Source organism: Gastrolobium bilobum, unplaced genomic scaffold (genome assembly GCF_033153095.1).
Source record: "Gastrolobium bilobum isolate Gb01-03AN ecotype WA unplaced genomic scaffold, APGP_CSIRO_Gbil_v1 utg5099, whole genome shotgun sequence".
Taxonomy (NCBI): domain Eukaryota; kingdom Viridiplantae; phylum Streptophyta; class Magnoliopsida; order Fabales; family Fabaceae; genus Gastrolobium; species Gastrolobium bilobum.
Genome location: NW_026897187.1, coordinates 163336 through 235424, shown reverse-complemented (window position 1 = coordinate 235424; position 72089 = coordinate 163336). Strand labels below are relative to the sequence as shown.

Below are 72089 nucleotides of genomic sequence, written 5' to 3'. Positions count from 1 at the left end.
TATGGAGCTTGATTAGCTCCATTGGATAGGTAAGTTCATGCTTATGTTTGGTATGAATTGTATAGCTTGGTTGATAGCTATGAGATGTTATTGGATGCAATATGTGTTAATTGCATTAAACCTTGTGTAGGTTTTGTTTGAAAAGTGGAGTATTGTAATTGACTGACTGTGGAACCTGTTGGTGGTGAACAAAGGTCGACTGAAGCATTGAGGTAAGCCTTCGGACCTTGGGTGTAATTCCCTTGACTGTTCCGCCAAGCCCTGAAAGGGTAGAGGTTGTGATTGTGTATATAAATGCAATAAAATAGTGTAATGCTTTGTTATACGTATGTGTATGCATTTGGTGTGGCATAGGATGGTGTTTCCCTATGTTGGTATGTTGCATGACGACGCGTAAATCATACTTGGTAGTTAGCTGGCCAGTAGGACTATTTGCATCTGAGTTTCCTTAGGACAACTTGAGAGCTCGAGGGATTTCTCCTGGAGATGTTATTGCACTTCTTTGCATAGATATGTATTTACTGCATTATTATTGTTATTGCTATTACACTGATATGGAACTGTGGGGTGGAGAGATGCTCCAAGGACCCCTGGTTTACTGGATATATTCGTATATCTCACCCCGTGTTGTGGGGACCCCCTTTCAGGTAATGATGCTGCAGGAGCCTCTGGTGGCAAGTGGCCATATTTGGATTAGCATATGCATGAGGATCCTATATTTTGATATTATACATGTTGTTTTGTAGCTCACATGTATAGGATTGTAATTCATAGACCATTGATAGATGTATGATTTGTATATTGGAATGGACTTAGCCTATGCTCATGCCTTTGGTCATCTCTTTTGTTGATGGGAGCCAAGGGAATGATCATAGTGTTTTGTAAGCTAAGTTCCATGATTCGTAATGTATATGTACTGTAAATGATGCCTACTTGAAATTCAATATATGCATGCTTGTTATGTATTGAGTTATTGAATTGGTTGGGCTGATAATCAATTAGGTACCTTTTGTTTAAATTGGGAAATGTTGAGAAAACAAATACATCCTGTCCGGTTGACCAATTTTCATACCCAATGTGATGGAATTGGACTTTGATGTCTCTATGGAAGTTGTAGACATTTCTCTTAGCTTTCCATAGAGACCAAAATGGTGTAATTTGAGTGAGTATAGCTCAAGTTATGAGTGGAAAACCATAGGTAGGTTAAATGACCTTGTTTTGGGTCACCCAGCCCTGTGGATGGCGCCTGGGGCGCCAGATTCACGCTTGGGGCGCCAAATTACGGGATCAGACAGTAGCATCCACGCTGACGGCGCCAGATTCACGTTTGGGGCGCCAACTTTCTGTTTTCCCACGCTCTGGGCGTGGATCTCACGCTGCGGGCGCGGGGGTTCTGGAGGTTTCGCACCCTTTTCTTAGAGAATGCATAACTTTGGCTACGGTGCTCCGATTTGAGCGCGGTTTGAACCCACGCGTAGCTAATGAAGAATCCTATAACATAGTAGAAATGGGAATCTTAAAAGGAGTTTAGAATTAATTTGATAATTAAAGTGATGAAGACATTTAACGATGTATTGTCAAGTAGAATGGAAATATAATATTAAGTTTAGTCCCACTATTCCGCGAAGTATACATAGTTATGATCACACACTTGGTTATTTAAATCCGGCCTGTTTAAAAAGGAAAAATTTATCCGGTTTTCTAATTGAACCAATGTGATTGTAACTGCGCTTAATGCCGTACGCAATGATAACAATCCGGTTCTAGAACGGGGCGTTACACACATCATCCTACGTGGGCATTACACACTTTTATATGTGTGTAGAAGATAAAATTATCTCTTCTAACATAAAGAAATAATAATCCATATATATATATATATATATATATATATATATATATAAAGTTATGTCCACCAACATCAAAATTATGTCATTTTTAGGGTTAAGAGAATTAATGAAGGGTGTTTGGTAAAATTCACATAACAAAGAAACAAATAAAATTCCTAAAATATTCTTCACTCATTCTTCTAACCCTCAAAACGACATAATTTTGGGGTGCATGAAATAATTTTATCTCATATTGCAGGAAAAATATTTTTTCATATATATGGCTAGATAGGATCATTTTTGTGCAAGTAATTGTGCAAAAGCAACATCGCGTGTTGGTAATAGGAAAACATGGTACCGTAATAGGCAAACATGGGACCATCTGCAAGATAGATCTACTAGTACCATAAGATATCGAAATGATCAACTTGGTGGGTGTATTGATCCACAAATATCCCCTTGGATTCTTTGTAAGAACAAAAGGGATTCAAGGTTAACATTTGTCATGGAACGTTTAATAATTAGTCTTCCTTGTGAACAAGCTTCACAATTATAATCCTTGTATAATAATATTTTCTCTTCCTCTCAAGGGTGTCTCTTTGTATTATGGATTATTCTACGCATCATTATAGCACCTGGGTGACCAAGGCAATTATGCCATAAGCCAAATTTATCAAGGTTTAATAGTTTCCTAGGCATAATATTGTAGGTCTTAATTGTTTTAATCATGATACAATACAAACCCATTGGAGAAGCTTATAGCTTCTCATGGATGGTCTTATGGCCCATCTTATAAGAAATAGTGCGAAGATGTTATTTATTTTGCTTAGAAAAAGTCTCAATATGGTACCCATTTCGGCGTACATCTTTTAAGCTATGCAGATTCCTTTTAGATTTGTTGCTTAGAAATGCATTCTCAATATGCAAAATGGTATCGTAGGAAAATAATCGTGGCATTTCCAAAGTCGTCGATAATCTCAACGAGCCCTAATATTGTATGGACATATTCCTGGCGCAATGCCACGCTCGAGAAAAAGTACTTACTATGAAATATAGAGTGTGTTAATTCGCTATCAAGCAAACACACATATCTCTTTTCCTCAGTATCATCCATTTGCACTTATATTGACAACTTCAGGTATCAAGTTTCATAAAATTGTATACTAGTTATTGATTCGAATAAAATAAATTAACAAGTAAAACAAAGCATTTCATTAATAACAAAATTGAAGCAACAGAAGTAAAATACTTGAAAAGAAAATGCTACAACAAACGAAAAATAACAATGAAAAGTCCAATCCTAAAACTTAATCCTAAAACATAAGTCTGATGCCTCATCAAAGCAACGCGAAGTTCTCAAGGTCCTTAAAGAAATCTAGTACACCCAAGGATGTATTTGTTACTTCAAGAGCAAAATGAACCTTATCAATAGAGGTATTGCTGGCCTCGACAGTGTTTATAGAAGTAGGGATGACCCCAATAGCATGAGATTCACCACGCTTGTTCTTATCTTTTACGGATGCCTGGTATAGATTAACAAAAAGTCTTGGCGCATGACAAGTGCGCAACAAGTGTCCAGTCATGCCACAACGATGGCACGCATTATCATTAGTCATCTTCCTTTCATTTTCTACCTCCATTGGCTTCTTTGCCTTATCTTTGAGCCAAAATTAGGCTTTATCGGTTGAACCTATTGCCACCCCTTCGAGGGTTGTTTCGTTGACTGTGCTCATAGCCCCTAAAATGGCTAGAGTCTCTCATAGAGGTGACATATGCTTCAGGCATAGCTTTTGAACCCGCAGGTCTAAGATCATGATTTTTTAAAAGAAGCTCATTAGCTTACTCAGCAGTCAAGAGCACAGAAATTAATTCTGAATATATAGCAAACTAGCATTCCCGGTATTACTATTACAATACTATGTTAGACGCATGGAAGGTGGAGAATTTTTTCTCTAACAATTCCTCTTTAGTCAACTTGACATTGCATAATTCAAGATGAGAGACAATGTCATATAAGGCGGAATTGTAATCAGACACTGATTTAAAATCATACAGCCTAAGATGCTGCCAATCATATTATGCCTTAGGAAGGACAACAATCTTGGTATGATCGTATCGATCCTTCAACCTCTTCTAGAGGATTTAAGAGTCCTGCACAGACAAATAATGAGTCTACAGGATCTCATGCAAATGACGGCAGTTAAAAATCAACGCATTTGTCTTCTTTTTTTCATTCGATATACCAATTTCGGTAATCACAGATGCAAGCCTTTCCTTAAAAGTGCATCTTCGTGTCCAGACACAAAGATAAATAATTGTTACCACTCACTTCAAAGATGAAGAACTTGGGCTTTTCAATGTTTTCCATGACACTGTTACTTCGTAAGCAAGAACCTACTGTCACGTTAGGGATATTGTTGCGAACACGATAAGTATATAGGTCGTTCCAATTATGAGTGAGTATCATTCTCACGAGGACTAAATTCAAGCAATAATTCACTGCTTTTATTTAAGTTAGACAATTCAAAAGGTTTTAACAAGTAATCAATATTTAATTAAAAATTAAATAAAGATGACAATAGAAGAAATTAATTAAAAGATGAACTTAAAAATTATGAATAAAAATGCAGTTAGGTTTACTTACCTCTGATCCCCCTTAAGTTAATTAAATTAATTCAATAAAATTCTAACTCTCTTGTTATCAAACAATTCATCGTCTAAATAATAATTGGTTAAATCCCTAATGTCTTAGTTATTTAACCTTTTAACCTAATTAGAATCTTAATTTCTTATAAATCCCTTTTAGATTAAGCCTTATGCATAAGGAATCTCATCAGGTTGCAACTTTCACATGTCTATGTCTAGAACATGTGTTTATTCTTGTCTAGATTAAGATCTCAATATGTCCATTGCGAACTCTAACCTTCATTATTCCTATATGGTTGATTAAGTCATACAAGAATTTAACAAATAATTCAGAATAAACAAATAACAATTGAGAAAGATTTTTATTAAAAGACAATTTAAATCAACATAAAAGTTTTCATTGGATCCATATCCCTAACTACAAAGAATATTAGCGAGACATATCTGGCTTAAATAAAACAAGAAAAGAAATTAAAATAGATGAAATGAGTGAGGGAAGAATGATGGTTGATTGCCACTATAAAGCTTTAATATCTTCCTTCAATCTTTGTCTTGAGCTCTGATCTCTGAATCCTCTTTGGTCTCTGTTTTCTACCGTTCTAGAATATGCAAGAATGATTTTGTTTCCAAATTTTTCTCTTTATATTGAGGAGAAAATTTTCTTAAAAACTCCCAATCAAAGCCTTAAAATCTTCCTTTTATATTTAAAGGAAAAGTTTCCTTAAAAATATTCAAGAGAGTATTAATAAGATCTTCAATCAATTATATGATTCAAAAATTCAAAACAAATCCACTTGAGCTCCAATTTATCTTTTTATTAAGCTGAAAATTCCTGCAAAATATGAGAACTTTTTATGAGAATATTACTAAGAGTAAAATAACACTTTAGTTACAATTCTCACATTTTTTTGGTTATTTTTAAATCAGTTTCATGCTCATTTTTACTTTTAATACATAATAAATTGGAGGCTCATCAAACAAAGCTCATAAGACAAGGGTATTTCATATTTAAGATTAAAAAGAAGAAAAACAGGTAGAAGAAGAGTAAAAAGGAAGAATATACCACCTTGTAGACAAAAAGATTGTTCCTTTTTTTCTTAAGAGGTTTTTCAAAAAAAAAAAATTGGTTCAAGAAAATATATTTTTTGTAGAAGGCTATGGATTTTGAACATGTCATTGCAGATTTTTGGTTAGAGCTTCGTGCTAATAACGTGTTATGAACTAAGACATATCAGATGAAGGAAATTTGCATGTGAGAAAAACAATTAAGGTATCAAATCAAGAAAAACGTACAAGAGAAAAACAAGTAGAAATTAGAGAGAAATTAGGAAGTAATTCAAGAGAAGATGAGAAATGTGTTCAGGAAAAAAGCTTAATCTCATTAACAAGATGGTATCCGTATATAGGATTATAACTTTGAATGGTAATTAAACTAATATTGAACAATCATAAATTGGAGAATAAATGTCAATGGTTTTCAGAATTCAAATTTGAATTACCGTCTCAAAATACAAATTGAAGTCATCCATCAATATTTTGTAACACATTGGACTTTGTCTAAGATTTAAAAGAGAGATTCTTAAATTTTCATTTAGCAAAGGATTTTTCAATATGTGTCATACATGAGGTATAATATTAAAATATAATTCAAGAGCTGAGATAGAGATAGTTTATAATCTTGTATGACTAAGACGATACAGAATAAGATTTTTCTTACTTTGATGTCGCTTAAAAATATTTGAATTCAATGGTAGTTGTTAAGAAGTCAAAGTAGACAATCATTCATCGATCCAAGGTTAACAAACAATGTCAATTCGTATTGATAAAAATTATGAAAAAATGGCTCTTTTGCAAATTCTTAACTCATGTGTTTATTTATCCAATCATATTTAGTTAGGATGATTTAAGAAGTTATAAGTAAAAAATTGTATAAAAGGGGTTTTTGTTACTCTTCACTCCCTCTTTTTTGGAGATATTTCAATTAGTTTATCGTTTCGCGACTAGTCCAATTTGGGATGAGTCTCGGGATTAGGGCTTTAAACCCCTCCCAAAAATGATACTGGAGAGGATCGAACACATGCTCTCATCCTCACCTACTCAGTTCCCTAGCGCTAACTGAGCTATCATCATTTAGTTGTTACTCTTTACTATTAATCTTAAGGGTGCGATTAAAAAAGAAGTTATAAATGGATTCATTTTTTCTAAAGTTACTTTAGAAAAATTTGTCAGATGTTCATCGAAACGACGTCATTTTGGGACGAAAATCATTATGTATTTGTGATTTTAATTTATTTCAGAATTTTAATAGTCTTTATCATTCTAATTTTTTTAATCTTTCAACCCCAAAACTATGTCATTTTGATGAACACTAGACAAATTTTTCTAAAGTAACGTTGGAAACTTTATTCCCATTATAAAAGCTAAGGTTTCTAATAACGGTGGAAAGGAGGACGAAGTCTTGAAGATTGGAGAATTACCCCACTTTTAATTTTATGGGTGTGATTAGGGCTTTTAGTTTGAGTCAATGTTATTAAATCTGAACCGGTCGGGGTACTAGGTTACTGGGTCACTGGTCAAATCGGTTGTCCTTAATATATATAAATATATATATATATATATATATATATATTTATATATATAAAGATTTATTAATCTCCTTTAATAGAAGATAGCTTGCATCATGCCATAGAAACATATTATGTGAGCCCCACCATTTTTATTTATTTTTTTTGATAACAGCCCCACCATTTTTTAAAAATAAAAAAAGAATGGCACAATTTTTATGCCTCACTAACATAAGATAATTGTCTCATGTAAAAGGAGACAATTTAAACCCATATATATATATATATATATATATATATATATATATATATATATATATGAGGTAAGATCCTTTGACACGAGTGTCAAATTTCAAATTTGACACCTCATTTGAGAGTCATTAGATCAAAAAAGATCAATGGTGTCACATGCTTGCAAATCAGAGTCGTTGATCTTTTTTGATCTAATGGCTCTCAGATAAGGTGTCAAATTTTAAATTTGACACTGATGTCAAAGGATCCTACCTGTATATATATATATATATATATATATATATATATATATATATATATATAGGTTTTTATTAGAGTTATGTTGTAGGAAAAGTGATTGTGTAATGTTATAGAGATTCGTTTTGCGTGCCTTAATTTTTTATTTATTTTTTTGTTTTAAAAAGTGTGGGCCCCACAAAATATTGTGAGTGTAAGAAAGTTTGTTGTGTTATGTTAAAGGATAAAATGAAAACCATATATATATATATATATATATATATATATATATATATATATATATATATGGGTTTTATAATTCTCATTTAACATGAGAATTCAAACTTTCCTACACACCTTTCGATTTCCGTGCTGACATGGGTCCTACATATAATTTTTTCTAACACATGGGTCCCACATGCTTTTTATCTCTACAACATGAGAATTCAATTGAATTCTCATTTAACATGAGAAAATCAAACCCCTATATATATATATATATAAGACAAGATATTCTTACACCGGTGTAAGAGTTAGAAGTCTTACACTCAATCTTGAGCATTGATCCATTTGTCTTCAATGGTTCACATTACTAAAAAATTAGAGCCCTCGGATATAAGTAGGCTCAATGATCAAGATTGAGAGTGTAACTTACACGGGTATAAAATGATCCTGACCATATATATATATATATATATATATATATATATATATATATATATATATATATGAACATATAAATTTAATTACATTCTCCATATCTAAAATGAGTTAAACAATGTTTACTAAATAAGCTAAAAAAAACTACCAAATCTCACTCTTACAAGTTCATGAAGCACGAATAAATGAAAATGCACGTTATTACTATATTAATTTAAATTGCAACTCAGAATCCTGATAAGCATACTTCTCAATAATATTCAAAAGGTCAGATGTTGTGAACTCATATTTTTTAAATTCATCTATATTGAAATGACATATGTCACATTCTCTTAATTTATTGTTCCACAAATTGCTTCAGTATTAGAAGCTGAAATTTGATATCAGTGTAGAAGAATATACCACTAGCAAATAAAATTACAAAAAAATTTAAAATGAGTTTTGCATTTTTTTTTCTTATAAGATGAAACAATTTTGTACCACCAAAAAAAAAAAGGTGAAACAATTTTGGTTTTTTTTTTTTAAATGCATGACTCAACTGGGTCACCGGGTTTTGACCGAGTCTGATGTATGGCCGGTCCGATGCTTGACTCAAACTGGTTCGATAACCGATTCATCAAATTCCGAGTCAGGCCGGATTTCACAACACTGGTTTGAGTTTTTAATTCTATCCTTTTACGGATAACTAAACCATGATCGATCTTGTAATTTGATTTTAGATATTTTTAATTTCAATACACATAGTTTGTAATTTTCTTCATTTGTATTTGTTTTATTATGCTAATCACATGTTAAGATTTTATCATCCTTAATGTGAGTTAATTAATTGATTAAGTATTGACCATTCACTGATATGTAACACAAACTAGGGTTAAACTGTGGTTAGAATTGTTGAATGACCAAAAAAATTTTCCACCAATTGAATAAACCATTTATCCATTTAGGCTATTAGCCTCTTTGACTATGATGTTTTTATTAATTAATTAGTAAATTGTGACCATTGATTGCTAATAGAATTAGCATAGCTAATTGACTTATGAAAAATAACTACTTAATTATAAATAAATTAAAAATTATACAATTGAATACAAATGAAACTTAATGAAACTTGAGTCCTAGGCACTTACATTAGAGAATTCTCCTTTCATTGCTTAGAATTCTCCTTTGGGTCAAGTGAGTAATGTTATTATTATTAAAGGAAAACGATGATTCCAACAAAACAAATGGGAGAACAATGTTGGTATATATACCCAATTAACCATTATTCAAGTAATCCAAGCGTTAAGTTCTACAAAACCTTTACCAAGTTGTTAATACCCTATTTTCTTCCTCTGCTACTGGCCATTTTTCCCTTTTAGTTAATGCATAAAACAACAGTATATATATTTTTTCTGCCAGCTTAACTTCTTCGGTACATCTGAAGACACATCTTGGATCAGAACTTGCTTGTTACTGCATGTTGTTTGGTCCACAGTTTCACCATTTTCCAAAGAATATGAAGCAACCTGGTGGCTTGCCTCTATAGGTCTTGAAAGATTCTGCTCTGATGAAGTTGTTACTACTTTGCTAGAATCTACTTCATTTAAGTTAGGATTTGTTCCAATGTACCTGAAGGAACCAAAAAAAAGAATCACAACATGAATTGATTCGATTGAATATAAATTCATGATCAACAACATCATGTACCACTTTGCAGAAGTGGATCATCTCATGTAACACGAAATCACGAGGGAAGATCTTAACCATCCAGATATAAATCAACAGTGATGGGAAAATACATTAAAAACTGATGGTGAGAAAAATATAACCATTGATTTGTATCATAATAATTTTGACCTCATATAACATGAGAGGATTTATTCCCATGTAATTTCCGAACAAACCATATGCAGGAAACAAAATCATACACACAGTCGTACATTCCTTCAAACAACCATAGAAATATAATCACCTGATGTTTTGGAGGCCAGAGTTAGTACCAGGTGCTTCTTGTGAAGTCCCCTCCAGTATATCTCCATTTGGTACTTCAACACTAACCTCATTTTCAGAAAATGGCTGAATAGGTTTTGCAGAATATAAATCAACTCTACCATCTTTTTTCATGCAAGGGGACTCTTCACCGGCAAAACTAGTAGAGGCCATGCGGGAACGAAATCGATATTGCCGCACCATTGAAATGGCCTTGTCTAATGTTTCTAGAGCCTGCTCAACCTCTGAACGTATATATACACTCCTCTTGCCTTTTAGTACACTTGCATCAACTTCCTTATTTGAAATTTCATTTAGTTTCTTATAATCCTCCTCACTTTGTTCAATCACTTCCATATCTACTCCAATCTCATCAAATGCTTTGTTATTATCTAGTACTATTTCATCCATTGACATTGACATGACATTGTTTGCATACTGATTGCTTTTATCCTCCTTAGATACATCTTTTGCCCCACCTTGCTTACTTTCAACAAGATCTTCAGCTGGGAAACTTCTTGCAACTTTCTGAAGCTTTCCATCATCCATAGTCTTTGATCCACTAGTGCTATATAGAGCTTCACGAATTCTAGCATACAATGGGGCCCCTAAGGCCTTGCTGAATTCTTCTTTATCGTGTCTCATCATAGAAGCAACAGTCTATAACATAATCAGGGGTTGATTAATGTCAAAAGATGATGGAAAACAGCATCAAATAATAATGCAATGATGCAAGCATGATTTTTACTTTTATATAAGCATGATGGAGCAGACAATGACATATCAGCTGAATACAGCTTTCAAACTAGCCATTGCAATTAAAATAGAATGAGTTCAAAAAGCCAGGGTAAATCCTACTTTAAAATGGTGTAATGATTGAAGAATCCTTGTTAATGAGTTTCAAATTTTTCTTTTTTGCTGCTTTATGGAAAATATATTTTCCTCTTTTTCTTTGTAATCCTTCTTTCCATCTAATAAAAATAACTTTTATCAAATATAAAAAATAGTAATCTAATTAAAATAATTAAAGAATCCATGGGGCAGATGCTTTGATTATTGAATATGACACCAAATGCACTATTACATTTACTTTTTAACTAATTTTTCTTTATTAAAGAATTGAGTTATCTCATTAGATGGATGCAGAAAATAAAAACAATTTTCATTGAATGCCTAATAAAAGAAGTATATCGGAAAAGAATCTACAACCTTTTGATAAAGTATGAAACCATTGCCCATGAGCTGCCTTGAAATAAAGTTTATAAGGGATGGAGGTACAAAATCCAGCTTTATATCCATATTTGCTATTGTCCTACAAAATTTGAAAAAATGTGAAGTCTTGAATAGGATTGCTAATAAAAATAAATTTTTTTGTGATATTTTTCTTCATTTTTCACCACCTATTGAAAAGTCAAGCCAGACAGTTAATCCATGAAGCCAGTTTACTTTCATATTTGTTTTAGAAACTAACAATATAGGTAACTTATAATGGAAAGTTGAAAAGCTATCAGTGGGAAACAGTAAAGTCACTTTAGACAGAACAGAACAATCAAACCAGATGGATAACCATTCACAAAAACACCAGAATGCCAAGGTTGTACAAAATAACAAACAACATATATTATCAAAAGTAAGAACAACATAGTTCCCTGACTGATCCTGCAAGTCAAAACCCATCATAATCAGAATTTTCTAATAATTGGAATTTTATTATTACTAACCTATAATGCCAAATACCCAAAGCCCAAGATGATTTCAAAAGCAGGACTCAAAACTAAACATTATCTTTATCCCGAATTAGTTGGTAACTTGGTATCGGAGGTCGATGAATCCAAAAAAAAAGAACAGGTAGAAAATGTATTTAAGACTAAATTCCTTAAACAAACAAATAGGGTGGCTGTGAAGATGAATCAGAGCCATCAAAGGTTGATGGACTGGTAGGATTGAATGGGAAGGATGTTAGGCAGTCAGTGAGAGCCAAAATGTTAAGGCAACGAGTCTTTTTCACTTATATGATATTTATTTAGTCCATTCCTAACCAATGGTGGACTTCACCACTTGCACTTCAATTCCCCAGTGAGACTTTCATTAAAGGGCTAAGTGACAGGCTATATTGCATTAATGGGTTAAGGAACAACATTTACACCAAAAAAATGAGCTTGACACATCTTAACGCAAAACCTTAAGGATTATTTTAGGAGAGGGCTACAGAACATCATTAGAATTTAAGCAGTTCAAGTCCATTTGACCAGAGATTGACACAATAAACAGAACTGTAGTACCTCTGAACTGAATATCATGATTCCAACTACAACTATGTAAAATAAATATTACAAAGTGTTCTGGACGAACATCAATGCAGGTTCTTTCTAATTTTGAGTGTCCTTTTTCTAGACCATTGTCCTCTATATATATATATATATATATCTCTGGCTTAGGTGGCTTAGGTAGTTATACTGAACGTGGGTAGTGGTAGATACTATCAAGTAATCATGGTAGGGCCCACCTCAGGTACTAATACGTGGAATAACTAACCAACTATCCGGGTAAAGGTCTTTCCGGGTTCACTCAGTCGGTTTCCATGGCTAATGATACCCGGGCATATAAACCCGGAACATTAAGCCCCCAAGCTCGGAGTTTAATAACTATTTTACTCCGAGTTTAACTCTTACCTTATCTCTTACGATTTCCCTTAATTATTATATATTTGTACCCTCATTAAATGCCTTTTGTCTATTCACCTTCTGATTGCCACTTGTCATGCTCTTACTGCCTTGATCTTCTAAACGGCTTGTCATCTGAACCGACGTGACTTGACATCTATCATTGCATTTCGAAATTCGAAAACACCAGTTGCTTTTTCTCCCTCTTTTATTACCATTTTACCTTTAACGTATCATCATTTACTCATTCTCACCCTTGCCTCTTCTTCTCTTCTGCGTCTTCTTCTTCCTTCTTCTCTGCTTTTTCTTCTTCCTTCGTCCTGCATTTTCTTGAAACTTTCTTGTAGATTTTGCTGTGACACTACCATCTTCGGCTACTACTCTCCACCAGATTGTACAAGTAAGTTCCTTTACTTTGATATTTGCCCATTATTTTCATCTTTCTTGCCTAATTTAACGATTAACTATAAAACTATTACTTGCATCTATAACTTTATCATGACAAATGCGTTTGTAAACGTATATGATTCGTTGAATTACTTCTTCCTTTCTTCCCCTGAAAAAGACTTTCTTTGTCCTTGTGTCTTCATCTTCTTTAGCGTTCCTTTACTGGTTTTTATGCTCCGGACGGATTAGGAATCTTATTGTAACAACCATTTTCTTCACTAGTCATTTTAGCTTGTAATATATCTTCTGAATTAGATTTTACTGGTACCTTTCCGTCCAAGCCATGCCGAAGAATCGCCCCCTACCGTTCGCTTCCCCCTTCTCGCTTCGCGGTACCTTCTACTGTAGAAGGTTTAGAATGGGTTGATGAAGAAACTCTAGGACTTCGTTCTTCTTATGAAAACCATCCGAGTATTCTCCACACCGCCTTGCAATCAATACCTCTATTCCATGATTTCATTATCACTTCTTTCCGGGTTGCTGTACCCAGAGAGGAAGAACGTATTTGTTCACCCTCTGGGCAAGGTGAGAATTCTTTCTTTTTTTGTCTATAAATGCTTATTTTCCGAGCTCAAGATACTTTCACTGAGTTCCAAATGGATATCTTGAATCATCTCGAAGTCGCTCCCTCTCAATTACACCCTAACAGCTGGTGCTTTTTACATACCTTCGAGATAATCTGTCGATCTTTTGGATTCACTTACTCTTTTTGAGTCTTTTTCTGTCTATTTGCCGTGTTCCGGAACGCTATTGATAAAGGATGTACTCGTCATAGTTGGGTTTCTTTAAAAGCTCGTCCCGGGCTGCGTTGGTGTACTATGTATGAGGATAACTGGAAAAAATTCAAAGAAGAATACTTCAAAATTTGTATACCCGAGGCTCTTCTTGCTACACCTTCTGCCTCTTCTTCTTCTTCTCAATCTGCTCCTCCTTCTGCTTTCTTTCTAGATCAAGACGGAGCTCCTCGATTTCCTCTTAGTTGGAACCGGCATCATTATACAACTTCTGCCAAAGCGTTTTTAACGAACTCCAAGAATCTGAGTACTGAAGAATATGAAACTTATACTTGGTTCAAAAAGCTTGCTTCCGAACTATCTAAGGAAAATATTTCCATCATTCCTCGGTCTATCCTAAATAATAAAGATTCTACTAACTGGGTTTGCCGAAAGCTAAGTAAGTAACTTAGATGATTCTCTTATGTTCTTATGTATATTCTCCATTTAACCTTATATCTGCTTTCTTCTGTGTTTGTGCTTTTCAGACAGGTGCATGGATCCTACCTTTTTTGCCCGCCAAAAACAAAAGGCTGCTCTGAACGAAGATTCGGTTGTTTCTGGCGACAAAGTCCTGCGTCATGACCACTCTTCAGTTTCTGGCGAGAAAGAACTCTCTCCTGCTCGTTCTCCTATGCCGGCTACTTCCGCTACGGGTTCTATTCTTGGTAACACTGTTGAGATGGACATGGAAGTTCCAGTTAATTCTGGGGAGCTCCGTCGCAAAAAACGAGTTCGGATTAATGAAGCTAGCCCTGACCCTTCTACTGATAAGTCTCTGACTCCTCCTACCTCTGTTGTTGCTACCCATTTTTCTGATCCACCTTTTATGAAAAAATTAAAACCTTGCTTTACTCCCGGGCTCCGCGAAAAATGGGATAAATTTTCTTTGGACCAACTCATTGCCAAATTTACCAACATCTGAGATCACTCTCTCTGAGAAGCCCACTATTATGAAATGGCGCTCCTGGCTCTAGCTGAACGCCAACAACTTCTTACTGAGCTTAAGGACTTACAACTTTTGAAGACCAACTTTCAAGCAGAACAAACTCGCCTGATCCAAAAGGCTGAAGCCGCCGATGTTGTTGCTCAAGACTTCAAAATCAAACTCAAAGAAACTGAAGATTTAGGAAAGAAAACAAACGAAGAACTTACTATTCTCAAACAAGACCATCAGGTGTTGATTGACGAGCTCAAAGTTTTGAAGAAGAACTTTGAAGATTCTGACTTCCGAGTAGCTGAACTAGAGCTAGAGGTAGAAAATTTGAAGAAAAATATCCTAAGTTTACAACAGGCTGTTGATGACATGGATTCAAAATATGTTGCTTTTGGTCATCAAATTCGAGGTTGGGTTGTAGACCAGGTGAAATTTTTTCACCCAGACTCCCCTTTACCTCACTTAGAAAAAATTGAGACTTTCAACTTTATCGAGAATGGCCGACTATGTACCTATGATGAAAAAGGTTCAGTTACTGTGCTTGCTGACTGCCCTTCCGGCTATATGGGCTCCACACCTGCTTCTGACCATGCTGCCTCTGATGACGTTCCAACAGACACTTGAAGGAGTGGGATGCCACTTTATGTTGTACTCAGTTTTATTTCCTCTGTTCTTGTAATGACTTTTTATTTTGTACCTTGAACTATCAGTCTATTTGGTATTTTGAACTATTAATAGTCAAGAACTACTACCAGTTTTTTGCTTTCCAACTGGATGCCTATGTATTCTAATATTCACTTACGCACTTATTTCTCGGAAAAACTAACTCGTAATCTTAGGCTTACTCGGGAATTACAGTTCTTTAAAGTTACTCAATGATGACCAATTTTTCCCATTTCCGAGTAGGAATTGGACGGGTGCCCAAGAGGCCCATTAAAGGCGGCAAGGGACTTTTGTTTTCCCGTTTCCGAGTAGGAATTGGACGGGTGCCAAGAGGCCAATTAAAGACGGCAAGTGACTTTTATTTTCCTCTTCGATACACACTATTGTCAAACTGGCTTTATTGAATTGAAAAATTGTCACACATAATAAATTCAAATTCACCACAACTTAACCACAAAATAGCTTCAACACCTAATCTCCCTAAACAACATACTACATACTAAATTCAAAGCATGATCTTCCTAACACCAATATTAAACTGCATCCTAATTAAAGTCAATAACTTGCTATCCGACTTCCTACTAAATCTTAGTTTCTTCAACTGAAATACCTTTTTAACTTGGCAACATTCCAATATCGTGGAATTGGTTTTCCATCCAAATGCTCAATCTGATAAGCCCCTGTCTTTGTGGCCACTGTTACCCGATACGGGCCTTCCCAATTAGCTACCATTTTTCCATCTCTTGCATTTTTATTCCCCACATCGGCCCGCCTGAGCACCAAATCTCCTACTTGGAATGTTCTTTTAACTACCGTCCGATTGTACCTCGTCGCTGCTCGCTGCTTGGACGCCAGTTCCACTAATGTTGTTTTCTCTCGCTCTTCTTCTAACAGCTGCAAATCAATCTTCATCATTTCACTGTTCTCTTCTTCTCTTTCTTTCGACATTTCTTTCTTCTCCATGATGGCTCTCCGACTTCTACCGGAAGCATTGCATCAAACCCGTATGTCATCTTGAATGGGTTTTCTTGAATACTAGACTGCACTGAAGTTCTGTATCCCCATAGCACGTTGTCTAACTCTTCCACCCAGTTTCCTTTACAATTCTCCACTCTTCTTTTCAACCCGTTTGTCAATATCTTATTCGCGGATTCTACCTGCCCGTTCATTTGTGGGTGTTCTACTGCTGAAAACTTATGCTTCACTCCCAAATTTGCCACCATTTGCCTAAACTTTTTGTCCATAAACTGTATTCCATTGTCTGTGATGACTATAGCCGGAATACCAAATCTGCACACTATTTTTCCAATGAAGAACTTCTGAACCTTCCGAGCAGTAATCGTTGCAAGAGGTTTAGCCTCTATCCACTTTGTAAAGTAGTCGGTGGCCACTATTAAATACTTAACTCCTCCAGCTGCTTTGGGAAACGGGCCCAACAGGTCCATTCCCCATTTAAAAAATGGCCAAGGGGATGAAATTGTGAATAACTCCTCTGGAGGAGCCTTGTGTATGCTGGAAAACTTCTGACACTGTTCACATCTTTGCACATGTTTTTTAGTGTCCTCCCCCATTGTCGGCCAGAAATACCCTGCTCGTATAGCCTTTCTTGCTAAGGACTTTCCTCCCAGATGATGCCCGTTAATACCTTCATGTATTTCTTCTAACACATACTCAGTATTTGGTGCGACTATACATTTCAACAAAGGCGACTTCATGCCTCTTCTATACAATTGCCCCTCTATTATCACGAACCATGCTGCTCTTCTCCTTAGTTTAACAGCTTCTCTTTGATCCCCGGGCTCCTTTCCTTTTTCTAAAAAATCTTGAATTGGGCTTCTCTAATCCACCTCATGTATCATTCACACCACACTCGGAGCCTTAACACACTGTTGTATGATTGTCCTCAAACTTCCTGTGGTTTTTGTACGCCACTTTGGACAAGACATCTACTCGTACATTATTATTCCTCCGAATGTGTTCTACTCGGACCTCTTTAAACTGTCCCATCAGCTCTTGCACCCTTGTCAAATACTTGATCATGATCTCTCCTCTAGCCTGATACACCCCACTTACTTGTGAAGTCGCAAGCTGCGAGTCGCTATATACTACCAAACACTCCGCTCCGAGCTCTTTTGCACAAATTAACCCGGCAATCATTGCCTCATATTCTGCTTAATTGTTGCTTGTGGGAAATTCCAACGTCAACGAGTGTTCTACTGCCACCCTTTCCGGGTTCTCAATGATAATCCCTACTCCACTGCCCCTCTTGTTGGATGACCCATCTACAAACAACTTCCACCAGCTATTTTCCAGGTCACTTCTGGGATGTATCATCTCTACTATAAAATCTGCCAATGCTTGTGCCTTGATCGCCTTACGTGCTTCGAAGTTAATACCAAATTCGGATAATTCTACCGCCCATGCCACCATCCGACCTGCGAGATCCGGCTTATGCAACATCTGTTTAATTGGCTGATTTGTTCTGACTATTATTTGATGGCACTGGAAATATTGACGGAGCCTCCTTGCTGTAATTAATAGTGCAAACGCCACTTTTTCCACATGCTGATATCTTACTTCCGTTCCTTGCAATACCTTACTTATGAAGTATATTGGTTGCTGCCTTCCATCGTTTTCTTCTCGGACGAGTACTGAACTTACGGCTTCCTGCGAAATAGATAAATATAAAAACAACAACTCTTCTGGCTCCGGCTTGCTGAGAATTGGTGGGGATGCTAAAATTTTCTTGAAGTGTTGAAAAGCAGCTTCATACTCCTCCGACCATACAAAATCACAACCCTTCTTAAGCAACTGGAATAACGGCAATGAAACGTGCTGATTTTGCTAAGAATCTGGATAAAGCCTTTACCCGACCATTCAGTTTCTGGACGTCTCTAACATTCTCTGGGCTCTTCATTTCCATTACTGCTCTACATTTATCTAGATTGGCTTCAATCCCCCTTTCTGTTAAAAAGAAACCCAAAAACTTACCAGCTGGAACTCCGAAAGCACACTTGCTCGGATTCAAACGCATGTTATGTTTCCTGACTTGCTCGAAGACTTCATGTAAGTCCTCCAAATGCTTCTTAGCATCCTCCGACTTCACAATCATATTATCCATGTATACCTCCAACATTCTGCCCATTTGCTCCTTAAATACTTTGTTCATCATTCTCATATAAGTTGCACCTGCATTCTTCAGCCCAAACGGCATCACATTGTAACAACACATAGCGTTTTCCGTGATAAATACTGTTTTCTCCTGATCTTCCTTCCACAAGGGTATCTGATTATACCCAGAATATGCATCCATAAATGACAATACTTTATACCCAGAAGCCCTGTCCACCAACTGATCAATGCTCAGTAATGGAAATGGGTCTTTAGGACAAACTTTATTCAAATCTGTATAATCTGTGCACATTCTCCATCTCCCATCTGCCTTTCTAATTAATACCGGGTTGGCTAGCCATGTAGCATACTCTATCTCTCTGATAAACCTCGCTTCTAATAACTCCTTTGTTTTTTCTTCTATTGCCTTCCTCCTTTCTGAACAAAATCTCCTTTTCATCTGTACTACCGGCTTGGCCCCGGGCATTATTGCTAGATGATGACAAGACAAAGCCGGGTCCATTCCGGGCATATCGGACGGTTTCCACGCAAAAAGATCTGCATTGTCTTGCAACAACCTTTTTAAACTCACAACCACATCTGGTTCCAACTCGAAACCTACTTTAGTAACTATTCACGAGATTTCCCTAACTGAACCTCCTCCATTGCCCTGGCGGGTTCCGGCCTATCTCCTATATCCTCAGCTCGGGGACCCATTCCTACTACCATTACTCGCTCTTCTTTCTTCTCTTCCTTTTCTACTTGTATCTCCACCTTCTTGTCTTCTCCTTCCTCTGCCACCATTTTTGCTTTCTTACTCTCTTGTCCAATTCGCAAACTCATATTATAACAACTCCGAGCTATCACTTGATCCGCCCTTACTGTAGCCATATTGTCGTCTTTAGCCACAAACTTCATAGCCAATTGATCTATCGACAAAAAGATCTTAAACTTCTTCATAAATGGTCTTCCCAAAATAATATTGTGTGTCAATTACCAAAAACGACTCGACCACTAACTCAGTCCCGCGGGACATTTCTAACACAAGGCCATGGATGCGAAGAATATTTGAAACCACTCTCGAACCATCACACTCCAACCCAACTGCCCATGATATAGTAAGAACGGAATGGAAAGGCAAAAAAACGATTCTATACGCAGACGTGAAAGCTCTATCGATAGAAGCAGCCTATCTTTTTTTTTAGAGAGGAACGATTCCCTCGTCTGAGAACCGCCATTCACGCATTATTCCTCCCCACTAAAAAGAGCGATTGATAATCTCGATAACCTAAACAAAATGCAGAAGTGAGCGTACTCAAAGCTATCCTTTCTTCCCCTTTTTTAGCCAACCCCACTTTTTTTCACCTTGAATTGGTCAAAGCCAAAAATCTGATAGAAGGAAGAGAGATCAGAAAGATACGCAGACGACTTTACTATAGTATAATAGGTCGGAAGTTTTCGTGAACCCAAATCTACCACTGCAAACGACAAGGTAACTGTTTTATGCGTAGGTGTCTTCCCCAAAGTTAACCTCAATGGGATGTATTCCAATGGCTTAATCTTATCTCCTGTGAAAGCTAACAAATCAGCTCCGCATGGTTCTAACTGGTCACAATCCAAATCCATCCTTCTGAACGCATCCCAAAATATAATGTCCACCGAGCTTCCAGGATCTACCAACATTCTATCAACTCGGTAGTTTGCTAGCAACCCTGAGAAAACCAAGGGATCATCATGCTCCGGATCTAATATTTCATCATCTAAATCTTCGAACACTACTTGCCTACCCGTCCTCCTTCTTTCTTCTTTAAAACGCGGCTTCTCCGAAATAGTCATGCACATCTTCAAATGCTTTTTCCGGGCATTACCTGATTCTCCTCCTCCTGCTCGTCCTCCGGCTATAGTGCAAATATGCCCCACTTGAACTTGACTCGGAGATGCTTGAATTTCTGCTTTTTGGTTTCTGCTAGCCTCTTTATTCCTTCCTCTAGGCGGGCTGCGACTACGGTCTAGTCGCCTATACTTATCTTCCTTACACCCTTCTCCTTCTCCCCTTCTCACATACTTCTGTAACTTCCCTTCTTTAATCAACCTCTCAATAACATTCTGCAGGTTAAAGCAATCATTTGTAAAGTGTCCATACCCCCGATGAAGCTCACACCACTTTGTCTTATCTGCCTGTGCGTAACTCGCCCGAATCAGCGGCGGTCTAGGAACATTTCGCATTTCAGTAGACATCACCTCTTTTAATATCTGGGCTCTGGACGTATTTAATGGTGTGAACTCCCTCCTGTATGCTTCTCTAAATCTTTCCCCAACCACTCGAGGTCGCTTTTCTTCAAAGTGTCCTCTCCCTGCAGGCCTGTCGGGCCTCCTAAATGTAGCTTCTCTGAAACCTTGTTCAATTTGCTTTTGAGAAGACTTAAATTCTTCCAGATCAATATACTTTCGAATCCTTTCCATCAAATCTTCTTTCGTAGCCGGACATTTTTTTGCCAACGAATCTGCTAACCCGCCAAGCTGTAACCCGGTGGTAAATAACAGCAAATACGTCTGATTCTCTAGCCCCTTCACTTGCCTAGCTTCTGCTTGGAATCGTTCATAATACTCTCTCACCTTTTCTCCCGGCTTTTGTCTTACTCCACATAAATTGTGTGTGGTTTTAGACTGGGGTCCACAATGGGCAAAATGTTGTATAAACCGAAGAGACAGCTCCGACCAACTGTCAATTGAGTTGTCTGGCAAAGCCGTAAACCATTCCAACGCCTGCTTCCTCAGAAAAACTGGAAATGTGCGACATAACAACGAATCGGATTCCCTACATAATGACATTGCTGCTCGGAAAACCGTTACAAACTCCTTTGGATCCGAGCTCCCATCATAAGCCTTCATATCATTTGGCTGTTTAAACCAAGTCGGAATTGGCTCCGCCCTCAATCTCCAAGATAAAGGGGTTCCTGAAGGCCCTTGACTAATAGGCTGTACAAGAATCCCCTACTGAGCCTGCGTCTGTTGTGGTGGTCCCCCAGGTTGCTCGTTCCATCCTGGTCCTTCTTGTCTCATCATTTGTCCTTCGTAATACCGAGGACCATAATTCTCCGCTTGTTGCCATCCACCTCTCAGACCTTGATCTCCTGGTACATAATAATACCCGTCTTCCTCATGTGGGAACTCGCCTCTATAATGAGTATACCGTCTTTCTCCATATCGTCTCGGATTTCGCCCTCGCTCTTCAAGACGAGTGTAATAATGGCGACTTGCCTGCCGTTGCTCATCCTCCCACTGTTCCCAGCTGGGTTGCTCATCATTATCTTCTTGATATTGCCGCTCTATTCCAGTTTCCCGAGCATTTGCTTCATAAGCCTGCTCTTCTGTCATCCGACTTGCTCCTCGTCCCCCACCTTGATAATTCCTCCACTCCAAAAGACCTCTTGATATTTGAGATACTTGACCTCTTCGGACTTCTGTTCTCCTATTCTCCATCTCAGTTGGAGGCGATAACGGAATATAACTAGGGAGGGGAGATACAGAACCTCTCCTCCTGTCCCTGCCTTGTGGCATGTTTCCCACAGGTGATCTCTCTTCTGAAGGTTGCCTCCCTCTTCCTCCTCCCTGATGTTGCCTGTTCCTTATCTCCTCCACCAACTGAATTAAAGCTTCCCCAATTGTATCTAAAGATCGACTCCTTCCACTGGATCGAAAGGAATCTTCTTCCCCTCTGCTCTCTTCATTCTCCATCGCTCGCTCATCATGGTTATTGCTTGCCATGACCCAAGAAAATGCGTAGGAATAGCTTTACCTTCCCCACAGACGGCGCCAAATGTTCTGGACGAACATCAATGCAGGTTCTTTCTAATTCTGAGTGTCCCTTTTCTAGACCATTGTCCTCTATATATATATCTCTCTCTGGCTTAGGTAGTTATACTGAACGTGGGTAGTGGTAGATAATATCATGTAATCGTGGTAGGGCCCACCTCAGGTACCAATACGTGGAATAACTAACCAACTATCCGGGTAAAGGTCTTTCCGGGTTCACTCAGTCGGTTTCCATGGCTAGTGATACCCGGGCATATAAACCCAGAACACAAAGCCTTAATAATGATTATTGTTTAAATTAACATTTCAAATAATGAACAGAAAAAATGCATGGACTTTCACAATTATATATGGGAAAATTGGCTTTGTATATTCTATAACCAATTCTCTCTTCCTCTCCCTCTCTAAAATGAAAGAACAATTAAAAGGGAATCAGATACCTGTACTTTAGTATCTAATACTGTATACTGTAAACATAAGGATGCAGGTGAATTTAAAGAATGCAACAAATATGCAAATATAGCAAACAACAAATAAAGATTAGATACTTGTATCACACAGATGTTTTGTAACAATTAAGTACTTGTCATAATTTTTCCATGGTCCAAAAACATTTCTTAAACACAAGATAGTTCGGTTTCAAAGTCTATAAGCAAAATTACCTTCTTCTCAGGGCTTCGATAGAGAAACATAACCATATAGCAGTGTCCAATACAATTATAAACAGAAAGTTTCTACCCATTTGTCTTTGCATCTTCTTTCAAATAAGCATAATCTATATGGGGCTTTATGGTCTATTATAATTGTTGACTGTTTTCCCATTTGATTCCATCACTCCATTCAAGCAAATTTGTATCTTTAAGTACACCTAAAACTCACCGAAAGTAACTTCTTTCTGATGTCACCTTTTGCAAAGCAAAGCCTCCCACCAAATCAACTCTCACGACATCCTTTGCTTCAGGAATTGCCTCATTGTTGAAACCACCAAGGTTCCCCATGACACTCTCTGACTCAGGGACCTGAAAGCAAATTAAGCAGAAATTTCTTGAAGCTTCGATCTAGTTTAGAATTAACTTTATCTAAAAGAAAAAACAAAGAAGGATCTAGATGGCTACCGAATTCATAAGAACAATAATTAAGTCATCTTGAAAGTACTCAAACAGATAATAGTGCACCACAACTTCCCTCATAGACAGAGGCCATGAAACCTTCATCCTTTCTTCCAAAATTGAGAGCAACATCAGCTTTCAAAAGTGCAAACTTTGAGCATGGTGAGGGGCATTAAAAAAAAAAAAAAAATTTAATTGATGCTAACAAGACAAACCTCACTAGTGATATTTGTTCCCCAATCTGGACCTTGTGCAAACATTCAGATGATACGATTTTGAAAGTGGGGACAGTAGACTGAGGCCACCTGATAAATGAAAATCGTGAAAAGGGTGTCAGCTAGAAGTATCAGTTAGATTTTTATAGTGACGACATTACTTTGATTCAGAAACATCTCTAAGTTCTACAACAACTTCCAGGATCACCTCAAAACAAAAATTGTAAGTCAAATGCATACAAAAAACATATAACTTCAAACCTAATACAGAAAGTAATAAGTATAAAAAGATACTAGTGTTCAATGTCGTATTGGGACTAGTATACTGAAAACTAAAGACACATATTGCACTGAATATGATTATAGTGACAACATTACTTCGATTCGAAAGCATCTCAACTTCCAGGATCACCTCATAACAAAAATAGCAAGTCAAATGCATACAAAAAGTATATAACGTCAAACCTTATACAGAAAGTAATAAGTATAAAAATGATACTGGCATTCAATGTTGTATTGGGACTAGTATACCAAAAATTAAAGACACATTGCACTAAATATGATTCTCACCATTTTTTGAAAAGGAACGTCTCCCATGAGATACATAAACCTGTAATGATGAAAATAACTCATTAAATTTTTCAAGTAGAAATCAATAATATGGCCTTTGTCAATAAAAAGGTGGTGATAAAAATTTTGGTTGTTCTAGTGTGACTCACAAACATCAACAGGCCCATCCACAAAGCCTTCAACTAACAATGTATGAAAGGGAGTTCCCTCTGGTCCTTCACGATACATGACACGGAACTCTTCACTATCCTGTTTTAACTGTTGAAAGAAGTATAATTATCAATAACGACTCGAGAATTTGATTGAAAAGTTCAGGTATCTTCATCCCAAAGCATAACAGAAGTCAGGCTACAAATGTCACATGAGATATAGTCCATTAAATTTTAAACAATAAGATACTGTTGGAAAACAACCACTGAGCCAATGAGACCAGTCATCTAATGTAAATCCCTAATTTATGTGAAATGAAGTTGTCAATGAGACATACAAAACAAAAAGGTTCATAATCTAAATGAACGGAATAAGGTATAAAGAAGAAAAAAATATGTTTATCAAGAAAACAAAACTTGGTGAAACCACAGAGAGTAGATAGCATACTTTCCAATCAGTGTGTGATGCATTAGATCTTCCACAATCATCTGAAGAAGCACTCCTCAACATATCAAGAAAGTTAGATACCTTTGCAGTCTTGGTTTCTACTACTTTCTCCGTATATCCTGCGCAAACCAAAAAAAAAAACATACACACACACACACACAAAGTTAGCGAAGTAAAATAATTGTTCCACTCAACTAGTACCATTTCTTCCTAAATAAATTCAAAGGAAATTAAGGAATGTAGTAAAGTATCACCTTTTACTTCTGGTTCTGAAGAAGGTAGGAGTTGACTTTGGACAAGCTTTCTGAGTTCTTCATCATTTGTAAGATCAGGTGAGGCAAGGGTCCTATCCAGCCTCTCCCTATATTGCACAATCTTTGGTTTCTTCTCCATCTTTGCAGCTCTTGAGAAAGTGGAACAATCCTTCTCTCAAAATGTCATGTCAGGAACTTAGGCCTCAACCATTTACAGGATTCCTACAAATTCAATGTGGTTAAACAAGATTTGCCATTCAGGTACAATTCTCATCTCATCATGCATGATTAGTAAAACATAACAAATTGCTTGTGTTCTCAATTTGGCAAAAGCACACAGAAGGTTTCTCTCCATTAGCCCAAGCAATGACAATTCTTGGTGAATTCACCTCTATTTGCTGTAGTTAATGTAGCATATAATTATCCAGAATCCAAAAAACAAGAAAGTCATTATATATCCACCAAAACACATCAATTTGAAGCCTTTGCACCAATAAAATTTACAAAAAAAACTTCGAATTTCAGAGCCCTCTACACACGTTAACATAATTTCAACAGGAGATGATAGCTAAATAGGTAAAGTTACACCCCCAATACACTTAAGCATTTAAATGGAACTGCATTGATAAGTTTCCAACAAAATTGACAAAACAAAACCAAAATTTCACTCCATTCCCATGGGAAGCAGAAATTGAAGGAGCTCAAAGAAATCCAATTCAAAAAGGCTAATAAAAACAGAGGTGCATAATCAAAGCACCCCAGATGAAGCAGAAGCTTAAAAGATGCAAAATTTATTGAAAATCTAACCAAAAAACACATACATGAAACTTTCCGGAGTAGTGCTTTTTCCAGTATTCTTGTTCTGTAGACGTGAACCCAGTCAGATACACAACACAACATGACTTAAATATGGGGAAAACAATTAATTTAATGTTTTTTAATAAATTAATTACGCATTTATTACAATTTTAAAAATAATTACACATTTATTGCATAATATGACGCCCAATTTAGGCGTCACTAAATACGCCTAAATTGGGCGTCACTCAAGAGGCAATCACGCCTAATTTAGGCGTTACTCATCAGGTGTTGACATATGTCATATTTTTTTCCAAAAAAAATAATAATTTAATCATAAAACTTTTGAAGGCAATAACTTGACTCGGGTATCCAAATCAGGTAATTCTTTTTTTGATTCCACATAACTTTTCGAGATCTACGCAATGACATCTCATTTGATATATTTTATTTCTCAAAAACATAATTTAAATTTAAATCAGGTAATCATTCTTCCTTAAAGATTTAGAATATTTATTTAATTATTTCCTTTTTTAATACAGATTTTTCAAATTGATTTTTGAGTTTAAATCACAAATCAAATCTTTATTTTGTTTTCCTTATTAAAAATAATTGTTAATTTTTTAATTTAAATCACACATCAAATCTTGATTTATTTTTTATATTAAATAACAAACCCAGAACTCAGGGACTTCTGAGTTTAAAAATGTGACACGTGTCAACACCTGACACGTCACCAATGACGTCTAAATTGGATTTCAATCAAGAGGCAATCACGTCTAATTTAGGTAATTTTATTTTTGAAAAACATTCATAAGCCATAATTAATTTCAGACCACAAAAAATAACCCAGAAGCTTATAGCATTAATCATTAATTTCAAAAATAATATCTTTCTTCCTTATAGATTTAGAATATTTATTTAATTATTTCTTTTATCTCTACAGATTTTTCAAATTGATTTTTTAGTTTAAATCACAAATCAAATCTTTATTTTGTTTTCCTTATTAATAATTATTTTTATTTTTAATTTAAATCACAAACCAAATTTTTGTTATAATAAAAAAAATTATTATAAAAAAAGTTTAAATCAGAAATCAAAATTTTATTTATTTTTTTATATTAAATCACAAATCCAGAACACAGAGGCTCTTGGTTTAACCGCTCTTATAATATCATTCTTGCAAATTTAAATTGTTTTTGTGAGAAATAAAACATATAAAATAAGATGTCATTGCGTAGATCTTGAAAATTTATGTGGAATCAAAAAAAGAATTACCTGATTTGGATATCCGAGTTAAAAGTTATGGCCTTCAGAAGTTTTATGATTAAATAATTTTTTTAAAAAAAATATATATGACACGTGTCAACACCTGATGAGTAACGCCTAAATTAGGCGTGATTACCTCTTGAGTGACGCCCAATTTAGGCGTCTTTAGTGACACCCAAATTGGGTGTTATATTGTGCAATAAATATGTAATTATTTTCAAAACTGTAATAAATGCATAATTAATTTATTAAAAAGCATTAACTTTTTTTTTCGCCCTTAAATATGTCTTATAATTTTAAATATTTTTTAATATATATATTTTATGTTCTACTTAAATTAAAATATTTGTACAATGTACGAAATATTTATTCATTAAAAATTTTATTTTTTAAGATAAAATTTGGTTTTTACGATTTTCAGAAAGGTAAAATTAAAAATAACTTTTTTATTTTCTTTATTTTATTTGTAAAATTTTAAAAATATATGTATATATAAATAGGGAAAAAAATTTCTCCTACAATCCTAAAATATTTTATGTCGTTTTAGTGTTTAGGATTAAAAGTAAAGGGTGTTTTGAAAATTTTATATTCCTTTTTATATCTTGAATTTTACTAAAATACCTTATTTTAAATCTTTAATCTCAAAACGATATCGTTTTGAGAGTTGTCGGAGATAACTTTATCTCTTGTCACAGAAGAAACGCTAAGATCATATAAATAATGAGAAAAGTATTTCTCTTGTCACAAAAGATAAAGTTATTTCCTGCATCCTGAAAATGATAGGAGAAAAAGTTATCTCATGCAACTCCAAAACGATATTATTTTGAGGTTGCACGAGATAATTTTATTTCTTGTTATAGAAGAAACGTTAATCACATAAATAATATGACATTTTATAATTATTAATAAATATATGTCAATTCAATAAAAATTTATCTTTATATTTTATTTTAACATTTTCCTCATATAATCCACTGAAAAAGGGTGACATAATGAATCTATTTGATTGTATGGGTACATTAGATTTAATCGAATTGCTTTGTTGTATCCAGACTAATATAAATTCAATCCATTTCATTCGAAAACATATTTATTCTGATTCAGGGGGAGAAATGCATTGGAGTATTAAATATATAATATATAAGGAAAAGGAATGACCTTTACAGATAGCATAGATTAGCAATCGAAAATAATTTACATAGACAGGATATTCTTACACAAGTGTAAGAATAAGAAGTCTTACATCAAATCTTGATAATTGATTTGCTTGAATCTAATAGCTCAAATATCTAATAAATTAAAAAATTGGTAGATATAAATAGAATCAACGATTAAGATTAAGAGTGTAACTTACAACTGAGTAAAATGATCCTGACCCTAATTTATATACACTCATTTTTTGACATATTTTGTATTTTGGTTAACATCTTCTCATTTGAAAAAAGTATATATTAAAAAAGAAATTTATTTTATTTTATTATAACTTAACATACTCGAGAAGAATATGAGTGAATTGTGTTAGACAAGTGGCTTTAATACTTCAAGACGGGATTAATTGAGTTTTATAAAATCTTTTCGCAAAATGTCTCCTTTGATATTTTAAAGAGTATTTTTTCAATTAAATGATTTAACAAGGAAAAAGCTATGTGTATGTACTACTATGTGATCAACAGAAATACAATAATGAACAAAGAGACACAATCTAATAATGCAATTTCAAGGTAAAAGTTTGTATTGGGCTGATTTGTCTTTGTCTTGTAATCTCATAACGATTTTATTGAATTGATCTCTTTGGGGTGTTGTTGTTAACCCCTTAGATTACAAAAAAAAAAAAAAAAGAGTTCAAGGTTAGAGATATTGCAAACTAGATGTATCTGGTTCGGTCACCACCATTGTGACCTACATCCAGACTGAAGCCGCTCAATCAATCTTTTTCACTAACTATCAAGCTTCAAGGGTGCTTGATAAACCACTACAATCTTTCAAGACTTGGGGCTCTTGGTGCCTTATAACTTTCAATCCAAATTTACTTAGAAATTTGGTAACCTCTCAAATACAAAGGGTTTCACTACCCTCAACTCAAGTATTCAGTGGGTGAGTGTTTAGAAATGAATAAGTTCTCTTAAGTACAGATTTAACAAGTTGAAGCTTATAGGTAATGATGAATATCACAAGAGAAGAGCTTAAAAAGTGTTTATGATCAACAAGAGTAAGAATGAGTAATTGATGTATTTGATTCAAAGAGAATAATCAAGAATGATTGTATATTCAATAAAACAGTAACTTGATTCTTTTGGAGATGAAATATATGGGTATATATAAATATTGGGATGAAACTAGTTGTTTATAGTCGTTGGAACGCTTATTGTCCAGTAAGTATTCGAATACTTTTTGCAAAGTATTCGAATACTTTATTGAAAATATTCGAATACTTTGCTGGAAACAACGTATTCGATTACTACTAAAGAAAGTGTTCAAATACTTTCTTGATAGCAACTGAAAATTGCAGCATTTTGAGTTCCAAAGCATTTCAACTTACCTCCAACCATTTTCAATGCAATACCTTGACTTGATAAATAGATTTTGAAGTTATAAAACTTGTCAAGGGTCTTTTCCATGAGTTTTTCAAATTTCTTTCAAGTGTTTGAAGCCATACTTAATGTATGCTTATAGATAAGTATTTTTTGAGCTTTTTCATGCAATATTAATCAATTATCTCTGCATTTGGGTCTAAGTCCTATAGATGTATTACTTGTAGGTTCTAGGACTTAGGTACTTCCGTTCTAGCTTGATTCTTGATCTCTCTTTGGACTTGGTTATGTATCTTGATGGTTTTGCATCCATTGACTTGTTGAATTGCTTCCTTAGACTTCTTTTTGATTGTTGTGAGTTGTATCACTCTTGAGGTCTCTTCGAAGCTTGTTTGTTATCACCAAAATTCTTGTATTATTGAAATCTTCATTTTGAGTACATTGGTTCCACAAATTGCCTTAGAACGAAATAAATTATGATTCCATGTGGGTCATTACTGATAGGCTAACTAGGTTAGCACACTTTCTTAAATGAAAGTGAATGCTCTATGAATAAATTATCGATGCGAATGAGAATATGGGACCTAATGAGATGTTGAGTTTATTGTTAAGTTAAGATGAACTGAAGTACTTATGGATACAAAATACTTTAGTGCTCAGTTAAATGTTAGCATAACTTACAATCCACAGATAAATAGTTAGGCTATTCAGACCATCTGAATACTAAAATTTATGTTAAGAAATGACACCCTATAACAAGGTGTTAAATGACAAGGAAGATAACCTAATGAGTCAACGTTGGGAACAAAAGATGAGTTTTTCAGCAATGCCTTGAGTTGTTGACGGATAGTTTCAACAATTTTTAGGTAAATTTTTTTAAAAGATAGGGTGAATATAGTACCCTGCATCATTAAATTAAATAATGGGGATTCAATTCGTGGTTAAAGGAGACTTATATGATTAAAAATTAAATTATAGACATTCAAGTCAGTTTAGGAACCAAAACGCAATTATTGAAAGTTTAGGGACCAAAGTGCAATTATGTAAAAGTTGCCCTAAACTTAAAAATGATGTCATAAAGTGAGTCATTGTGAATTATTCTAAGATTGTGATAATATAATTAGATTATAAATCTAATTTAGACATTTTAGTAATTCTTGGAGGGAAATGCAAATAGTGAAAATTTTGAAGTAAAAATGCAATTATGCATAATTTATCGAAAACTTGAAAATGAGCTAGTGAGAGTTTATTTAAGCATATTGGTGAATATTAGAATCATGATTAGGTGATCAAAACATGGACTAGTGAAGGTTTAAGCGAGGGGCAAAATATTAATTTACTATGTATAAAACTTCGACCAAAAGTCAACGTGTGATTATAAGACTTAATCTTCATCATTTAGCTCCAAACACTTCTTCATTTTCGTGTTTCTTCCTCCTCTAAGCCGTGACTCCATTTCTAAGAAGCTTGATAATCTAAGTCTTTATTTAACCACCAAATCACTTAGGTTGTTCACCAAAGTTGATCATCTCATCATTTCTAGTAAATCCCACCAAAAAAATCTAGTTAAAAACCATTGAGTTGGAAGATCTTCTCCTTCAAAAGTGACAACTTTGTGAGGTGTTCTTGGTGAAGGAAAGGTGTTGTGATCTTGTTCAAGCTTGAAACTCAATCCTAGAAATACTTTAGGGATATATATGGTGAAAACTTAATTTTTCTTGAGTTTGAATGATGATTCGAGTCTTTAGGTTTTCTTAAGAAAATGGTGAATAATGTGAGTTTATGGTTGGAATTGGACCTTAGGGCCTGATTGCATGGACTTTTGGAAAAAGGACTTTTAATGAGTTGTTTTTTTAAAAGAACTTTTTTTAAAAGTTAAAATTATTTTGCATTTGGATGCAATATTTAAAAAATAATTTTAGGTAAAAATGTTATTTAGATGTTAAAATAAAAAATCACTTTTTAAGTTTAAAATGACTATTATTCCCTTAAAAAAAGTTTCCTTCTTTCCCCCAAAAATTTCCCCTCCCCTGAAACCCTAATTTTTCTTTTATATTCTTCAAAACACTCGGTCGCCGCTAGTGTCTAATATTCGTCGTTCGCCATGTTTACGACGTCTGTCGTCGCTCACCACTGCTGTCACGACATCCCTTATTCACTGTTCACCGTGCTCGCCTGTTTGCTCATTATGTGATTCCTGATCTACAGTATAGTGTCGAAGGATGGGAAGCGCTTGAGAAATGTTAATAAATTCAGATATAAACCAAAGGAGGTCTTGAGAAATGTTCAGAGGAGTGTTGAAGAACGATGGGTAAAATTGGTTGGAGATTTTTGGAGTTGCTTTTGGCTTCTATTTGTTTCAAAAGTCAAAAAATTTAACTTTTCCATAAAACAAGATTTTAGCTTTTTTGATGATTTCTCTTTTTCTAAAAAGCTCACCTCCAAACGGCTGAAGAATTCCAAAAAAAAGAGCTGCTTTTAGGGTAGAAGAATTCAATCCAAATGACCACTTGGTCTTGTTAGAAGAAATGATGAGGAGTTAAGATAAATGGTGAAAAAGTATTGAAATAACCAGTTTGGTCACTTTGTGTATTTTCGAAATTTAGGCTATGATAAAGTGTTCAACACTTGTGATTTTAAAGCTTGTAATAGCCATTCGATGATGGATTGTTGGATTGTTTGATTGTGTAGCTTGAAATCAAGTGATAGCTCGATGTCGGATCAAGCATTGAAGCAAACTAGTGGGAGGAGTCTAGATTCTTGTTTTGGTCAAGATTAGGGTAAGTTCATCAAATTGGATCCTTGATGGATTGATATTTGTTAATCATGAATTTGGTGATATTCAAGTGTTGACTTGGTATGCTATTTCTGTTAAGGAATAAATTGTCATCCTTTGAATATGTGACTTTGGTATTTGAAAGGATTTTGAGGAGATTACTTGGGCTTCAAGAAAGCTTAGCAAGGAAGAAAGCAACAAGAGGTAAACTCTTGGTTTTGGAGTTTTACTCCATTATGTTGTTCCACCATGCTTCTATGGAAGTAATGGTTATTATTTGGATGATTGAGGGGTGTGTTAGTAATATGGTTTGGCTGCATTCATATAGAAAATGGTTGTAACATTGGTGAAAGACCCGATGGACAAGAACTAGGGGCTAAATTGTGTATCAGTGGAAAGACTAGTATACAGTTGAAGCTTTGCGATGATGTATAAATTGTTTGTTCATTGGCCAATTGAATGATGGTGGAATTTTCATATAGGCACCAAATGGACTAGGTTCATGTGTGACCTAAGACAAAGTATTTACAAAAAAAAAAAGACAAACACCAAATGGATTAGGTTCATGTGTGATCTAAGTGTATAGAGTACACATTGCATCTCATGAAATTCCATACGGACACCAAATAAAGTAGATTCATGTGTGATCCAAGACAGACACCAAATGGACTAGGTTCATTTGTGATCCAAGACAAACACCAAATGGGCTAGGTTCATGTGTGATCTGTGAGTGCACTAGATGCACTATATCAATCATTACTATTATTGCCTCTAGATATATGTTGTATTTCATGCCATATGTGTACTAACCTTTCATGCAGGAAGTGATCTCGTGGATGGAGTCCTACTCCAAAAACTTGGGTTTATTGTGATTATAATCTCAACCCTTTTAGGGATAATATTTCAGGTATTCCAGCTGATAGAGGCATGACCTCACAGGGCAAGAAGCCCACATTGAGCATGAGGCTCATATTCTGGAGAATTGATGTTATTTGTGCATATTGTTATGTTTAGGAGATGACATTATGATAATAATTATGTATATGACTTGATAGATATGATGTATTGATATGCATTTTGTATAGCCTTCAGTGGTTTTGAGAGAGATCTGTATCACTTTGTAAAATGCCTATAAATATGATATGAAATGTAATTGCATAGCAGGACCCTTCTTGATATGAGTATGATGATTAAGGGTTGACTATATTATATTTAAGTTAATGTAATTGTGATATATATAATTCCAAAGGGATGAAAGTCTACATTTTGTAATCCCTGTGTATAAGGGAATTGTATATGAGAATTGTGGTATTGTGTAATTTGAGATGCAAACTAATGTTTAAATTACATATTAATGAATCTTATGTATAGTTGAATGAGGTGTATTATGGCAATTGTCTAGATAAATGATTAGTTGATGAAAATCATTAGCATGGAGTTTTGATGTAAAATCTATTGATGGATTAAATGATAAAAGCCTTTAGATGGCCAAATTCAAGTATAATATGTGTTTAAATATCTATTAGGTAAAAGGAAAATATTTGGTTTGTAAACCAATCCAAATATAAGAGTACCCCAATATTACATTCCATATTTCATATACAATCCAATAGATTTGGAAATCTTTGTCTTAGTGGAAGTTGTAGATGTTTCTCTTATCTTTCCAACGAGACCAATATTGTATCAATTGAATAAGTATAACTCAAATTATGATCGAAACATGAAAGTATGTTTTTGTCCACTGTCCCTCAGCACTTCCGACGCCATGGTGACACTCCCAAGGAAAACTCGTAGCACGGCACCTCTAGCGTCAGATTGGCGCTTCTAGCGACAAAGGTGGCTCTTCCAGCGCGGGTTGGCGCTACCAGCTCCAGCATATTGTAATTTTCTACATTGTTAGTAAAACATTCATAACTTGAGCTATAGAGCTCCAAATTAAGTGAGCTTTGGACCAATGTGAAGCTAACTCAAAGGTTTATTTCTATAAAAAAAAATCCTAGGGTTGTTTGATAAGCGAATTAATCCCATATTAGTTTTAAAATCGCTGCCATGTTCCAGGAAGTCCGGTTTGAAGCAGTTGGCTTGCGACGAGCATCTCTGGAGCTATACCAATCCAATTGAGGCATATAATATATCGTTGGAAAGCTCAAGATTCCTAGTCTAGCATAGTAAAATATTGGAATTAGTGGTAAGGTGATGTAATACCAGTTTTAAAAATGGTAAGCACGATTTAGTGCCGAACACGCCAATAGAGTCAGTTTCTTTGGATTGATCTTCAAGGAAATGGCTTATAGACTCTATTATGATAGTAAGTGATGTTATAGGGTATGATACCTAGGGGAGATAGGTAACCTCTCCCATCATAATGAAGATTGCTTACTCATTTATTGAAAGAAGTAAATCCACTTCAAATAAGTTGGGGTGCCTAATTTAAGGTTAGAGGACCTAAGGTAGACTAAATTAACTACTTCCAATATGGTTTGATAATAAAAAGGGGTTAACCATTGCTATGGGTTGGTAAAAGTTTAAGTTGTATAAAAAGGGTATGTCTAAAGGAACATAAAAGTTACTTTGAGTAAAAATGATATAAATGGCATGTTAATTAAAGTAGCAATTGTATGAAACAAGAAGGAATTAACCGTGATACATGACAACATAAGAAAGAAAAGTAAAAATTTAGTTCACATAATTACATAAGTATAAATGTGACTTTTATGTTATAACTTCTATGTTATTAAATAATTATTTTGCACTTAATACCATAAATGATGTTAACAAACCGATCATGAATAGGGTGTTACAATCACTCCTTGTCATGTATTCCTTCAGCATGCTTTCTAGCATATTTGATGTCTTTATCTGTTTTCTAAGTTGTTGTTGTTGCATGAATTCAGAAGGGTATGGGGTTTTATGAGTATCTGTTGTCTTAGCAGAGGATCCTTGATATTGTCCTTGTAAATATGAGGGATTCAGGTGATTCCTCCATCCTTGATTGTAGGTGTTTGAGTATTGATTGTTCCCATTATAGTTTCCTACAAAACAAATAGAATGAGGGTTTTTTGGACAATTATCACAAACATGGGGACCATTATAGAAAAAAAACATGATACAATATTGGTTATGACATTTGCTTGTTGTGCTCTAGCATTGGTAGACAATTTTAGTGACTTGATAATAATATTTAGAGATGAAATTGCACTGCCAACTCTGATATAGCATCAAGTTCTAGCACTCTAGCAATTTGGTGTACTGCTTCTTCCCATTAGCAACTGACAGTTGTTAACTGTCATTCTCTCCAAGATTGCATATGCTTTTGTGAATGTCTTGTCTAAAAGGGCTCTTCCAGATGATGCATCAATCGTGCTCTTTGTTGGTCCATTAAGCTCATTATGGAAAGTCTCCATTTGGATCCACTTGGGTATACCATGATTAGGGCATTTCCTGAGCAATTCTTTAAATCTATCTTAAGCCTCATAAAGTGATTCACTTCTACTTGCTTGAAAATTTATGATCTCATTCAATAATTGTGTTGCCTTAATGGGAGGAAAGCATTTCATCAATAATATAAGTCAACTCCTCCCATCTTCAGATTGAATGTAGTTGCAATGAACTCAACCATGCTTTAGCTTTATTCGTGAGGGAATATGGAAATAACTTCAGCTTTAGCATGTCTGATGTGACTCCTTGGATCTTGAAGTTGTCTGCTACATCTATGAAATTTTTTAAATGAAGGTGAGGGTCCTCGTTGGGCAATCCATTGTATTGACCAATTGTCTATAGCATATTGAACATGATTGACTTCATCTCAAAGTTTTTTGCTGCTACATCAGGTTGAACTATCCTAGAATGAAGATTGTTGAGCGTTGGAATTGCATGTGATCTAATTAGGATCTCAACCCAAACTGGTCATTCATTGTTATGCTCATGTCCAACTCCATCACCATTTCGTAATAGTCTTTCTGCCATGTCAGGTTGTGCTGTAGGGTTGCTAAATCTTTTATGACTCCTTTTAGAACGAAATGTCCTTTCAATTTCAAGGTCAAAGTCCACTTCTTGCTTGGTAGGATAATTGCTCATATGCTACAATTAGCTCCTAAAAATAGAAAAGAGAATAAGAGAAACAAAGTAAAAGAAAAGAAAAGATTAGGATTGTTTGCATGTGAATATAATCTAACACCTTAATGAACGAAAGAACGCATTGTCAACAAGTAATATAGGATTGTGAGTCCAGATATCGTTCCCACATAGATGATTTATAAAGTAAGAATTTAACTAAATTAATAAGAAAAGTTTCAATTTTTAATGTTGATTATCAAAGAGAAGTGGAAGTAACTAAGGCTAAATAACTAAACTACTTAAAATAGTAAACAAAGCAAAGTGATGAAAGGTATGGATGTGAAAACTAGGTTAGGATCAATTTCCCTAATACTGCAATGATGCAACAATGCTATAACAACGTTATATCAATGCTTAATCAGTAATTGAACACAACTTTATGTAGGGACTCTCGTCAACCTTATATTTATAACCCAACACTTCACCCTCATATCTCTATGTTTGAGTTAACTACTGAATTCATTGAAGAACAAGTTCAATGGTTATGTGGTGTGAATGATCTCTTTACCCATAACTTCATTAAGTTCTTTACTTAATTAATCCACCTCTATATCATATATGTACCTCTGGACATGCACACATTAATGAAATAAAGCAAACTTATTGAGTAACTAATTAAACATTTATAAAAACAAAGTTTAGGCATCCATCAGACTGTTACAACATAGGTACTCTATCGCCTAAACTAAGAAAATGTTTAGCTTATGGTAAAATTAAAGAAAACAGAGAAAAAGAAGAAGAAATCCATGGAGAAACAAAATTAAAATGAAAACAAGTTGATCCTAAGACTTCGCGAGTAGTCATGCTCCAGCACTACCCCGTTAATCCTTCATCCTCCGAGAATCTTTCTCTCTAGGTTTCTTCCCTCTTAGGCTTGAACCCCTCCACTATCTCTCTATCAGTGGGAAAAATACTCTGAAGTGTTGCAAGTAAAATTGGATCATAGCTTCTGCGTAACTTGCTTTGATTATCATTGCATGTATATATTGGCTTGACTAACTTAGGCTTCTAGTTTGGATTTGAATTTGAATTTTCAATGCTGTTGCCCGATCTTCTGGAGTAAAATGCTGTTAATCATTGTTAATATGATCTTCTTGGTTGTTTTTTTATGAGGATAAGGTGTTATCTTAATGAGTTGTTAGTGTTTATCTTCAAAACAACCTTATCTAATGCTTATCTTAAGAAAATTGCGTTGCATTTAATTTGAATTCAAATTTTGCGCTTATCAGCTTATCCATTCCGTTACTGCACAAAACGTAGCATTTTATTCATTGGCCATTGTTATAGCATTCTGAAATAAAACTACTCAGCTAATTATATGTTCTAGCAACAAAATCTATCAATTTAACATATAATCATCCCAAAACACTTAAAATAATATATTATGCATATTATGCTCAATTTACCATGCTTTAAGATAATTTTATGCCATAGGCAATCTATTAATAAAAAGCTCAAAATTAACTTTCTCTTGGAGAGTTAACAATAATCTTTGTTTAATTTCAATATTATCTATGTAAGCTATAATCGATGAATGTGCAACGCTACACTTATCAAAATTTTGAAATCATTAAGGTCCAATCTAAAATTTGATCATGACAGGCAGCATGTGCGATACGATCATGATAGATAATTTGTATGACACATGATTGTGATTTATAGTGTGTTTTTACACATGACCATTTTAATGGTCCCACAATTTACTCACTTAATTTTTAAATGATTTTCTTAGGAAATTATTTTAATTATTTGTCTAAATTTTAATTATCAAAATAATCATCATAATATCTATCGTACTAGTCAGTAGAAACTTAACAATTATTATACACATGTAATTATTATTCTATGCATCAATATGATACCACCTATTCTATATGTCACGTTAGCGCACAAAGCTTGTGGTAACACAATTCATTCATAAAAATAAAGCAATAATAATAAATAATCTTTAATTCATGATTTCCTAGAAAAATAAATAGAAATTACAAGCCAATATTTTCTAGCCAAAATATTTTCCATCTTGCCCATGTATTCATCTCCTTCCTTTTGGTAACCATAAGCTGAGAAGAACACAATATCAAAAACCTGGCAAGAAACCATAACATCTTCTCGGTAACCCTAGCCATCATGTGTGTCGTGTTGTCTTAGGACCTCCAATCAACACGAAAACTATATGGCCAAACTGCCATAGAGAGAGTCATGTTGTTGCCAGAGCTGCACCAAACAATCTTCAGATGTGACATAAATTCGGGTTGCATGTGGGCATGTGCAATGTTGTTTTGGGTTGCTCTATTGTTCGTTTTCATCGTCTTTTCGTCCTCTTTATGGTATGGCCTAAGATTTTTCATACAAACTCTAGTTTGTCACGAGCAGGTCTGAATAGGCACAAATGTCATTTTGTTGGATCTTTTTTATATTCTTTTCATTATAATTATGTAATACAACTAAAAAGTTGATGAAAATTTAAATAAAATCAAGGAGAAAACCTAATCATAAAGGATTAACTCCTTTTCACAACCTGAAAAAAAATACATACAAAGCTCTAGCATGGATTAAATCTTAAACCTCGAATTAAAGCAACAATTCTTAAGAAAATAATTATAAAATAACCCAATCCACGCAACCAAATGCTATAGAATCCTAGGTTTCATATATCCTAAAGCAAACAAAAATACAAAGACAACTAGATTCACATCCAAATGCAAAACCAGTCTCTTATACTAATTGAAGGAAAATTGGATCAACAAAAGCATGTAAGACCATTGTGGTTTTGGATGTTAATAAATCATATAGTTCATCAACACAAAAATAGCGTACCTCTTATGGCATAAACACACAGAATCCCTAGTCTCATGTTGAGTATTCTCACTTTGAACGTCTATGGATGATTCCTCTCGTTGGCAACAATTCCAGGATGACAAGATCTTCAAAGCTATAACTCAAGACAGGGAGAGGGAGGTATGTGGGTACTACTCTTATTTTAGAAAGAATGACAACTCGTCTAACTATAATGGATATATATAGGGATAAAGTATAACCCTAGGGTTTCGTGGGTCTTTCTCATCCACTAAAACCCAAAAGGCTTTTAAGTGACAAGAACAATACCCAACAACGACATGATTCTTGGTATATCAATAGGATGTCGTGCTTGCTCCAATATTCTCTCGAGGTTTAAAATACTAAGATTTTTCTCTGCAATTCACCTAACTCAAAAGTTGTTGGTCTAGTGGCGATCTGGTTAGATGGGGTTTAGCCTATCTAAAGGGTAGTGGGTTCGAATCTTGAGAGTCACAATTCTTGGGGAGGGTGGAGAGACACAAACCCAAAACCAAATTAGTCAGTCCCACAGTCCCATTAAGGCTGCAGATACCAGTTAATATCTACAACAAAAAAATATTCGAATACATAATTAAACTCACTACTATATTATGCACTAAATAACACTGTTACTTATTAATGTCTGTTTGGGAAGTCTTATTTTTAGTTTTTCTTCATCTTATAAGCAAGAGCTTATCTAACATGTTTTTACAAAAACTCGTATTATAAAAATATTTTTTTGCTATAATGAATAAAAAATAAAAGCTATGAGCTCTCAAGAAATTTTTTTTTAAGATATATACTAATTTTTTGGATTTCTCATATTTAATTTCCAATTTCACCTCTACTCTAATTTGTATTTACCAATTTTACTGTATACCTTAATAATACATCCTAATAACAAATTATTTCGTCCTCCATCCTTCAAAATCTCCGTAACAACTTTATATAATCATCAAACAAGTTTTAACTTTATTTTTTTAAGGCTTTCCCCCCAAAAAAAGTAGCTTTTAGCTTAATGCAATCATCAATATATAAAGTATAAACTACTCAGCCTTGCAAGTCGGCATTTAGCTATAACTTTCACTTAATAAATAAATAATAATGATAATTAATAAGTTCTAACTATAAAAATGATTTTCGAAAAGTATATATCCTTCCAATATTGTTACTTAAAAAATAGTTATTTAATGGGTGTTTTGAATATTTTACAAATCAATTTTATTTTTTTGGTTTTTGATTTCCTAACATGTCTAGCTATCTTGCTCCATTCCTTAGTCAAATATATTGTGTGATTTTCGCGACTATCTTTCATTGAGGTTTGAGCAATGTCATTAAGAGGTGTTTTGGAGTATTGAAAGAAAGATTTACAATTTTGAAATTGATTCCAAATTATCTTGTTAGATGTCAAAGGTTAATTCCTCATGTTTGTTGCGTTGTGCATAATTTTATTGGAATGCAACATAATACATATAGTCTTTTTGGCCAATACTCTAGAAAAGACTTGTGTGGATGAACAAGTTTTAAGAATAGATCAACAAGGTATTAATATTGATGTTGCAAAAGAATCAATTTTTTTAATTGAACTGTGAATTAAATTCCACTTTACTTAAAATAATTGATTTTTAAAAAAATTAGTTCATGAAATGAACTATTTTTTAAACTAGTTCATGAACTGAATTGATTTTTTTCTTCTTCTTTTATTTATTTAGTGCCTTCTTTTTTTCTTTATTTTTTTACTTTTCTTTTTCTTTTATGTATTTTTTATCTCTTATTTATTTATATTTTTAAATTGTTTGTTGCTTTTTTTTAAATAGTACCATTTATATTTTTTTATTTTTTCTTAATTTTTTCATACTTTTCATTTGGGTTTAGAGTTGATTCAAAAACCAGTTCAAAACTAGTTTCAATTTTGAATTTGTTCAAATTCAGTTATCTGTATGCAACAAAACCAAAAGATTTCAACTGCATTGCATTTAATGAAACTAGTTTTAAAAACCAGTACAGCTGTTTTTGCAAAAGTAATTAGTTCATGAACCGAGTTGGTTATTTTTCTTCTTCTTTTTCCCTTCTTTTCTTTTACTTCTATTTTCATTCTCTTATTTATTTATTTGTTTAGTGTCTTCATTTATTTTATTACTTTATTTTTTTAGTTTTTTATTTTTATTTTCTTATTTATCTTCATTTATATTTAGATATATTTTTTACTTTCCCCCCCTTTTTTTTAATCTTTTCATTTGAGTTCCAAATTAATTTTTAAAAATAATTTTAATTAGTTATGAATTAGTTCTGAAATAATTCGAGAAAATAAACCAGTTTTGTTCTGGACGAACATTAATGGGTAATATGATATCTTGTGTCTTTGTTATGGGATTTCCCCTCTTATATATGCTATAATAAACGGTTAGGATAGTGGTGGGTAGTTACTCGTACTCTATCATGGAGATCATGGTAGGGCCCTTTAATGCCACTACTGCTTGGGTCTTATGCACGTTCCTGGTTCATTGTCCGGGTTCCGGGCTTGGACAACGTACCTTATCCCTAAGCCCTAACTCTGATGTGGGCTCTATCTGGGCTTGCCTAAGCCCATATGGCGAACCCGGAACATTAAGCCCCCTAGCTCGGAGTATGATGCTTGCTCTACTCCGAATTAATAATATGGGTTGTCCTTTTGTAACGTCACCTATTATTACTTTTACCTGCTATCATTAAATTTTTCATGTCTCTTCATCCCCTTCTTGCCAACTGTCCTTTTCCTATTGGTCTCGATTTTCCAAAATGGCGTGATTTGATATCTATCAATCATTTCGTTTTGAAATTCAAAACGTCGGTTGGCTTTTACATTTCCTTCTTATTCAGTTCTTCTTTCTCTCGGTTTTTACTCTCACTATTTTCTCTGCCAATTCTTCTTCTTGTTCTCTCTCCCTCTTTCTGCCATTATCACTTCTTCATTTTTCCTTCTTTTACGTTTTCTTGGCCTTCTTGTTGACTTTGCTTCCAGGCTACTGTTCTCGTTCTCCATCTTCGTTGAACTCAATACCAAGTAAGTTTATTATTCTCATTGTTCTTATTCTTTGTAATCTTTATTTGCTGGACTCTTTGCATGTTTATATTTTGGACATCTTCGTATGCACTTATCACTATTAATCTTTTTACTATTATGAACCCTCCTGATACTTTCTCTACTACCTTCTTTAAGAAAAACCTTTTGGATTCGCCCATAACCTCTTCTTTGCTTGAAAGTTATTCTCCTTATCGCACTAACTTTACCCCTTTTAGAGCTTCTGCATTTCCTTTGCCGGGTTCCGGATGGATTAGGGTACTTTCACGTCCGCAACCATCCCTAAATAACATATTAGCTATTAACTCCTTTTCTGAATTAGATTTTAACAGTGCCTTTCCGTCCAGCCACATGCCGAGGAATCATCCTTACTGTTCACTTCCTGCTTCTTACTTTGCTCTCCCTTCCAACTTGGCGGTAGAATAGGTTGACGAAAAAGCCTTAAGACTGTGCTCAACTTACGAAAACAATCTGAGTACTCTCTATACTGCCTTACAGTCAGTACCTCTCTTTCATGATTCCATTATTACTTCTTTTCGGGTTGCCGTACCCGGAGAAAATGACTACATTTGTACTCCCTCTAGACAAGGTGATAACCCTTTCTTTTTCGTCCATAAATGTTTATTTTATGAGCTTAAAATTACCTTACCTTTTACCAACTTTCAAATGGACGTCTTGATTCATCTCGAAGTCGCTCTTTCTCAACTTCATCCTAACAGTTGGTGTTTTTTGCACACTTTCAAAATAATTTGCCAACCTTATGGATTTGCTTATTCTGCTCGGGTCTTTTTTTGTCTTTTTGTCGTGTTCCAAAACGCCATCGAGAAGGGTAGTACCCGTTATAGTTGGGTTTCCTTGAAAGCCCGTCCAGGACTTAGGTGGTGTACTATTTATGATGATAATTGGAAAATTTTCAAAGAAGATTACTTCAAAATTTGTATACCTGAAGCTCTTCCTTCTACACCTTCTGCTTCTTCTTCTTATTCTCAATCTGCACCTCCTGCATCCTTCTTTTTGGATCAAGATGGACTTACTCAGTTCCCATTATCTTGGAACCGAGGTCACTACACTCTTACTGCCAAAGTATTTTTAACTAACTCCAAGAACCTGACTAACGAGGAGTTTGAAACCTATACTCGGTTTAAAGATCTAGCAGTTCAACTAACTAAGCAAAATGCCTCTATTGCTCCTCGCTCCATTCTAGATTATAAAGATTCTTCCGATTGGATTTGCAGAAAACTTAGTAAGTAACCTAACATATTCCTCACATGCCATTATATTTTCAATGTCTAACTCTCTTTATATATATATATATATATATATATATATATATATATATATATTAATTAGATAAGTTCATGGATCCTCAATTTTTTGCCCGAATGAAGAAGAAAGGAACTCAGACTAATATTCCCTCTGCCTATGGCGACAAGGATCCTTTTTCTACTCCTTCTCCTATTCCGGCTATATCTGCTACGGGTTCTGTTCCCGGAGATACTATTCTAGTAGATGTAGAGACACCAATTGACTTTCGTGAACTCCGACAGTGAAAACGTGTCAGGATTAATGATCAAAGCAAAGATACAGCCACTGCTGATAGGCCTTTAACTCCTCTGACTTTCGTCATTGCTATGCAATCCCAAGGTCCCAGTTTTATGGACAAAGTGAAGCCATGTTGTACTGCAAGTCTTTAAGAAAAATGGGATAAGCTTTCTTTAAACCAACTTATCTCCAAATTTACTGCTCTTCGAGACAATGACCTCCGAGAAGCGCACTTTTTTGAAATGGCTATTCTGGCTCTAGCTGAACGCCGACAACTTCTCACTAAGCACAGAGATTTACAACTTTTCAAAAAACAATTTTAAGGCTGAGCAGGAACATCTCAAGAAACCGGCTGAAGTTGTCGAGTTCATTGCTCAGGGCTTCTAAATCAAATCAAAAGAGAGTGAAAAATCTGTCATTGTTGCTGAAGAAGCCGCCAAAATAGTTAATGAAGAGTTGGTAGTTGTGAAGAAAGACTACTCGAATTTGACCAAAGAACGCGACCAATTGAAAAAGAATTTTGAAGACTCTAATTTTCGAGTAGCTGAGCTGGAAACGGAAGTAGATAACTTAAAGAAGAAAGTTTTCGGCTTGGAGCAAGCCGCTATTGAGATGGACTCCAAATTTGAAGCTTATGGTCACCAAATTGGTGGTTGGGTTTTGGACTAGGTTGTCTTTTTTAACCCGGAAAACTCTCTTTGTGACTTGCACAAGATTGAAACTTTTAATTTTATAAAGGATGGCCACTTGTGTACTCATGGCGAGGAAGATTGTAATAACCCATTGTACACCGGTATGGTTAACATTAATTATGATATTAAGCGCAGTTACAATCACAACAATTCATTTATAAAATGCGAGTAAACTTTTTTCGTTTATTACGCGAGCATTAAAACAATAATAAAGCGTAATAATCAAAAGATGTGACTGTAACTGTAATACTCTTTGCGAATTAATTATTTTAATACTCTTATATATCATCTATTACCACTCTTAAGACACTAAGGGGTTCCCATAAACTCACTTAGCCTAAATCTCATTCTATCCATATTTCATACTAAATGCATTCACCTTTTTATTTACTCGAAGGATTTTATACCTCTCCAATGTTCCTCACTTCTTATTATTTATATATTTATTCCTTAGCTTCGCGTGGGTTCAAACCGTGATCCGTTTGGAGCACTGTAGCCCAAGATATGAATTTTCTAGTAAAAGGGATGCTGATTCCACAGGACCCCCGCGCTTACAGCGCCAGACCCCGCGCTGACAGCGCCACTATTGCGCCAGAGACAGTGAGGACGGCGCCCACAGCGCCAGATTGGCGCCCATAGTGCCATGGCCACTGCCTCCCACTGATGGGTGGCGCTAATAGCGCCAACTTGGCGCCAACAGCGCCACAGTTCTGAAGGAAGGCACTAAAACAGGGAAGATTCAACCTATCTTGGTATTTTACCCATAACTTGAGTTATACTAATCCTATTGAGACAAACTTGGTCTTTTTGGAAAGGTAAAAGAAATATCTATAACTTCCATGAAGGCCAAGGGGTCCAATTCTATCATATGGGGTGAAAATTGGGCAACACTCTATTTATATTTTAGAAATTTCGCCAGAGTCTCCTTTGTTTTTCCAATAAATCCCAAATTTGCAAAAGTGTTCCCTAACCTCAATTTGTACCTAATAATCATTGGGTGGCACACTAGGACCAGCAATGCCTTGGTGCTCTTACAACCCTTCACAATTTATATCCAATTTAATCAATATACATCAATCATGCTTACCTTCTCAATTTAACTTATTTCAATCACAAGATCCCATTTGCATGCATTCATCGAATCATAAAGCATCATTCACATCCTAGAATAAACCTATTGCCCTTTCCTCATATTACATACTTTCATATTACATCAAGTCTTTATATACAATTCACAACTCCTTCAAATGACATATTACAACATACAATTCTTCAAATACAACATAATGAAATAACCTCAAAATGAAACATAATACATATGCAACTAGACTTAGGCAAAAGATGGCATGAACAAATATGACAATATACATCATCCTAAATCCATATACAATGTTCATGCCCTAAGTCTAGCCTAGGCCCAATGGCCACCAAAATGCAAAATACATAGAAATCCTCCAGCTCAGCCCACGGGCTTCTTGCCCGCTGTCCCGACACCACTGCTACCTCCTAAAATAAAGTCCCCAAAGTGGGGTGAGATATACGAATATATCTCAGTAACCCAGAGGTTCTAGAGAATACTCCGCCTAATGGCTCACTTCGATGCATATAAATAATACAACATAACATCTAAAAATGAGATAAAGCAAGGGATTTAGTGAAATAGGGGAGCATAGGGATACAAAATACGACGAAGCTGAAATGGTCAATGCCAAAACCACGCAACGTCCAGCCTATTGGCTCGGCATATAAGCCTACGAGTTTCAAACCAAGGCGTGTTCCCAGAACATCAACCAAGGTACCCTCCATCCATACCCAGCTGGAACTCCACCATCATTCCAGCGGGTTCCGGTCTTTCTCCTTTACTTTCTATTTGAGGATCCAACCCCACTACCATCACTCGTGGCTCCTCCTTTTCTTCTTTCTTACCCTCTTTCTCCTCCTGTTTACCTACTTGACTTCCTCCTTGCTAAGACTCAATTTCTTCCTTTCCTTTTTCCTTCTTGTTTTCTTATGGAATCCTTAGACTCATATTATAATAACTCCGAGCAACCACTTGATCTACCCTCACTGTGACTATGTTCCCATCCTTGGCAACAAATTTCATGGCCAACTGATCTATCGACAAGAATATTTTAAACTTCTTCATAAAAGGCCTGCCTAGAATAACGTTGTATGCCGACCCTAAATCGACCACTGCAAATGACAAAGTTACTGTCTTATGTGTAGGCGCTTTGCCTAGTGTTAATCTCAATGGCATATACCCCAACGACTTAATTTTATCCTTTGTGAAAGCCAATAAATCAGCTCCACACGGCTCCAGTTGATCACAATCTAAATCCAATCGCCTAAATGCATCCCAAAATATGATGTCCACCGAGCTTCCAGGATCTACCAGTATCCTATCAACGCAATAGTTTGCTAATAGTCCTGAAATGACCAAAGGATCATCGTGCTCCGGGTCCAAAATCTCATCATCCAAATCTTCAAATACTATCTGCTTGCCCGTCTTCCTCCTTTCTTCTTTAAAATGGGGCTTTCCTGAAATGGCCATGCATGTTTTTAAATGTCTTTTTCGAGCATTGTTAAATTCTCCACCTCCAGCTCGCCCTCCGGCAATAATGCATATATGCCCTACCTGTACATGACTAGGAGATGTTTGCGTTTCTACCTTTTGGCCTTTGTTTGCTTTTTTTCCTCTTTCTCTAGGCGGGCTACGTCATCGATCTGGTCGCTTATACTTATGCTCTATTTCTCTGCATCCTTCTCTTTCACCCCTTCTTACATACTCCTGCATCTTTCCTTCTTTAATCAACTACTCAATAACATTCTGCAAGTTGAAATAATCATTTGTAAAATGTCCATATCCCCTATTGAACTCGAACCATTTTGTTTTATCTGCTTGTGCATAACTCGATCTAATGGGCAGCGGCCTGGGAACATTCCTCATCTCCATGTTCATCACCTCCTTCAAAATTTGTGCTCTCGAAGTATTCAACGGAGTGAACTCCCTTCTATATGCTTCTTGAAACCTTTCTCCGACTAAACGAGGTCTCCTTTCTTCCATTTGTCCTCTACCCGTCGGTCTATCTGGCCTCCTGTTTTGTGTAGCTTCTCGAAAACCTCATTCAATTTCTCTTTGAGAGGTTTTAAACTCTTCCAAATCAATGTACTCTCGAGTTCTTTCCAACAATTCTTCTTTTGTGTTTGGCCTCTTCTTTGCCAAAGATTTCGCCAACCCTCTTGGTTGTAACCCGGTGGTGAATAGCAGCAAATACGTCTGATTTTCCAACCTCCTAACTTGCCTAGCCTCCGCCTGAAAATGCTCGTAATATTCCCTTAACTTCTCGCCAGGCTTTTGCCTTACCCCACATAAATTATGTGTAGTTTTAGGCTGTGGTCCACAATGAGCAAATTATTGCGTAAATCGTAATGACAACTCCGCCCAACTGTCAATTGAATTTTTCAGCAACGCTGTAAACCATTCCAAGGCTTGTTTTTTTTCCAGAAAAACTGGAAATGTTCTGCATAAAAGAGAATCTGTTTCTCCACACAATGACATTGCTGCTCGAAAAACTGTTACGAACTCTCTAGGGTCTGAACTTCCATCATATGCTTTCATGTCGTTAGGTTGCTTGAACCAGCTTAGAATAGGCTCTACTCTCAGCCTCCAGGATAATGGTGTCCCTGATGGCCCTTGATTAATAGGCGTTACAGGAACTCCCTGCTGAAATCGTGGCTGATATGGTGCCACCCATGGTTGCCTATTCATATATGATCCTTCGGATCTCGCATTCATCATCTGCCCTTCGTAAGGTTGCGCCCTATAACCCTTTTGGCAGTCTTCCCCGTTATGATAAAATTCCAGGTTATCCCTCTGATTACCCGTCTGATGTTGACCTTCTCTTCCTCCTTGATTCTCTGCACCCCAAACATAGTAATACCTTGTTTCCTCTGCCAGGTACTCTCTTCGGTGATTATAGTGAAACTCTTCTCTTTTCGGCCTCTTTCTTCCCTGATATTCCCCCTGCCGCCTTTGATTTTGCCAACCTTCCTCTTGGCGAGTGTAGTATTGGCGGCTTGCCTCATGATTTTCCTCTCGAACATCCTGCTGGTCATAACCCGATTGCCAGCCTTCTTGATATCGCCAGCTCCTTCCTGCCTCCCGGGTATGAGCCATATGTACTCGCTCGTCCTTTACCCCGATCATTCATTCTTTCTGGAGGGCTTCTCGACTCCCTCGAAGGTTGCCACCGACGATTCTCTTGTCCCTTATTCCATTCGTCTCCCTGATGGGATAACAAAATATAAATAGGAAGTGAGGATTGAGAACCCCCTCTCCTAGTTCTGCAATGTTGCCTATTCTCCTGGTCTAGTCTTTTAGAATGATGTCTCATTCTCCTTCCCTCCTGGTGATGTCTGTTCCTTATGTCTTCTGCTAACTAGATTAAAGCTTGTCCAATTATGTTTAAAGAACGGCTCCTCCCATTGGATTGGAAAGAATTTTCTTCTTTTTATCCAACAAGATTACCATTCTCTACTCTCCGCTTCTCACGATTGTTATTAGCCATTGAAAAAGGTAGGAGTAGTTTTACCTTCCCCACAGACGGCGCCAAATGTTCTGGACGAACATTAATGGGTAATCTGATATCTTGTGTCTTTGTTATGGGGTTTTTCCAATGCCACTACTGCTTGGGTCTTATGCACGTTCCTGGTTCATTGTGCGGATTCCGAGCTTGCACAACGTACCTTATCCCTAAGCCCTAATTGTGATGTGGGCTCTATTTAGACTTGCCTAAGCCCATATGACCCGGAACAAGTTTAATTCTTTAAACTAAATTATATTTTTCAATTCAATTCAGCAAAGAAACCGAAATGAACCCAACTGATTTATATACACCTCGAATTGAAGCTACTCAAGCAACTCAAATGATAGAAGTTAAGAAACTATTGCAAATCAATATTCGGACGGTTATGGTAGATCTTGATAGGTTTTATATAATTGACATTTATAAGTTTTGTTTTGTTTTTTGTTTTTTTAATGAGACAATGATAGTTGTATTTAACAGATAGTACAACTTACTTATTTACTTGGATCTACTAATTATTTTTGTAAATCAAAAGTGCAATTAAATATTCTTATTATTTAAATTTTTTGTGTAATTAATTGTATTTAACAGATAGTACAATGATAGTTGTATTTAACAGGTAGTACAAGTTAAATATTTGTGTAATTAATAGTTTGATATATATATATATATATATATATATATATATATATATATATATATATTTTTATAATTTTTTCATTAACAAAAAAACGTAACTAAATGTTCTTATTATTTAAAATTTGTTTTTAAAATTTTCAAATCACCACAAATGAATTAACAGAACGAATCTTTGTTATTTTTTCAAAAGTAAGAAACAAGAAACCACTAAACATTTTTTTAATAAAAAATCTAAAAATATTGAACAATTTAAAATAAATTAAAAAATACTTTAAATATATACCACCAAAAAAAAAAAAAAAACCTTTAAATGAAACTCAGGACATGCTATTCCCGCTTTTATCCACTTTCAGTTTCATTTGAAATTCAGAGGTAAACGGCACACACAGAGTCAAGCGAAGAAAAGAGAAGAGAAAAGCCTCTCTCTCCCTCTCTCTCTCTATGGCTCCTCATTTCGTCTTCCCTCGAACTCTTCAAGACCTCGAAGAAGAACACCAAGATAACCGTCTCTACGTCCACAACTCTCTCAACATCTCTTCCTTTCGCTCCTCCCAACTTGAAGAGTTCGTCAAAGGTAATAAATAATAAATAATAATATCTAACTCTTGTTTTTATTAACAATTCGCAGCATATTTTATATCTTCCAATCAATCACACATCAAATCTTTTGGTTGTGAACAACGAACAGATGTGTCGTTCGATCTCTCCGATAAAGAACTCTTGTGCGTTGAGGATCAAGATGTTTTCGATCGCGTCTACTCCTTGATTCGCGGTTACGCAAGTCTCCCGGATTCTTGTAAATTGAACCTCGTCGAAAGTCTTCGTTCCAATCTCAGTGTGCTTCTACCTAATGTCGATTCGCTTTCCAGGGTTTCCAATTCACACGATGAGGATATTCCTGTTCTGGATCGTGTCGCTTCTCATCGTAACTCTTTTAAGATATACACCTTCTTCCTCCTTCAAATTGTTCTTGCCGAACACTCCAATCACTCCTCCAAGGTACTTCCATTTCTCTCTCTGTACTATACACACGACGAGCCAGAGCTTTATAGCACTAGGTTCGTTTAAATGAGGCAGAGCATGATTTTTTATTTTTTTTTTTTAAATTGAACTAATTCTAGTAAAAAGATGGAAAAAAAGAAGAAGATTAAAAACACTATGGTTTCATTTGGTTGTATGGTTTTATCTACGCTAAACATTACCTCCTCCTTTATGTATGTATGAATAGTGCTTTCAGGGTTCACCAAACCTTATGGCAAAATATCAACCATTGAAAATGAATTTTATTTTTTATTTTTTAAAAGAAGGCACTCTGGTACTATAAAACTCTCTAGAGTTAGGGAATTTAAATATTTTACATATTATGAAATTCAACTGGGGATAGCGTAGAGTAAGAAAACTCGGTTTAGTTAGGGTTAGGGGCATGTTGTATTGCTCTATCTCATAACTAGGGTTTCAGGTGGTAGTAGCAAGTTCAAGGAAGAAACAAGCTGTGAATTCGTGGAATTGGGAGGCACAGAGAGCTCGTATACTTAATCTGATTGCTAACTCATTGGAGATCAACCTTGAATTGCTTTTCGGTTCAGCGGAACTTGATGAAAGTTATCTATCATTCATTACAAAGTGAGTGATTCTGTGTGTCTTTTTTATTTTCAGTTTGGTAAAATAGTAGGGGTTGAGTTGAGACTTTTTCTAATTTGGCATTTACTTGTTTGTAGAAATGCATTCTCTATGTTTGAGAATGCCGCATTCTTAAAAGATTCCGATGCAAAAGATGCTCTCTGTCGTATAATTGGAGCGTGCTCTACCAAGTACCGTTACACGGCACAATCGTGTGCGTCCATAATACACCTAATTCACAAATATGATTTTGTTGTGACCCACATGGCTGATGCAGTGGCTGGTGCTGAGAAGAAGTATGGAGATGGAAGCCTGGCCACCTCCCTTGTTAGGGAGATTGGAAGGACGAGTCCGAAAGATTATGTGAAGGACACTGTTGGTGCTGAAAATGTGGGGCGTTTTCTAGTAGAGCTTGCTGATCGCCTTCCAAAGTTGATTTCCACAAACATTGGGATTCTTGTTCCTCACTTTGGTGGAGAGTCCTATAAGATTAGAAATGCTCTTGTTGGTGTTCTGGGGAAGCTAATAGCGAAGGCATTTAAGGATGTTGATGGTGAAGTGAGTTCTAAATCCATTCGCTTGCGTACCAAGCAAGCTATGTTGGAAATTTTGCTTGAGCGTTGTAGAGATGTTTCGGCTTATACAAGAAGTCGAGTTCTTCAGGTATGGGCTGAATTATGTGAAGAACACTCTATTTCAATTGGTCTGTGGAATGAGGTTGCAGAAGTTGCTGCTGGAAGATTGGAGGACAAGAGTGCAATGGTAAGAAAATCTGCTTTAAATCTGTTAATCATGATGCTGCAGCACAACCCATTTGGTCCACAGCTTCGAATAGCTTCATTTGAAGCAACCTTAGATCAGTACAAAAAGAAGTTAAAAGGGCTTGAGCCTTCAGAATGTTCAGCGGATGATTTACCATCTGATTCTGATAATTTTAATGGTGATGGTGAAGTTGAGGATTTAAATTTTGAAAATGTTGCAAAAGAGCAGCAAGACAGTTTAACTGATACTTGCATGACCCAGACAGAAGATGCGATCCCTTTGCAGAACAATAGTGTGCCAGATGTTGGGAACTTGGAGCAGACTAGGGCCTTGGTTGCATCGCTTGAGGCCGGATTGAGGTTCTCTAAATGCATAGGGGCCACAATGCCAACACTTTTACAATTGATGGCTTCTTCTTCTGCTACTGACGTTGAAAACACAATTCTATTATTGATGAGGTGCAAACAGTTTCTAATCGATGGCTCAGAGGAATGTCTCCGAAAGATGTTACCACTGGTAAGCCTTTGTTTTTTATATTGTGAAACAAGGATATTCAAGTTTTATTTGATTGTTTCTTCAATGTGTTATGGGCTGTCTACTCTTTCTTTGTAATCCTTGATTTTTCTAAAATTAATTCTTTCTCTCTGCGATATGCTCTCGGTTTTAGGTATTTTCCCATGACAAATCCATCTATGAAGCAGTGGAGAACGCTTTCCATACAATATACATCACGAAAACTCCAATCGAAACTGCCAAGAATCTCTTGACTCTTGCAACTGATTCCAACATAGGAGATCTGGCAGCTCTTGAGTTTATAGTTGGCGCCCTGGTCTCTAAGGGTGATATATCTTCCAGCACAGTATGTTTTCATGTATTGTCTTGAGTAGTATGCTGCATAAATTATTTGAACTCCTCTAGATTTGACTTCAGGATAATATATTATACCCAAGAAATATGACCTTTTTCAGGCTAAGAACAAGATTTATGTACTGCGGTATCATTTATGCAAAGTGTTTGGTCTACATTTGTGCAAACACAACTGATTAGCAACTCTACATCTTAGTTATTTCAAATATCAAATATCAATCCATGCTGTAAAGGTTCAGTTATTTTTTCGGAGTTCTTTAAAATATTTTATAATCGTTAAATGTTTTGTGGAAAGAAGGCTCTATGTTTACTTTTCAGTTTTATATCCACGTGCACAAATTTAAATATCATTTGGGACTCGGCTTATATTTTCCCGTTTGCATGTCATTTGGTGATAAACACTGCCCTTAGATAAGAACATGTTTTACAATGGGAAGTAGGACTTGTATTGTTAATGCTGATATTGAGCTTTTATGGGATTAGAATTAGAATGGAACATCATAAAAAATTCTAGCTGCAAGTGTATCAAATTTGTTTCTCATCATTGATTTGATTTCCTCGTCATGTCTTTGCTATTGCAGATATCAGCATTATGGGATTTCTTTTGCTTCAATGTTGGTGGAACCACTGCAGAGCAAAGCCGTGGTGCTTTATCTGTCCTTTGCATGGTCGCGAAGACATTAACTGGTGTGCTTGGCTCACATTTACAGGACATCATTGATATTGGGTTTGGTCGTTGGTCTAAAGTTGATCCTTTGCTAGCTAGGACAGCATGTCTTGCTATCGAGAGACTGTCCGATGATGACAAGAAAAAATTGTTGACTAATAATAGTGTTCGAATATTTGGTATTCTCGAAAGTTTAATCACTGGTTTTTGGCTTCCAGCGAATATTTGGTATGCTGCTGCTGACAAAGCAATAGCTGCCATGTACGCTGTTCACCCTACTCCAGAAACCATAGCAGCTGATATGATAAAGAAATCTCTCAGTTCTGTTTTCAATGACGGTGGTGGTAATTTGCAGAGTGACATTGATGCTAGTAATGGCTGCATGCCTATCACCGTTCAAGTAGCAAAACTTAGCAGATGTTTGTTTGTCATAAGTCATATTGCCATGAATCAACTTGTATATATTGAATCCTGTGCCCGTAAAATTCAGAAGCAAAAGCTTACGAAAGAGAAAAAGGACATTGAGAATCAGAGTATAGACAGTAATGGCACTGCATCAACTGGTACACAGAAGGTGCAAGCATTGCTTTTATTACTGTTGTGCATCCTTGATAGCTTGAACTGTCAGTCGTCAGAAAAATATCTTGATCATTTGCTTTCAAATCTTTATAACTTTGTCCTATTAATGTGTTGCAGGATAATGATATAAATGCAGAGTTAGGATTTGCTGCCTCTGAGGATGCCGCACTTGATGCTTTGTTTGAAAAAGCAGAAAAAGAAATAATTTCTGGCGGTTCAAATGTAAAGAATTTGGTTGGTATCTGTGCCACCTTTTTGTCAAAGCTTTGTAGAAATTTTGGACTAATGCTGAAGGTGATTGCCTTGATATCCTTCCCTAATCCTAAGCTGTCTTGCAATTTTCTATTCATAATTTGGTAATTTTTTTGTAAATGCCTATATATGGAAACCAGCAGTTAATATCGAAATGTTGAAAAGAGTATAATTTCAAATGTTAATTATTGTCTCGCATAAAGTTTTATAACATTATAAAGGACAAACTTTTCTTTTTTTTCTTTATGTTTCCGCAATTTATTAATTATTTGCTTGATAAAATGGCATTAATTCTTCCATTTGTTCAGTATCCAGAGTTACAGGCATCTGCAATGCTTGCTTTGTGTCGATTGATGATTATTGATGCAGATTTTTGGTGAGTTCCTTGTTAAATCTTTACCTCATATCCCTCATTCATGTTCCTTCTTATCCATTCCTTATAATGAAATGAAAATAGTGGTCTAAGTGAATTGCTTTCAGTGATGAAAATCTCCAGCTCCTCTTCACAGTTGTGGAAAGTGCACATTCAGAAATTGTCCGTTCTAATTGCACTATTGCACTGGGAGATTTATCAGTACGGTTTCCCAACCTTCTAGAACCATGGACCGAAAACATGTATGCCCGCCTACAAGATCCTTGTGTATCTGTAAGGAAGAATGCTGTTTTGGTGCTTTCACATCTCATACTAAATGACATGATGAAGGTAGAGGTCACTAAAGTTGTTATTTCTTTTTCAATTTTGCAGTGGTTTGACACTGATGCAATAATTTATTGATCAGGTGAAAGGGTACATTAATGAAATGGCTGTAAGATTAGAAGATGAAGATGAGAGAATTTCAAATCTGGCTAAGTTATTTTTTCTTGAACTTTCCAAGAAAGGTTCTTACTAATAATTTTCTCTTTTGTAGAAAAATATCTGCTCTTATTCTCGATGACATTTTTAATGGTAGGAAGTTGTTTAATATATACTCTTCTGGTCATGATAACAGGAAACAATCCAATATATAATTTGCTTCCGGATATACTTAGCAAATTATCCAAGCAGAATCTGAGCAAAGATTCTTTCTGTAACATCATGCAATTTTTAATTGCTTCCATCAAGAAGGTATATGTTAGTTCACAATGTTGAAATTGGTCTATATATATTCTGATTGCCATCCTGACATTAGTTTCTTTAAGTACTCCAGGACAGACAAATGGAAGCTCTTGTGGAAAAGCTATGTAATCGGTTTAGTGGTGTTACAGGTATCTTCTTTTACCCTTTGAAATTTTTTAAATACTCTTTATAAGCAGTTCCCTGCTGTAGCTTGTCCGCCATTAAACAAACATTTGCACAAGTTTGTGTCAAAAAGTGTCTAAACTAGTATTCAATGAGATAGTATACTTGAAGGTATGTTATTCCAATAAATAGCAATTTTTTCAGATCAAGAACCACTATCATTAGGTTTTCTTGAAATTCTGATCGACCTGGCATCTGTTGGACATATATAAAGGTTTTGAATATTTGCTTCTTCTCTTTCCTTCGTTTATATTTTTTCAAGTCATAGACACTCGTTGCTTTTGTTCGTTTCAGAACGCGACCAGTATTTATAATATTACTTCCATGTTTTTTTTTTTCCTGGTCAGCATGTCCTTTAATCTAGTTGATCGCTTTCTAAGTGAGCCCAATCATAAGATTCTGAGACTAAGCTACATTTTTCTCCTTTCATAGTTTTGTGCTCGTACACAATGAACATTTTGCATATCTTATAAATGATAAGAGTCAGACTACTCTGGTAAAATGCTTTTCAGTTTTTAATGGGGGATAGGATGCGCCTAACAGTTTCCGGTTTCACGTTTGATTAGCTAATGAGCTATATCATAAGTTTTTATAGAACCTGTCCTTCCTTTTTCTCCTTGTAATTGCAATGGGCTTTGTAATCAATTACAAAACCAAGAGAAATTAATTTCTTTTAGTTTACTGTTCATAGTGAGCAATTGTGGCTTTATCTCTCTGCAGATGTCAGACAATGGGAATATATATCTTATTGTCTCTCTCAGCTATCATTTACTGAAAGAGGGATGAAAAAACTCATAGATTTATTTAAGACATATGAACATGTCTTGTCAGAGGATTCTGTTATGGATCATTTCAGGAACATACTAACCAAGGTAATGATGTTATGGATCATTTCAGGAACATACTAACCAAGAAAATGATGTTTTTGTTTGCTCCTGCGTACTTTCTGTAAAAATGGCTGAGGCTTTTTCTTGTCTAATTTAAATTGAAATTAGGGCAAGAAGTTCGCAAAACTTGAAATGAAGTCTTGCATTGAGGAGTTTGAGGATAAGCTGAATAAGTTCCACATGGAAAAAAAGGAACAAGAAGTTACGGCTCGAAATGCCCAAATCCATCAACAGAAGATTGGCTGCAGGGAAGGTTTTACCGTGGCTACAAATTCTGAAGATTATTCAGAATCTAATACTGCTTCAGGTTAACTTTTTTTTTTAAAAATGTTCAGGGTTTCTACTTTCCGCTCTCTTCTAATGACCCTATATTATTACATTGTCAGTAATAGTAGTCATTGCCCATGAGTGCATTTTAGATATTTAAAGTCTCGATTTCCACTTTGACAATTGCCACTTGGAATATCTTCTCTCCTGATTCTGCTTTTACCTGTTTCTATTTTACACTTTTACCACTTCTAATTTGATTTGTTTTGTTTTAGTATAATATTATGATATTTGACTAACTGGAAAAACTGGAATAGATAAGGGAAGGAATGCTGTGTCTTGGTACGCTGCTATTATTATCTAGTATGTATTTGGCTATGGTGCTGACTTTACAAACTAAGAAAAAACTTCAATGAAAATAGTTACTGTTTCACCAAGCACTTTCTATCCTATCCTATCCAAGGTTCAAAACGATGAGTCCAAGCCACTCTAGCACGTAATTGATATTTTTTTTTACCCTTCCTTTTTGCTGTATTGACTTTGTGGCATTTCCCTCAGAGTAATTCAACAAATTATGAATAAATATATTCTTATATGATTTTACTGGATAAGCAATTGTTCGTTCAGAAAAAGTGCGATTTTTTCTGTCATATAGCTTCTTGCTTTGAATGAGCTTCTTGAGAATGTTTTGGTTAACTGTTTTTGCTGATTGTCTTGAGTTTTTTGCAGATGAAACAGACGGTGAAGTAATTGATGCACGCAGTGAAGAGACAACGTTGCCTTCTAATGGTAAATCAAAATCCAAACTTGTGTCCGAAGAATATTCTGGTGCTTCAAGTCAGTTGACAGAATCGGAACAAGGGGATATCGAAGTCCAATCACCCAGGGTTAAGACGAGAGGTTAGTGTGAACACACCTTTTGCGAGTCTGATTGAATGATTCTATTTTATATTAAAAAGTGTCCACCGATTGTAGGAGCTCAACGCTCCAGAACTAAGAAAAGCAATGTGAAAGATGGAAAGGGTGGTATCTCCGTCACCAAAAGAACTACTGAGTCAAAGAGGTATGCTTCTCTGCACGAAAGATTATGCACTTATACTTCTTTGGTTTTGAATTTGCATTATTAGATGCTAACATTCCGATCTTGCATTTTGTCCCTGTTCTGTAAATAAAAATAAAATAAAATCGATTAGCAATAAATGGATTGAATAGGTTGTTGACTCAAGTCATGATAGAGAATGACGTGAAAACTTTGGAAAATGCTGTAGTTCAATATTATGTTCATTTTTACGTATTTTTTTTTGGTTTCTAAATCAAGGAAAAGTTTGCGCGGATAACTGTTGATTTTTTTTCCAATTCATTACAATGATGTAAGTGGTTACAGAATTGGCAGGATCAGGTTTTTAAAGCAAGCAAATGTCTGCGTGTTATATGTTGATTAGTTATCTTTGATATTTATTCTTTATTTTGGACAAAAACAATTTTGCTATTTGATATGGGAAAACTTTAAGTATATTGATATGTATAGAGGGCACCATATACAAAATGCAGGTATAATTTTCCAATAAAAATGAGTAACTTTATATGATTCATATACTTTGGGAAAGATCGGAGTGAATTAGTTGTTTTGCTGTATTCGGACAGAATAATATAAGACTTAATTTTTTTTGTTATTCATTTACTTCTGCATCCTCATGCAGGTAGAGATACTCAGGCATCGATGAACAAACAGGTAGATTGGTATTTTTGGTGGTTGTTGATGCATACCTACATTATTATATAGCAAATGGAATCGGGAAGACCTGAGCAGCTGCTAACAAATGACTGCATTGTCAAGGTTTGGATACACCATGTTTGTATTCCATTTCCTTGTGTTGCCCCTTAAAATAGATAATTGATTGAGAATCAATTAAAATTAATTGTACTTGTAACAAAAAATGAGACTTTGGGAGATCCTCCTATTTGCACGTGTTTTCATGCATGAATTCTAATAGCAGCAACTATCGTTGCGTGGGGTCAATTTTAAATCGATATTGTTTGCTTTCTGTTTTACAATATCAATTTCTAAGAGCGTGTCATTAGTCGGGTGCTGATTCGAGGGGTAGTGCAATCGTGCCTTCTGATGACAGTTTAATTGTCAAAACGCAGATAGCTTACAGGCTAGTTTATCTAAAGTGACATTGTAATTTTCATTCAGAATGAGTAATTTTTATTACATTTTAACTAGAAATAACAAATATATTGTAACTGAATAATAATTTTATCATCATAACATGACAAAACGAACATTAGGACTCGCTTTTCCTGAAAAAACATTTTAACAGCATCAAGCAGCCATATTTATTGTCAAAAACACGGTTAGCACAATTCAATTAATGCTGGCCGAAATTGCCGACACAAAAATTTCCATCGGTACTTGAAAAGTTACTTGAGGATCTCAAACTTAGTATTAAGGCTGCATGTAAATCAGTCTATTCAGTTGTGTTTTTAAACATTAAAAAAGATATATGGTGTCTACTAAAGCTGGATGGTTTTCTTTAGTCAAAAGATTTTTTTTTTAATTGTATTATAAAATCTGTTTGGATGTTTGTTTTTTAAAAAAAGAGGTCACAATAAAAATCAAAAACGTTTTTTTTTTGGAATTTTAAAAATAAAATAAAAATTAAAAGTTAAATATTTTTTTAAAAATCATTTTTTTTTAATTTAAATAATTTAAATTTTATTAAAAGTACTTTTAAAATAAGTAAGATATAAAAAATCATTTTGTTTTCAAGCCCATCCAGCCCTTACCAATCTGCATGTTCCACCCAGAGTATTATTCAACTTTGTTGTTTTCTCGATTTATCATCGAAATGAGCTTCCAACTTTTTTTTGTTCACATTGCATCGTCATTTCTTTTTACAGAGAGTAATACGAACAATTCAAAAACTGCAATTGAAACTTTTTTTTTTTATGCAAAAGAGAATTAAATATATAATCTAATAGAACTTACTCAAATCTCCTTTTTTTAACTTTACGTGTTCACTGCTTCGAAATGCCAACAAATTTAAGTTTCACAAATTAATATTTGACTTTTACAGAGTGATGCTCTGCATATTGAAAGAAGCTTCCTCATGAGGACTCATATTTCATCTTGTTCAGGGTAGTCACCGACCTGGAAAGGATATGTGGGAATAAAAAATCCGAGTTTTTTTTATTATCAAATCTGAAATTAAAGATATTTTATGCTGCTAATAATAATAGGACCTATTAATACTCTTTATTTTCTTTATTTCATCATGGGATTAGGGTGTGATTTTCCAAAGGCAATTATTGCTAGATTGCATAAGCATGATCATCGAAGAAGGGGGTGGCGGCGGAGAAAAAAAATATAATTGAAAATATCAACGTTATTGTCAAGTATTGTAAAGTACTCCTATGCTATGGGCGAATATTGGGTACGGGAGCACGAGAGAAATTTGAATTGTAACAACCTTACGGGCATGCCAAGGAAGATGGGAAGGAAGGAAGGACAATGTAATATTCAGAAAAATAAAAAAAATATGAATAGTGTAGCGCTAAAAGTGTCGCGATGTGTCTTGAAGAGGCGCTTAAAGCGTCATGCTTTGGAAGAAAAATTGAACGATGCATTTAATGCCATAATGAGTTACAAGTTGGCGCTTTTAGCGCCGTGCATAAAATAAGGGGGCGCTAATAGCACTGTAATATAGAAGGAAAGGGCGCTTGTAGTGCCAATGATATTAATAAAATAAAATAAAAATTAAAAAAATATATATTAAAAAAATATTAAAAATAATATAATGATAATAAAAGTAGAAAAAAAAAGATTAGATTTTTCTTAAAGTCATGGTCATACATTGTATTCTTTTTTTAAAGTCAAGCAAAAAAAGATGATTCTTATCAAGCCAAAAATAATATTAATTATTTTCTATTTAGATTTTTATTTAGTTTGGTTAAAACTTAACTATATGTAATGATTAGATTAGTCAAAAAAAGAAATGATTAGATTAGTCAAAAAAAGAAAGAAAGAAAGAAGTCAACATATTTATCTATCGATGTAGATACCGTGATGATAGTTGAAAAAAAGGAAGAAATCGGGGGAGAGAGGAGAGAAATAGTGAGAAGAAAGAAAAAGGAAAGAGAAAAGAAACCAAGGAAAGAAAAGAAAAGACAGGAAAAAGGAGAAAGAAGAAGAAGAAGGAAAAAGAAGAAATGAGGAAGAATAAGGAAAAAGAGAGACAAGAAGAAGAAGAAGAAAGTTGGGGGGGTGGGGAGGATAAAAGAGGAAGGTAATATGAGGAGAAAACCTCATTCTCCTATTTTTATTCTTTTTCATCTATTTTACATTTAAAGTTGATATTTTTCCATTACTATAACACCTCGTAGTTTCATAACACTTAATTATAGTTAAAATAAGGATAAAAGGTATGATTAGTGAAAATTCTGAGTTCTGGGTCAAAATACGTATAAAGGTATAACACCTCGTATTTCTAAATATATATGTATATGTGATAATGTTGATTAAAAGGGTAAGATTAGTGAAAATCCTGAAATTAGGGCCGAAATATGTAAAAAGGGCAAAATGGTAATTTACCAAACACGTATCCCTAGCATGAAAAATTGAGTATAAGGTATCAAATGATAAAAATAAGGCCGAAAATGTAGGGGTGTAAATGGGCTTGGCTGGGCTGGGCTTTGGCCATCCTGGCCCAAGCCTACGTCAAAAAAAATTCAGCCTATCTAGCCTATTAAAGGCTTTATTTGTAGGCCAAGCCCAGCCCATTTTAAAAAATAAGAAAGCCTGACATGGCCTACAGGCCTTGTAGGCCTCCCACTATCCTAAGCAAAAAAAATAATTATATAGAGCAAAGAAAGTTCCATTCATGCATGCACTAGTACTTCTCATAAGAAAAAATGACAAACAAGAAAGAGTCAACATAATACCTCAGCTCTAGAATGTATATCATAGAGGAATAGAGTCAAAGAAATGGGAAAAAGAAAAAAAATACAATTACTGGATGCTGAAATAAAGTCTACAAGAGAATGTCATTCATCTAAAAATCTTTAAACCACCATTAAGACAAGGGAAAAAAGAGTATTATTGAAAGATCTTGATCAGTAACATCATAATCCAACAAGGTACCCATTGCTCCATGGTATTAAGCTGCAATAGCATGTAAAATTTGGAGACATTCTCTTGTAGACAAGTTTTCCTTTCATAAAATAAAATAGCACAAAAAGTAAGAGATATTGGTATTTGGTGCTTTGTGTCTTTGCCACATAAAATAAATATTATTTTATTATTTTATTTTAATAAATTAAATAGGCCAGCCTACAAGGCTGTAGGCCGGGCTTGACAAAATTGGCCTATGACCTATTTATTAAAAATACTTTTTTATAAACCTAAGCCTACTCTACTTTTCTGAAAGGCCGGGCTTGGGCTGGGCTCAATGTAGGCCGGGTCGGGCCAGCCTGACCCATTTACACCCCTACGAAAATGGATTCAGGACGAAAAATCGAGTGGATAGGCAACTTTCGAAAATTTTGATGAATAGTGATTTTTTCGGTGTAAAATACTGCGGTATAATTGTACCGATAAACGCGAAAATATTATCAGTATTTTTAAGAAACAAAAATATGACGGGAACAAGAAAAATACGTAGGTTATGAATTTGTGGTTTAAATTAGGTGATTTGTTAAAGTTAATTCGCATGTGGGACCCACCTATGGATCTTAAGTGACTTAAGTGAACCCTTTAATTAGAAAATCTGATCCTCTCTCTCTCTCTCTCCTATTCTCTTCTTCTCCCGCGGGTTCTTCCTTCATTTTAGGGCCTTAAGCTTTTGATTTTCGATCTCCCTTTTCTAGCCATTTTTTTGGAAAAACTTCCAACTACAAAGTTGTTCCCCACACTCTTGTGAATGACTTTCATGTAGAGTGCATCTTGTGGGGAGCATTGTGGAGGGAGAAAGAGCCATAAATCAGCCACAAACTTTGAGGGTTTTTGGAGAATTTTTGGGGCTTTTGTGTGGAACCATTGGTTGGAGCTCATTTCCTTGGACCATTGGAGGCTATTGGTGGTAAGTTTCTCCATTCTCTGAGTTTTCATGGAGATCACAAAATTGATGAGGGTTTGGAAGTTGTAAGTTGAGTTATGATAATTAAGAACATTAAATGGTATGTCTCCTTTGGAATTAAATGCTTAGAATGATAAATGATGATGATTGATATAGTGAGCACGGAGGAGCTTCGGGCAAGAGGCCCACTTAGTAGACGAGTTGAGGATGATGTGCATATGGAGAGCATGACATTTTGGAGGAGCATATTTGATGCACATAGCATTTTATTCAGCATCTTGGGACTTAGATCATGAACATATTGCATGTTGAATTTCCATACTTTTGTGGTGTTCATGATTAGATTCGAAGTCTTTGTATTTGATTTATATTTCATGCCTTTGGTTTATATTGGTATTTTGGTGAGCATGAGACTTGTCCATGGCCACACATTATGTTTAAAGGCATTTAGTGACTTGTGATGTAAAATGAGCCATATGATGTGTAAATGGAAAAACAAATGGGAAATATTGTAATTGATGCATTGCATAATGGATATGCATGATGGAAGGGCCTAGAGCCTACATTAGTAATGGTACATGGGTTATATTAAGTATTAAAGTGATAGGAATGAAATCATGGATCCCTTGTGAAGTGAAAAAGCTGTCAAAACTGGTTTTTCACAGTAGGAAATCGATTCCCTGCTCTTGGGAATCGATTCCTTGAAATAGAGCACGTGAATTTCAACCATTGTGAAGGTTAGGAATCAATTCCTTGAGGTTGGGAATCGATTCCTTAAAACAGGGGAGCAAAAATTAAGCTTCTGTGCGTTATTGTAGCTGCTGGGAATCGATACCTTGAGGTTGGGGATCGATTCCCACTGTGCAAAAATTGGAAATATGTCATTTTATCACCTAGAGTTAACGGTATTGCTTGGAGGGGTTGTAATTAGTAAGTTTTATGCTTCCGCGTGTCTTGCATTTACAATTACGGAGTTGTTTGTAACTGATTACGGAAAGGTTTAATGTTTTAAAGTAATGATGAAATAAAAGAAAAAAGTTTACCCGTAATTTAATTAACTCAATTACTGTGATTGTAACTGCGCTTAATACCATATGCAATGATAACAATACCAATACGTAACGGGCTGTTACAAAAGGGTAAAACGGTAAATTTTCAAATACGTAACCCTAAAAAGAGAAATGTTAGTAAAAGGTCTCAAATGGGGAAACTAACCCTGGAAATGGATTCAGAACGAAAAAATGAGTGGTTAGGCAAGTTTCTGGAAATTAGATGAATAATATTTTTACCGAGTAAAAATACAGTGGTACAGTTGCACCGAAAAACGTATCGAGTGAAATTTGAGCTCTAGGTTTGAATATAAGTTGGAAAAGGTACATAGGACTAAGAATTATTATTATTGATGAAATTTGATGAAAATTAGGATTTTTGGAAAAACGTGCCAACAGTGCACATATCGGGTTAAAACTGTGATTTCACTGAATGACCAGAAAAATCCGGATTCATCTGCTCAAGGACAATTAAAGGACTTTGGTTAATGTTAAATTTTGGAGTTTATAAATAGTTTAGAAGTTAATTGGAGATTAGTGAGTTAAATGTGTGAGTTTTAAGTTGATGTGACATTTGTGGGGCTCACCTCACTTAAGTGAAACAAAGCACACATGTGCAAAATCAGAAAAGAGCTCCTTCCTCCCTTCATTTCTAGCAACCCGCGGCCTCCATGGAAGACAAGCCAAGTAATGGAAAAATTTGCTACAACCAATTCTAGTCACCAAAATCAACAATGTCCTACATCAAAGTTTAAGTAAAACACCATCTAAACCTAACCCAACCATCCTTAGCGCTTGAAACCCTCTATATTTGGAGAAATTTCACACCCATTCCACGGATTTTTGGAGGAAAAGTGGTGTTCTTGGAGTTGTTTGCTTGAGCTATTGCTTGAGTATTGTGTGGAGGAGTCTTAGGCCTTGATCCTTGGTAAGTTGCTCTACCTATTGATGAATATTTTGGTGGATTGAAATTTGAAAACCTAAGCTATGTGTGGGTGAATTGATGTGGTTGAGGACCTCAAATTAAAATTGTATATTTCATAAATGTGTCTTAGAATGATGTTTTATGATGATTGAGCTCATAAAATTTATTGAGGAAAAGTTTTGTAACTTAGGCAAATTTGTGGTTGGATGAGCATGAAATTGTGAATTTGGATTGTTGTGTGATTTGGGAATTGAGTTGTGGAGTAGTTGTAGTAGTTAAATACAAGGTGTAAAGTATGTTTGAATGTGTGAAAAATGAATTGAGAACCTTGGTGTCATGGCATGTAGATTTCGACCATGATAAGGAAATTGGGATAAATGATGTTGAATTATAATTGAATGCAATTGAGGACTTGATTTGGTGTTGAGATATGCTTAGGAAGCCATAGGAATGTTAAAAGAAAATTAACGTGATATGTGTAAAATGGCCTTGAAGGCCGAATTGGGGTTTTGTGGGGGCAGAGGGGAGTCCATTGTATTGTGTTTCAAGTTGATGTATAAGTGAATTGATGATCCTATGTGTGGTCGTTGTAGGTTGCCTCCCATGGACGTGATGCTTGAGGATTGAGCTTGGTGAATTGCCTTTGGTCCTTGACCAAAAGGATTTGGGTAAGTAATTATGTAATATTTGCATGTTTAAGTTTATGACCAATTGAGTGGTCTTTGTGGTGCTAACGTATATGAGAATAACCTTTTGTGTAGGCATTTCTGGTTGGAATAAGTTACGGGGTAACTTGCATTTGAAGCTACCTAGCTTGGGAGCTTCAAGAAGGTAATTTCTTGGTATTGGGGTTAATCCTCGTGTGTTCTCAACCATGCCCATTGGGGTAGTGGTTGGAAGTTGCTTGTTCAATGATGTGATTATAACATGTTCATGCATATGTATATATTGGGTACATAGAGTTGTACCGTATCTCTAGCCAGTAGATAGTTACTGTATGGTATTGTGGACTTCCACTAGATAGGTCTCCGTAGAGAGTTTCAGTTGGCCTGGGCCGTGGAGATGTTATTCGTTGATGAGCACTCTAGGAATGTCTCGGGTGTTATGGATGGGGTGCCTTGAATGATGTTCCGGGAACACATTCTTGGATGAGAGCCCAAAGGCTATATGCCAAGGCCAGTAGGCCGGATGGTGCGTGATTTTGGCTTTGACCATTCCAGCTCCATCATATGTCTTTCTCTTATGTGTCCCTATCTCTCTAAATCCCTTTCTATATCCTTCTATCTGTTATATCCATATTTCTCTAAATCCCTTGCTATATCCCTATGTTGTTATAATTCATTATTGTATTTACATCTGAGTGAGCCATTGGGCGGAGTGATCATCCGGAACCTTTGGGTTACTGAGATATATTCGTATATCTCACCCCCGCGTTATGGGGCTTTGTTTCAGGTGGTTGTAGCGGGACTGAAGCTTTGGGCAAGAGGCCCACAAGTTGAGCTTATAGAGTTGGAGATTATTTTACATTTTGGGCTATACTTGGCATAGCTAGACTTAGAGCATGAACATTGTACATTGCATTAGTGATATGTTTCATGCCTTATTTGTTCATGCTATATTTAGGCTAAGTCTAGGATTTATGTATTGATTCATTTTGGAGTATTTATTGTAGTTATATTTGATATTTGGATAATTGTAATTTAATGCATTATGGATATTGTGTAAATTGTAAAGCATGTATGTGATGAAAGGGCAATAGGCCTATTTTAGGTTATGATTTATATGTCAATTGTTAAGAATGCATGAAATGGGATAATGTGATTGTAATGAGTTTAAGTTTCAATAAAGTTAAGTAATGGATTGTGAAGTTAATGAAAACGATGTAAATTGTTATGGGTTGTAACAGAACTAAGGCATTATTGATCTTTGTGTGCTAGCCTTGTCTATTAGGTACCATTTGAGGTTTAAAACACACTTTTGATAAAGTGGGATATGTTAAATAAACAAAGGAGGTGCCGTCAAAATTTATAATAAATGAGCAGTTTTTAGGCCAACTTTGGGAGAGCATATCTCCCTTCACAGAGGTCCAATAGGGACATGCCATACATCATTTTGAAGCTTGAGATGTTAGTTATGTTGTGTCAAAATTTGGTACTATTTGAAGCTGTGTAGCTCCTGTAGGTTCGATTGAGTGAAGACTGCCCAAAGAGGCCATGTGCAGGGGGCTGTCGGGTCTGCACTTTCCAAGAATTGTTTCTGCCTCTTTGGTGATTACTTCATGGATTAGTGGAAGTTTAAATAAGGGATAACAATGTAAAAACCTAGGCTATAATGTTGGGCATTTTGGTCTTTTCACCAAGGAAACACCTATGACACATGTCGCACTCACTTAAGTGAATTGAAAACACAATTTTGGACCCAAAATGCTGGTTATTTTCGTGCTCCCTCCTCCAACCTTGTGACTCCATTAAAGAAAGATCGAGGAAGTTCTTCACCATACACTTCCATTTCTAGACGTTTTTAGCGAAAACTCCCAACATAAAACTTGTTTGTCTCCTTCTTATGAACATTTTTCATGTCTTGAGCTCCTTGATGTGCCTTTGGCATGTGATATTTTCCAAGCCAAAAATAATAAAAATTTAGTCATAGGAGAGCATTTTCTGTATATTAATTGCTTTTATTATTTAGTTTTTCCATTTCAGTATATGTCTCACATTTTTATAGTTTTACAGGTTAAAATATGAAGAAATAAGAAATTGATGAAAAGAAGAAAAAGAGAACTGCGCGACCCGCGCGGATGTTGGCGTGACCCGCGCGGGGATACGTCCACCATACAGATTCCAGAGAGTTGGCGCGGTTGCAGCGCCAACCTCACGCGACCCACGCGAACTTCTTTGGAAATCAGCTGCTGAAGCCTTAAAAAGGACGCAGCGAGGAAGAAAGAGGGGATGATCGGGACAAAAAGGACATGCGTTCCAGTAGGAGGAGAAGAGCATAGCATCGTTCTTAGTTTCTCATCGTAATTTCATCTTCTTTTCTCTTTTATAATTGTATGTCAGCTATGTCTATGGCTGGCTAATTTCCTTTATTGTAGTTAGGGTCACAACCCCTATGTGAACCATTTTCACGATGAATTGATTTATTTTCGCTCGTTTATTTTAATATATTTTATTTTTACCCTGTGCGTATTGTTTATTATTTCTGTTAGACTTAATCAACCTAATAGGAGATAATAATTTGGGAATTAGGGCTCGCAATAGGAATATTGGAGTTTTGATTCTGAAAGTGGGTAAAGTAACAATTTATGCATGCTCTAGGGATAGACTTGTGTGAATTCCAGTCGTTTATTTTATTGTGGTTAATGCTTAATTTCATGCGGGATTGCTAAGGAATTAGGGTTCCAATTGGATTAAAGGGTTAGATTACCAAGGAATTGGGATTTAACTAATTATTTTTAGATGATAATTTGTCTGAATTATTAAAATGAATGAGCATTGTTAATCAATCCAAAGTTTTAAGCGGGGATCATATAGTGCGTGTACCTTAGCTACAATGTTTACTTATTATTCTCTCAAAAATTCAAACTTTACCATTGCTTATTAAATTAAGAATTATATTTTTAAACTTTCTATCTTTACTTTACCATCAATTCAAAATTTTCTAAAAACAACCGGATTTTCCAACTTAAGGGGATAGGTTATTGTGGTACTTGGTTTACAATCCTTGTGGAGACGATACTTTACTTACTTACTATATTACTTGAGCGATCGGTATACTTGCCGGTGAGCATCACTCCTCCTAAAAGTGAGTGTGTGAGGAGATCATTTTGTGTATAAAGTGGCGGTTTTGAGGAATTTCATGGCCATTGGAGCTTGTTGGGCTTTGTTGTACACTTAATATCAACTCCTTGGACCATTTGCAAGAGATTAGTGGTGAGTTTTTTCTTTTTTTCTTGATTTTTTTTGGATCGACTTTGTGAGGCCTACATGCATGTGTTCATGAGTTCATGATGTTGCAGTTGGATTGGAGCTTAGTGTATGTTGGAAATTATGATTGCATTGATAAATAAACGGTGAAAATCAAATAAAAATTTAAGGCACAAAGTTTAACACTTAGGCAAATTTGTGGGTGAAAAAATGATGAATTTAATGAAGGAAGTTAATGAATATAATGGAGTAAGTTGATGGTTGGTTGGAGTAATTATTGGTATAGTAAATGATGACTTAAAATATATGAATGCATGCAAAGTTCCCTAGGCTTGTTGAATGGTATGCCTCGACCTTATGGTGGAAAATTGGAGGAAGATATTGTTTAATGTGTTATGATGTAATTAGGGAATGTGATGGGGGTGTGGAATGTTAATGAAGCCATAAGATGATTAAAAGAATTTAAAGACGACAAAGTGGTCATTTTGGGTAGGATAGCTGAACCTATGCATGGATATAGTGTAGTTTTCTTGTTGTTTTGCTTGGTTGTCAAGCTTGGTATTGATTATGTGTATGTATCATCATGTAGGTTTGAGCCTTTGTTGGAAGACTAAACTTTGGAAATTGCAAATTGGAAGCCATCGATCCTTGAATTTCAAGGATTTGGTAAGTTGTAGAAACTTCCTTAATATGTGTTTTGGTATAGTTTTATGACCATTGGAATGTTATCATTTGAATTGGTATAAATTATTGATTGAGGGGATGATCTTTGTATATGTTATCTTGTATAAAATATTTTTGACTGGATTGCTTGTCGTGCAAGGAGCTTGGCAAGAGAGGTCTGTTTCAAGGTAAACTTCTGTGTCATGGGGTTAATCCCCTTATGTGATCCATCATGTCTATTGAGAATGGTTGGAATTTATGACCTGTGATAATGTTTAATAGAGTATGCCCATGCATTTGAACATGTTGTGTGCAATATGTATATTGCTTGTGAGACCTAATTGCCTATTTCTCTTATCAGTAGAAAATTGTAGGGACTTCCATTGGATAGGTCTCCTTATTGTTAACGCTCTAAGAATGTCTCAAGAGTTATATGATGGGGTCCTTGAATGATATCCCTGAGTGGATGTTCTCAGATTTGTGCCCAGTTGATTGTTTGATTGTATGATGTACTATATGAATATTATCTTTGCTTGCACATTTGAGTGAGTCATTGGGTGGAATGACTCTCTAGGACCCGTGATTTATTGAGATTGTCAAATCTCATCTCGCATTTTGGGGAACTATATTTCAAGTACCTGTGGTGATGCTGCAGGAGCTTCGAGCAAGAAGCCTACATAGAGTTATGGACTGGAGTATTTTGGAGTGCATGGCTAGAGGATATTTTAATATATTTTGGGATTAAATGTTGTATATTAGACTTAGTGCATGAACATTTGGCATAACATAAATTGATGTATACCATACATAGGGTTTGTTCATGTATTATTTTGGGGCTAAGTCTAATTGTTATGGGTCATTGGTATTTCGCATAATGATGTAATAGTTAAATTTGTTAGTTGATGTAATTGTAATTGAATACATTAAAGATCCTGGCATGTAATATTTGATGTATGTGATGGAAGGGCCTTAGGCCTATTTTAGCATAATATGGCTCAATGATGAATAATACATGAAATTGGATAATGTGTATGAAATGGAGATAAGAATAACTAGTCTAATTGGAATTGGTAATTATTAAGGTTGTAAGTCGTAAGCCAAGGCAATGGTGCTGAGTGATTTATAAATTGAGTAATTAAGTATATTGTGATTGGTAATGTGGGATGTAAATTTACCAAGGTTTGTTGGGCCTTTGGATGTCATTCCAACATCAATTAGGTACAATTGAGACAAAGAGGATTAGTTGTAGAAATAAACATATCCTATCAAAATTTCCAAAAAATAGTGAGGTTTTTACCCTAACTTTCTAGATCGATATCTCCCTTAATTCTCAATAAAATGAGGTGTATGACCCATCATTTTGAATCTTAGGATATCCTATTTGTTGTCCTAAAGTATGGGACAATCATGATTTGTAGAACTTACCCAGTTTACGGATGAGTGTCAGTTGCCTTGTTTGTGAATTTTGAAGACAACCTCTGTCTTCAATCTTTAAAAATTAATATCTCCCTCATTTCTTTCTCAAATTAGGCTTATGATATATCTAATTTAATTTCTAAGTGTATACTATATCTTGTTAAAATTTTAGTGCAATTGTATTAGTAGAACTCCTACAGTGACAGAAACTGTGAGGGAACTTGGTGAACCCGGTACTGCAGAGTTGGCAGTTTTTTCTGTTTGACTTGCGACGAGCGTATCTCCTTCGTTTCTCATCGAAACAAGGTGTATCTTATGTAAAATTAAATTCCTAGATGTCTAGTTTATTTACATAATTTTTGCAGAATTATATGGGCATGGGAATATGACTCTGTTTTGGGATTTAAGAACTGTACTAAGAGTTCTTGTAGTTTCACTATAAACAGTTTAAGGAATTAACTTACGACAAGCATATCCGGAGTTATAGAACTCCAATTGAGGTGTGTGATACCTCGTTGGAAATCTAGAAGAGTCTAGTTTAACATACTAAGAGATGCGAGTTTATGGGCATGTAGTCCATCTGTAGTTTTGAGAAAATTGTATGTACCTCAAGTTGGTAAAACGTCAAATTGTGTAATTATGCTTTATTGGTTTATGGGAACCACTTAGCCACTTTAAATCTATGTTGTATGATTTTAAGATATAGCATTTATGTTTGTGCAATACGTTTTGAGTT

At 35.2% G+C, this 72089-nt stretch overlaps 2 protein-coding genes across 3 annotated transcripts; one reads left to right on the top strand and one right to left on the bottom strand.

Moving 5' to 3' along the window:
• Positions 1–9369: 9369 nt before the first annotated feature.
• LOC133304803 (uncharacterized) lies at positions 9370–26158 on the bottom strand. 2 transcript variants are annotated; one of them, XM_061504864.1, is made up of 11 exons: positions 26112–26158; positions 25291–25512; positions 25037–25155; positions 24589–24697; positions 24440–24479; positions 23870–23959; positions 23661–23760; positions 23425–23564; positions 11345–11447; positions 10119–10795; positions 9370–9775 (listed from the first exon to the last, which is right to left on the bottom strand). In XM_061504864.1, the coding sequence occupies exons 2-11, from the start codon at positions 25427–25429 to the stop codon at positions 9526–9528; spliced, it is 1767 nt and encodes a 588-aa protein (XP_061360848.1). In that variant the 5' UTR covers positions 25430–25512; positions 26112–26158; the 3' UTR covers positions 9370–9525. The 2 variants fall into 2 exon arrangements, with proteins under 2 accessions (XP_061360848.1, XP_061360847.1); XM_061504863.1 differs by lacking the exon at positions 26112–26158 and having other exon boundaries at positions 25291–25673.
• A 24400-nt stretch (positions 26159–50558) lies between these two features.
• LOC133304804 (condensin-1 complex subunit CAP-D2) lies at positions 50559–59027 on the top strand. The gene is made up of 17 exons (XM_061504865.1): positions 50559–50691; positions 50806–51116; positions 51577–51740; positions 51836–53015; positions 53167–53358; positions 53948–54607; positions 54730–54906; positions 55173–55240; positions 55345–55567; positions 55644–55743; positions 55854–55969; positions 56052–56109; positions 56864–57015; positions 57139–57337; positions 58027–58197; positions 58273–58360; positions 58998–59027. Exons 1-17 carry the CDS (start codon positions 50559–50561, stop codon positions 58999–59001), a joined length of 3996 nt encoding a protein of 1331 aa, XP_061360849.1. The 3' UTR covers positions 59002–59027.
• Positions 59028–72089: the final 13062 nt, after the last annotated feature.

Excerpts from the sequence above, each read along its gene's own strand:
- LOC133304803 (XM_061504864.1), bottom strand. The coding sequence starts at position 25,429 with ATGGAGAAGAAACCAAAGATTGTGCAATATAGGGAGAGGCTGGATAGG. Across the intron at positions 23,960-24,439 it reads ACGTTCCTTTTCAAAAAATG|GTGGCCTCAGTCTACTGTCC; the intron begins GTGAGAATCATA and ends TTCATTTATCAG. Across the intron at positions 23,565-23,660 it reads TTATTGTTCTTATGAATTCG|GTCCCTGAGTCAGAGAGTGT; the intron begins GTAGCCATCTAG and ends ATTTGCTTTCAG.
- LOC133304804 (XM_061504865.1), top strand. The coding sequence starts at position 50,559 with ATGGCTCCTCATTTCGTCTTCCCTCGAACTCTTCAAGACCTCGAAGAA. Across the intron at positions 56,110-56,863 it reads TCGGTTTAGTGGTGTTACAG|ATGTCAGACAATGGGAATAT; the intron begins GTATCTTCTTTT and ends ATCTCTCTGCAG. Across the intron at positions 58,198-58,272 it reads ACCCAGGGTTAAGACGAGAG|GAGCTCAACGCTCCAGAACT; the intron begins GTTAGTGTGAAC and ends CACCGATTGTAG.